This window comes from Piliocolobus tephrosceles, chromosome 11, assembly GCF_002776525.5.
Source record: "Piliocolobus tephrosceles isolate RC106 chromosome 11, ASM277652v3, whole genome shotgun sequence".
Classification (NCBI taxonomy): Eukaryota; Metazoa; Chordata; class Mammalia; order Primates; family Cercopithecidae; genus Piliocolobus; species Piliocolobus tephrosceles.
Genome location: NC_045444.1, coordinates 103,098,530 through 103,168,991, shown reverse-complemented (window position 1 = coordinate 103,168,991; position 70,462 = coordinate 103,098,530). Strand labels below are relative to the sequence as shown.

Below are 70,462 nucleotides of genomic sequence, written 5' to 3'. Positions count from 1 at the left end.
TCTACTTCTAACAACATCTTTGGCTAGGCGCAGTGGCTCACAGCTGTAATCCCAGCACTTTGGGAGGCCAAGGTGGGTGAATCACAAAGTTAGGATTTCAAGACCAGCCTGGCCAACATGGTGAAACCCTGTCTCTACTAAAACTAGAAAAATTAGCCAGGCACAGCGGTGCACACCTGTAGTCCCAACTACTAGGGAGGTTGAGGCAGGAGAATCACTTGAACCTGGGAGGCGGAGGTAGCAGTGAACCAAGATCGTGCCACTGCACTCCAGCCTGGGAGACAGAGCAAGACTCCATCTCAAAAACAACAACAACAACAAAAAAAAATCTTCAACAACAATGGCAAAAAGTGAACACGTGTTAAATAAGCATAGAGAGTAGAGGGCACATGCTCTATTATCTTCTGTTCTTTGAATGTTTGAAATATGCCATAATTACCTTTTTTTCAACAGGGGGAATTTTTATGAATTGTGGCTGAAGATCACTTCTGATTATTCCTCAGAGAAGGTTTAGGACATACACCCTTTGATGAACCCAAAGTCATCAAGTTCCTACCCTGGCCATACCTTTTCTCCAAAGAAAAGTAATCACGAACATAGCATCCGGTGGGACACAGAGGGTTTTGCACCTGAGGCTGGCCTGGTGCTGTCGGGGCAACAGTGCAGTGCCGATGCTGGGGTGGCCCGTAAGTGGACCCACAGGGTGTCCGTACATGTCCCTCCATCCATGCTTTTTCTTTCCCCGCTCCCCCATCCCCATTGTTAAACACTTCTACCAGTATCTGCTTCTTTCCCTTCATGAAAGGAGGCGTGTTTCTAATGATGTATCTATCCTGCCACCTAGCCTTCAGCAATATCACTACAACGAAGCTGCCTCATGCTGCTCTTTTATACAGACCTGTCTTGCTGAACCTTCCAGATCTAGGCAAGGACCCGAACAACGGGTTACTTTCTTTATTGAACATCACTGTGCCTTAGTTTGAGACCAGCACAACATGGCCACAGCATTAGTATTCTTGATGTATCTTCAGCCTCTTGGAGTATCTTCAGCCTCTTGGAGAGACTGAAGTCAATGTCATGAGGTCTTTAAAAATTGAATAAATTATACAAATAAGCCTGAGAGTGGTGGGAGTGACGCAGAAAAGAGAATGAAGACAAGATCCTTAGCTAACGTTTTTCCATTCTGACCAGCAGAATCCATAATACTTTGTGTCCTACTAAAAAGTCTAGCTTTCCCAAATTGTGTTATCAGGCATCATCCTTGAAAATCACTTAGAAACTCACAGAAAATGACCACAGGTAAGGAATCCGAAGCTTTATAAAATAAAAACGCTATCCATACTTTGAAAAGTTATCCAGATAAAAGAGCATGAATCTTTCACTCGGTCGCATTTCTTGAAAGTTGGTTTTGATAAGCAGTTAATCTTTTAAAGGAAAGAGGAGGGGTGATCTCCGGGGAAACGGGACACAAGTGGTTGATATTTAAATACTACTTCCCCGAAAAAGATACAATTAACAGGTATAGAAGCTAGTCTATGCCAGAGTTGGGAAGCCCATGACAGCAAAAGCAAGCTGGCAGCAAAGGGGGTCTTTAGGAAGGGAACATTTGTATATGGCAGGAATTAATGATCCCCTCCCAATTAACCTGGTTGATGCAAACTATTTTTTTTTTTTTTAGAAACAATTTTCTAAAGGTGATTGTGAACAGATCTAGACCTCCAGAATGGAGGGGAGGGGAAAATGGAATCAAGTAAGGCTCATAGGCATCCTCCATAATCCCGTATCCCGCAGTAACAACACCAACACCTTCCCATTCCACTGTAATATGTTAATTATGGACTCAGAAGCAAAACCCATCTGGCCAGTCCTCCATCTTTGGATGAAATTACTACAGACAATCCCAGGCTACTGAGAATTCTTCTCTCATGCCCTCTGGGGAAGCCTATCCCAGGGTCTCTTGGACGACAGCTCCAGTCTCTGAATCCCTCATAACATAAGCCCATTTCTAAGTGGAGATAAAGAATGGCTGCTTAGCACACCAACATGGCACATGTACACATGTATAACAAACCTGCATGTTGTGCACATGTACCCTGGAACTTAAAGTATAATAATAAATAAAAAAGGCTGCTTAACATTTATAGTCTCACAGAGTAACCTCTCTCCATGGCCCCTGTACTGCTCTGCCCCAGGGTCCAGCTTCCACCACATTCTCCTCCTCCCTTCTCTCTACCCTTTTTATCTTTTCTGTGAATGATCCCCACTCCTTTTACCTGTCTTCACATACTGTATTATCCAGCTATTGGAAGTCAGCTACACAAAAAGAGGTGTCACTAGAGGTCATCTCTCTCAGAATACAGGGTGGCTGGAATGAGGCAACTCGTGTTTCTTTGGAAGGGGTACCACAGTTTCCCCCAATCATCTTAAAAGCTACCAGTGTGCCTGGGGCAGGCTGAGCTGCTAAGGGTGTGCAGAAAGAAATAGGAGCAGGCAAGAGAACGGACTGCACCCATTCTGCTGCCACTCTTGTAGTCTGAACTTGACACAAATGAGAAAATAACACATGATCTCCCTCACTTGTAAAATATTTCCATCAAAGTTTTGAATATTGATTTATTCCTACACCTTACCAAGCCCTCAGACAGAGAAAAGAAGAAATTAAGATGAGCCTTGCTGCTATTTTTTGTTTTAATTATTACACACAATTCTCCCTCTCCCAGCCACCATCTAAATCCTCTTTGGCAATACAGGCAAAGACATAACTTTAAACGTTAGCCTTGTTTTAAAATGTGCCTTTCGGCAAATAGATAAGTGAGAAGAGAGATCAGGATCTGGGGGTGTTAACGGCATCAAGTGAGATGCTCCTGAACTGAACAAGCAAGAAAAAATATTTTCTTAAAAGCAGTCCTCCAGAAAGAATTCTTATCATAGATAAGGGTGCAGTCTAGTGGCAAACTTCATGAAATGCAGCCCCTTCTCCAAAGGAGAGTGAAAATCCTTCTCAAGGGAGGAAGCACAGTGTGAAAGGTGTAACAGCCCACCCCAAGTCCACCCAGCAGGCGCAGTGACAATGGTCATTTCTCTCTGACCTGCCTATGAGGTTCATGGCCCACTCGTGTCAATTTCAAAAAAAAAAAGCGAAAACCACCACGTTCGTTTTTTCAAGGCCTTAGTTTTCTTTCATTTTATTAAAGAAAGAGGTCTAGTGGCACGATTCGGTTCCTAGTCAGGACCTCTTCCCAGCAGGTCCTGTGGCCTTGTCAGCTCATATTCCTGGGATGTGCCTACAAGCACCAACTAACCTATCACAAGGTCTCCTCCCGCTACTCTGCCACCCCCTCCAGGGATGTGGCCCTGCCCAATAGAAATACTTCTGCAAAATGACAGAGAGGGAAGTGTCACTCCAATCCACCTTTCTTCCCTCTAAGAACCCCACACACAAGGACACTTTAGGCCACCATGTAAGGTTTTCAGACTTAGCATTTCCTCCAAAGTGTCCATCTCTGCAACTCAGTGCTCTTAAAATGTATGAACGTCCATTCTTGCAGGTACACAACACACATACACAGAGAGAGAGAGAGAAAAAGAGAGAGAGAACCTCCCTGGCCAACGTAGCTGAAGGAAAGTGGTCACCTCTTCATCATGAGTACAGAAACCCCCTGATTAAATCCTCTTCTCCAGGCCTTTAGTGAAGAAATTCAGTTTTTCTTCTTTTTTAAAAAAAAATTTTAGCTCACCAGCCATCACTGGCCATCCTACAGTACCTGTCCCCCAAGCACACACATGGACACACACACCCCACATGGAAACAGACACCAGAATACAGTCAATTGCAGAAGCTTAGGAAGATTTCTTGGGCATGGTATATCCGGTTGGCTAATAAGAAAATACCATCTCCCTTCAGCCTGTGCCTTGACTAGTTAAGGGATAGTAGGGAGGGGGAGACCAAGTTACTCTCCTCATTGTGTTCACCCTGCTCCGAAGAACTCTGTCTTCCACTGGCCCCTCCACCTCCTCCCCACACTCGGTAGCCCCAGCCTGTCCCCCTTGCCCCTTTCTTACATTCCGGGGGGAGGAGGGCGCTGTTCAGGGGAGAGGAGAGCGCTGTTCAGGGAGCGAAGGGGAGCCCCCTTGTGTCTAGAAGGCCTCTCCCCACCCCCACCCCGTGTGAGTTTGTACTGCAAAGCTCCTTGGCATCCTTGCCTGAGTTGGGTGTTGGGAAGCTCAAATTGCAGCTACAAACTGGCTGGCAGCCAGGGGCCGGCTATTTAAAAGCGCCTGCTCGCCCGGAGCCTGTAGTCTCTTTGGAAACTTCTGCAGGGGAAAAGAGCTAGGAAAGAGCTGCAAAGCAGTGCGGGCTTTTTCCTTTTTTTGCTCCTTTTCATTACCCCATTACCCCTCCTCCGTTTTCACCCTTCTCCGGACTTCGCGTAGAACCTGCGAATTTCGAAGAGGAGGTGGCAAAGTGGGAGAAAAGAGGTGTTAGGGTTTGGGGTTTTTTTGTTTGGGGATTTTTTTTTTTTTTTTCCTTGATTTCAACGTTTTCTCCCACCCTCTCGGCTGCAGCCAAAGCCTCTTACCTGTTCCGCGCCGCCGCGCACCGCCGGCAGCTGAGGGTTAGAAAGGAGCGGGGTGTGTTTTAGATTTTAAGCAAAAATTTTAAAGATAAATCCATTTTTCTCCCCCAACCCCAACGCCATCTCCACTGCCTCCGAGGTCATTATTTCGGTGGTTGCTTGGGGGTGAACAATTTTGTGGCTATTTTCCCCCTATAATTCTAACCCGCTCAGGCTTGAGGGTTTCTCCAGCCTCCGCTCACTGAGTGCACCTGGCGCTGCCCTGCTTCCCCCAACCTGTTGCAAGACTTTAATTCTTGCAGCTGGGACCTGCTCGCGGGCACCCCAGTCCTCCATCTCTCTCTACATTTTTGCAAGTGTTTGGGGGAGGGCACCTGCTCTACCTGCTAGAAATTTTAAAACAAAAACAAAAAAATATCCGGGCGCCCTCTTGGCCCCTTTATCCCTGCACTCTCGCTCTCCTGCCCCACCCCGAGGTAAAGGGGACGACTAAGAGAAGATGATGTTGCTCACCGCGGTCCTCCTGCTGCTGGCCGCCTATGCAGGGCCGGCCCAGAGCCTGGGCTCCTTCGTGCACTGCGAGCCCTGCGACGAGAAAGCCCTCTCCATGTGCCCCCCCAGCCCCCTGGGCTGCGAGCTGGTCAAGGAGCCGGGCTGCGGCTGCTGCATGACCTGCGCCCTGGCCGAAGGGCAGTCGTGCGGCGTCTACACCGAGCGCTGCGCCCAGGGGCTGCGCTGCCTCCCCCGGCAGGACGAGGAGAAGCCGCTGCACGCCCTGCTGCACGGCCGCGGGGTTTGCCTCAACGAAAAGAGCTACCGCGAGCAAGTCAAGATCGGTGAGCGCGCTCAATGTGCCAGTCAGTTACGCGGCGCACGGGCGGGGGACACGGGACCGGCTGGGCCCGCGCGCTTTGCGCAGCAAGTGGCTTCGAGGTGGGGTGCAGCTCGGGAGTAGTCGGGGAGGGTCCTTGCACCTCGGAATTGGAGCCCTGGAGGATCCTGCTACCCTAGGGAACTGTCTAGCCAAGTCTATCCCAGCTTTCGCTCTTTCTCCTTCCTCCTTCCTCCTACCCACACCTTGCCCGCCCCCTCCCCCACCCCTTCCCCCTACTCTGTCCGGATACTGATTCTGAGTTCCCATTCGGTCACAAGGTCCAAATCCCCTGGTACCGTATCTCCAGTCTGAAAGAGTGTATGTTACATTATCAACTCCCTCCTCCACCCACCTCGCGCCCCGCATACGTTTTTTTCTGGGCTTGGAAAAAAATCTCTTTTGTTAAAATATTATTTTAACTGCGGCCTGGAGAGAGAGGAGTTACCCATCTTCTGAGCTAATTCCACCTTTGTCCCTTTTGGCCCCTCCACCCCCGTGCCTCCAGGCGTTTCTATCCCTCCACCCCTACACACACACCACAAGCACCCCACATTCTTGGTAACTAATGCCTTTCGGGTGGAAGCCGTGAAGCCCCTCCCATGTGCATAACCATTGCTTTTGATTGAAGATGATTGCCTGTGGTAGATGGTAAAACATACTTAACTGCAAAATGACTTTTATTTTATCCCAGGAAAGGAAAAAATGCTTTAGGAGCGCGGGGGTGCGGGGTGGGGATGGGGAAGAGTAGGAAGGAAGGGTTTGGTATTCTGTGCCTGGTGTTCGTTTCTGAATCTAATTCCTTTTTCCCCCTCTCCAATTCAGATTTTACCTAGGATGAAAGGTGGACATAGGGCTGGGAGGCAAAAGGGGATGTGAGATTCAGACCTTTCAACTTCCTCGCCTATGCAGATTCCCGGCACCACCACCATCTCCACCCCCGCCCCGCAATTCCTCCCTCCGCAATCCCCCCCCCCCACCCTGCCCTCCCCAATCTCCTAAACCAGATCAGAAGTGGGTGTGCAGTAAGTGCATGAGGGGCCCTAGAAACGCAGAATGCAAAATTCAGGGGGCGGAGACAGAAAAGCCACGCACTGGGAGCCTCGCCTCCGCTTGCCCCGCCCCCGGGTTGCCCCGCCTCCTGATTGCCCCGCCCCCAAATTCTCGGCGCCAGAAGTCTAGGGTTGAAATGATTGACACAGCTACTTGTTCAATCAGAACAGTTCTACCCCCTTAGACTGAGTTTCTTTTTGGAAAGAGTTACCTGATCTTTAGTAAAAAAAAAAAAAAAAAAAAAGTTAAATAAACTACATAAAAGTCTCGGTTCTAAGACGTCAAACTGGCTATTGATTCTCTCCAAAAGGGGTTAAAACTTGGCTAAACAATGTTTAATTGGAGTAGTTTAGTTAGGGGGACAGTTTAGTTACGGGGGCAATCCCCTTCTCCCTCCCTGTCCATTTCCATTACTCACGAGCACCCTAACATGAGTTTTCTGAAGTGCAAACTTCAGTCACTATAGTGCAGGAGAGGAGTGCATCCGCTCTTGCCAGGAGGCCGGAGAGCTTCCTGTGTTCAGCCTCTGTCCCCGCAAACCCTGCAGGGTTTGAGTGACGCAGGCGCCAGCCCCTCCAGCTTTGCAAGAGGTAGTCGATCTCCAGGTTGCAGCCTGCAAAAGGAGGAAAAGGGGAGGACGCGCAGGCCCTGGGAACCCCAGAGACCGGCTTGTGAGGTTATTTTTATTAAGATCCACTTTTCAAAGGCGGTCCTGCCCGCCTTCATCTTGGGGTATGTGGATTTGGAAAAGCCTAGCGGAGGGGAAACACATTAATTGATTTCCTGGCTTGGAAGCGACCGCCCTGGGTAACAATCCAGTCACATCGAAAGTACGTAAGGTGTCACTCAGCAGCATCCTGGCTCCACTTATTATTTGCCAAGCGTGTAGTGTGATGTGGCTAGTGTGAAGGGTGTGCACGCAGAGCGCACGCGCGCGCAATTGCTAGGCGAGCACGGAGGGCGCATCACACACACACACACACACACACACACACACACACACACGACACTTCAGTCCCAAGCAAGATCCCCTGTAGAATTCCCTGCCGCCCCTTGCCCAACCCCCACCTTCTGAGTGCCTTTGGGCCAACCCGAAGCAGCCTCTTCTACCCGCCCCCTCCCCAGCACTCCTCTCCGACTCCACCCCGCCGAAGGCAGGTGCCCGGCAGGCTGCTGTTGCGGGTTGGCGGCGCTCCACCGCGGCTGGTGCCGACATCTTTGTCCCGAACAGATGGGTTGGGAGTGGGCGCTCCTGGAAAGGGCGTTTTAGCCGGACAACCATTGGGCGGGTCCCCAAAAAGTTGGAGATGGTGTACAGACCGCTCTTAAGAAGAGAGAAATGGACAGAGGGAGAGTGCCCTTTTGGTCCTTTAGCCAAAATTCCTGCTTCCCAATCCACCTCCCTCGTCTCCTCCCCGCCCGCCCCGCCAAAATCTGAGCTTGCAGATATGGATTCACCCCCTCCCTCCCGCAGTTGCAGCATACACAGACACACACACACACGACATATTATATCTATATAATGTGTATTCTATATTGTATATATGGTATATACTATATTATATATACTTATATGTAACCAAACATATGTAGAACCCCAAAAAGGTGCATTTCTGGAATCAGAAATGGGGAGCAGAGGAGAGTGAGGTGGCAGGCAGCCAAAGCCTCTGGGAGGGAGAGGAGAGGGTGTTTTGCTAGGCGGTTGCTGAGCAACTGTAGAGGGAGTGGGCCCGAGAGCCGGGTGCTGAGAGCGAGCCTGGCTCTGCATTTCATTCCGACCAGTTCAGGAGCAGAGATAGATATGGAAAAAAGAATGTGTGTGAGGCTGGAGGGAGATGAAAGACGGGAGTTATTTGTTGGGCAAAGCTCAGTAAATAGTGGTGAGTGGAGGGAGTCAAGGAAATGCTGGGTTTACTTTCCGGCATTTTTGGTGGGGAATGAGGTTTGATGAGCTGGTCCCCAGCATAGATACTGGGGTTCAGGTAGATCTCCTCTGTGCTGGTGAGACATTCAGTTTGAGGTGTAGGGAACCGTGGGTTCTGGGTTTCTGTTCTGTCATTAAGAAATGAGACACCGTGAGACAAAAAATAGACTTCTGGAAAAGAAAGCAAAAGCATTACCTAAATAAAAATGAATTCAGCCTTTGCTACTTTGAGGGGTTTGGCCTCCATCACCCTGGCTTCAACTCCAAGCTTGGTCTAAAATGCCATGTTGAAGTCAAGTTCCAGAGTTAGGTTTATTGGCCAAATTTATGTCTGGGTTGAGCAAGATTATGGAAAACTGAAGGAGCCAAATTCCTTTCCCACCCGCACCCCCTCCCTCTGAAACAAGTCTTTGAGAGGATGGCCGTACCCTGAGCCAACCAAAACGGGAGTCGGGAAGATGAGATGGGGCTTTAACTGGACTTTTCTTGCCACCTCCGCCCACCACCACCCCTTTCTGCTGTGTCAGCTCAGACTGGAAGAACAAGCAGAGTTAGCCCTAGTGAGAGCTCGTTTTCTTTCCATTTCTCTTTTTCCCCCTTCTCGCCCCTCCCTCCTACTCTTCCCTCCGCCCTTCTCTATCCACCCCCCAACCCCCACCCCAACTCTAAGGCATCCCCTGAGGGCTTGAGTTTTAAGTCAGAGCAGCTGTGAGTTAGTCTGGGGCTTGGTCTGGATTTGAGCAGGCAGGTGGGCCTGCAGCTGCAGAGGGAGGACCAGGCTGACCCTAGGAGCCAGAGGTCATCGTGAGGGTTACAGCAAAGGGCATGGGAGCAGGAATTCCCTGCAGAAGCCCTGGCCCCCTTAATGGAGCGAAGAAGAAGCCAGCGGGAAGGGGAGGTAATACTTGTGTAAAGTTTCTACTTTGTACCTAAGCAATGCCTATGAAACTTTTAAGATATTTAGTGTGTGGAAAACAAAAACTCTGGAGAAGAGATCACCACACTCCAGACCCACTACATCCAGAAACTGGAAGAAGATCTTAAAGAGCAGGTACCAACCAGGAGCCGGAGCAGAAGGAAAGAGGGCGGGAGAATGGCTGCGCTGAGTCAAGCAGGGGATTTGGAGGGGTTTGTTTAGTTTTACATTTGCTTTTTCTCTACAGTTGGTCCAAAAGCTGCAATTCCCAGACACCATCCTTAAATTGCAATCTGGACATGTTATTCAAAACAGTAAGACTGATTACACATTGATTACATATTTGCAAAAATAAATAATCAAATAAACAAGGAAGGCAGCGTAGGCTTCTACCCCCCGCCCCCCGCAATACCAGCAAAACCTCCCCTTTTATTTCCAGTTTCATTTATTTCTATAAATTCTGTTATGATGTCATTTCTCTCTTTTTTTAAAAAAATATAAATCCAGAGGAGTGACTGAACATCTCTGTGAGGGGGAGAGGTTATATTTCCACCTTGGCCACTATGCTGTTGGTTTAGAGCACCTAACCAGGTTGGTTAGTGCCTGGCCACTCAGCTTAGCTCAGTCCTAGTGTCTCTCCAGGAATTGTCTGGGTATTGGCCGAAGAATGTTAAAGCTGGAAGGAACCCACAGCCATCATCACAGTCAAGGTCCTCGTTTTAGGATGAGGATACTGAGGCCCTGAGTGGGGAGTCACTTGCCCAAGATGTGGCAGCAGGGTTAGAGGCAGAAAGGGGGCTGGGACTCAGCTCTTCCCCACAGGGGCTCCGGCGCTGCATTCAGCCATTCCTGGCTTTCTCACTAGTCACTGGGGCTCGTGCCTGGGCCTGGGCTAACCTGCGGTGAGGCCTTTGGCAAACACTGCCAGATGCTATCACCCCATGACATCATAACCCACAATCTGAAGGCGCTGTTTTAGGGGCAGTAGGAAAAGGAGTGAAGCAGCCCCAAAGCCCTCCCCAAAGGAGAGAGAGCCACACTCTCTTATTTTCACTCACTTCTGTCCCTTTTTCTACACAGTCTTGCATACAAGCCTGGCTTAGGCTAGTGGTTTGTCAGGGAAAGAGGACCTGGAGGGTGTGAAGGATGGGTGTTCAGTCCAGCTTTCAGGTCCATGCACCAAACCTCATTTTCTACATTACAGGAAGCTCTCCTGATGTGGAGAGGCAGGCAGGCCCTGGCTGCCTCTGGGCTGTGCAGCAGCCTGTAGTCTTGAAGAACACGGTGCAGAAGTGGCCCGCTTCCAACAGCACAGTCCTCACGTGGTGCCAACAGAAAGCAGAGATTGAGGGAGGGTGTGGTTGGATGGGGTGAGTGCAGTAACTAGGGAATTTCTGCATCCGAAGGAGAGAAGGAAAACCATGCACTACCAAAGCTGACAAGGAAGAGAGCATGAGGGCCCCCCTGGCTTTCATGGGCAGGTGCCTCTGAGATCTTTCAGCAGGAGAGGAGAGATGTGCTTCCAGAGGGCAGCTGGGGACTTCCGGTTGCTGTAGGAAGTGCTGAGAGCCTTTCTAATACATCCTGGAGGCCGTGGCAGCTCCTCCTCTGGGATGCTTAGGAAGGAGGCAAATAAGATAGGCTGTGGGCCCCCTTTTCTCTATGTATCTTTAGGGAAGGAGACTGAGTCCCCTTAATGCTGCATGAAAGAATGGGGTTAGGCAGAGGAAGGACTCCCAGGGGAGCTCTCTAAGTGGTCCACAGAGCACCTTTGCCAAGTCCTTCTCACCTGGTGTTGGCCAACAGACCCCCAGAGACAAGGGCCAAGCCAACACTTTCTGGCAGACCTTCCTGCAGTCCAAGGAGCCTTAGATCTTGTGGTCTACAAGTAGGTGTCTGTCAACCAGGTGCCATAGCAACCAAATTTTTAGTTGATGATTGGAACTAGGGAGGTGAGAGGAAATGGAGCACTACAAAGGCAGAGACCTGTGCTGAGAGTGAATTAGCACACATCACCCTGAATAATCCTCAGAATATAATGGAGAAGCGGCCATTGCTATCCTCCCCACAACTCAGGTGAGAAAACTGAATTGGAGAGAGGAAGAAGAAAGTAAGGTCTTTGGGAGGCCGAGGCAGGTGGATCACGAGGTCAAGGAGATCAGGACCATCCTGGGTGTGGTGCTGCATGCCTTTAGTCCCAGCTACTTGGGAGGCTGAGGCAGGAGAATCGTTTTAACCTGGGAGGAGAGGGTTGCAGTGAGCCGAGATCGTGCCACTGCACTCCAGCATGGCGACAGAGTGAGACTCCATCTCAAAAAAAAAAAAAAAAAAAAGGTCAAAGTAAATCTATACCAAGGTTTGTTTAGAAACAACGTCTCACTGTCACCCAGGCTGGAGTGCAGTGGCACAATCATGGCTCACTGCAGCCTCCAACTCCTGGGTTCAAGCCATCCTCCCTTCTCAGACTCCCCATTGCTAGGACTATAGGTGCACACTGCCACACCCGGCTAATATTTTATTTTATGTAGAGATGAGGTCTTGCTGTGTTGCCAAAGCTGCACCAAGGTTTACTGAGCTATTGTCAACAGCTTCATCTTCCTCCCAGAAAGGGCAACTGAAGGTTTAGGGTGGCACAGTTTGCTGTAGCTATTTAATAGAGGAGCTGCGATTTGAACCGAGGTAGTCTGGTTCCTGATTCTGAACGGTTATCCACTATACTACATGGTGTCTGTATTCTCTGGTAAGGATAGAGAGATTATATTCCCAGCTTGGCCAGCTTTGCTGTTGGTTTAGAGTACCTAACCATGCTAGTTCTCCTGGCCTAAAATGGGGTAAGGGGGCTCAGTTGGGTACACCTATAGCCCTCATCATCCAGTCAGTAGGACTCTAAGTCTGCTCACCTCTCCTCTAGGGTCTTCTTCCTGGCTTTCCTCCATTCTTACAACTGCTTTTTAGGATGATAGCTTTAGGGGTTTGTTTTTTTCTTGGAAGGTTAGTGCTCATTTCCTCCTCAGCCCATAATTCAAGTTAAAAAGAACCCAGAACATGCACGTCTGTTTCTGATGATAGAGTAAAAACAAAAACAAAAAACAAGCAAACAAACAAACAAAAAAGTGTCTTCTGAGAGAGACTGGCACCAGGCAGATGCTGGTCAGAGATAGGATGGGTAGGAAAAGCAATGATGTTGCTGCTTACCTGGAAGCCTCCACAGCGCCTTCCCCACCGTCCCCGCCATCACCCCTGGGGCCTTTCTCCTTCTGCAAATGCACACACACAAATGCAGAAGAGCCATTTGACATCCAAAGCTGGGAAACAGACTTCAAGAGACTGAGACAAGTCTTACATTTTTTAAAACAGTGAGCAGCCAATCCCTCATGCTTCCACCAGGCTTGTATTGTAGGGAGGAGCTGGTGGCTGCAAATTGGCTAGGGACCTAGGGTTGGCAAGGGAGGAGGGGGACTAGAGAACATTCTAGACTGGGCCTCAGTATTTTCATCCATACCCAGGCACAGGCCAGTGCCATCAGGCCAGCACTGACCAGTAGGACTTTCTGCAATGATGGAAGCGTTGTAGGTCTGCAGTGTCCATATGTGGCCACGAAGTCCTTGAAATATGGCCAGAGTGACTGAGGAGCTGAATTTTTCATTTTATTTAATATTTATTAATTTAAATAGCCACACTGGCTACTGTCTACTATAATATATATATATATATATAGTTTGTTTTGTTTTATTTTGTTTTGTTTTGAGACAGAGTCTCACTCTATTGCCCAGGCTGTAGTGTAGTGGCACGATCTTGGCTTACTGCAACCTCTGCCTCCCAGGTTCAAGTGATTCTCCTGCCTCAGCCTCCCGAGTAGTGGGATTACAGGCACACACCACCACGCCCAGCTAATTTTTGTATTTTTAGTAGAGACATGGTTTCACCATGTTGGCCAGGCTGGTCTCGAACTCCTGACCTCGTGATCCACTCGCCTCAGCCTCCCAAAGTACTGTGATTACAGTCGTGAGCCACCACGCCCAGCCTAAGTAGTACATTAATATATAGCAGCCTTAGGCCAAAGAGAAGCCCAGTGAATCCAGGAGCACCCCTGCTCTTTCCCACACTCTTGAAGCTCATCTGTCTGCCTCCCGGTCCCCTGCGGCAGGGTTATCCTGCTTCAGGGCAGGGGCATGGATGAGATAACCTCCCAAGGCATGCACTGGGCTCTAAGCCCCAGCTTATATTACAGAAATACTTCCAGACCTACTTCTCTTTGCCTCTTGGGCAGATTTACACATCTCTCCATTTAAAGGTTATTTATTGAATACTATATGCTGGTGAGACAAAGAGAAATGACAAAGCTCTGCCCTTAAGAAGTTGGCTATTTAAATTCCACAGAGGGGACTAGAATGAAACCCAGAAGAAATTCAGATCCCTTTTTCATTCTTTGTAGAGAGATTCTAGGCATCCTCATCTTATCTTCTGTCTAGAAAAGGAGATGGGAGAATCTCCCCAGGTCTGGGTGGCCTGGCAAAGCCAGACACTCTTCCTGGACTGTGAATTTCAAGGATGCCTCTGTTTCTTCGATTTTTGTAAGCTAAGGCACAATATCTGGGTCACCTAGTTTTCTCTTACAATTGATTATTAGGTCAAGCAAGATAGAGTGATAAACTAACACCAGCCCAAGAGCAGGCTGTTAATGGCACCGGGGGTGTGACTAAGAGGTCCGGGGGTGGGGGGTTTAGATTTTAGGCAGGCAGGTCTCCACCTGGATCCATCCAGTGCTATGACTAGCAAGCAAGGTGGAGTCAGAACCCTTCAGAAGACCATGTGCCTGCCTCTGCTGAAAGAGAACAGCCGTGGCAAAAGGGCAGGTTTGGAGAAAGTGGTTGAGCTTGGGCACGGTACATGCATTGTGCAATTGTGCAGACTGTAGTATTTCTCACCCTAAGACGCCTCTGGGTCTGTAGCAGCTGGACTTGCACCATGACACTCTCTGTGTTTGCCAGGACATAGAGAACGGTGCAGTCCTTAAGCACGTGTTCATGTTACCGTGGGGAAAGGCCGATGTACCGTGTGTGCCTCTGTGGATGCTGCTGCACTGGGGTGAATGGGGAATGCCTTACGAATGAAAGAGGAACTGAGTTGGCCACCCAAAAGTGGCAGGGGCTAGAGGCATTGGAGAGCCAGTGGGAAGGACTGGAGGTATTATATAGAAGCCAGAGATTTAGATCCCACCCCAAAGGTAAATACTGTATCCAGATAATATTATCATCTTCCCCTCCCTTAGTCATTGAATAGGATTATGAAGGTAAAGGTCCAGCCTCCATAGCTCCCAGCAGGAGAAATGGATGCTGAGCATTCCACATTTCCCATGCTCTGCAAAACCCTCTCAGAACAGCATCTCAAGGGTGGGGAAGCCTGGAATATGTCTCTGTTCCTTCCTGGATCATTTTCCAGTTGCAGGTTACAGAAACAGCAGAATGCCATGCAGAAAGAAACCCTGTTTCCCCTCTCCCTCACCTGCCTTCACTCTCCCACACACGGTTCTCTCCAGGCCTCGCTTGTTTGTCTCCCTGACTCTTTAAATATATGCTTCAGACACACAAATGAAGGAAGGGATTCGAGTGATTATTACAGAAGTAGGAGAGGGAGGCACCCAAATTCCAGATTTTTTTTTTTTTCTTCGAGACAGGGTCTCACGGTGTCACCCAGGCTAGAGTGCAGTGGAGCTATCAAAGTGGAGCAATCATGCCTCACCTCAGCCTCAACCTCCAACCTCCCAGGCTCAAGCAATCCTCTGGTCTCAGCCTCCTGAGTTTCTCAGACTACAGGCACACGCCTCTGTGCCCAGCTAATTTGTGTGTGTGTTTTTCTTTTTTTTTTTTTTTTTTTTTTTTTTTTTTGTAGAGACGGGGTTTTACCATGTTGCCCGGACTGGTCTCGAACTCCTGGGCTCAGGCAATCCACTCACTTTGGCCTTCCAAAGTGCTGGGATTAGAGATGAGCCACCGCGCTTAATTCCAAATTCCAGATTTTAAAAACGCTTCCAGTCCCTAGAAGTGAGCCCATGTTGTGTGGGTGTCAGTCTCCCACGCCCTCTGCTGGCCACATGGAGATATTGACCTGTTTGTCAAACAGGTTCCAGTGCTGACTGTTGAGTTTTTTTTGCTGTTCACGTGCAGAACAATCTTCACCAGGAAGTCCTCCTGGGTATCCTGCCTAGATCCCTTCTGCAACCTCAGTTCATTTTCTGTTGATGAAATAGCTCAAGAGTAGCCAGTCTACTTGTTCCTTCTTGTTTTATCTAAAACTTAAACCCTTCCAAAATTGAAAGCCTATTTATGACTCAGCCACAGAGCAGCTGAGTCGGGCTAGCTGCTTCTGGCACGCAGCTCCGGTCTTACTTTCCAGCCCTTTAATCTCCGTGGCTCTGCCCTGGCTCCCCTCCAAGTTTCCGCTGTCTCTCTGGAGCCTACAGGTGACCACAAGACCCTGATTAGTATCTTCAACCCTGGACTCTGCTGCTGCCTAAGGAATAGGTCCCGTGGGGTTAAGTGGCACCAGAAACCGGGAGGCACATCAAAATGTTAAGCCTGCTCTTCAGAAGCAGCCAAAAAGCTTGCAAGCTGGGGAAGGTGTGCCCTCAGGAGACTCGCCTTGGGGAGGCTGGGAAAAGGAGAGAGTTTGTAAAAGCGTTTTTAGTTCCTTAAATGAAGAGAGATACCAGAATCTACATGTTGTATGCCAGTATCATGGTTGCTTGGCCCCGGGGCAGTACTTGAACACTTTCAAAGAAAAGAGCGAGAGAGGTCAAAATAAATTTACCCCAACGTTTGTCAAACCATTGTCAACAACCCCATCCCCCTCCCAGAAAGGGTGACTCAAGGGTAAGGACAGCCCACAGCAGTTAGAAAAAGTCCCAAAATGTGAAGGGTCTTGAGAAGAGCTGTTGAGGGAAGCCTGTGGGCCACCATGCTTCTGTGTCCACCAAGGCCAAAGAGAGAGAGTAAGCTGCAATGACAGCTGGAGAAGGGCACCCTCTGACCAAATGGACAGAGCCTCCCCCAACAAGTAGCCAGAGGAGGATGGAATGGCACCCCCATTTCAGATGTCCTTAAGAACTAGAGAGATAGATGCTTATTTCTGCTTGGACACGGGGGGATTGGCTAAATGGCCTACGGAAAGGATTCCAGGAGCTGCTACACCAGCCACAGGAGAGGAGCCAGGTTCCCAGGCTCTCTCCCGTTGAAGAGGTGACAATGTGCTGGCTCTCTGGGCCAGGCTGGGGCAGCCCACTGAAGGAGATGCAGAGCCTCGTGCGTGCGCTGGTCAGCAGCCAGCCCACTCCCCTACCTGCCCTCACTTTATCCAGTTACAATCTTGTTTGGGGAAGGGGTCCGGGCTTTTCCAATCTGAACACCCGTGCCCCTAGGCTTTCAGTAGCCACCATTTCCTGCCTGCTCCTCCCCCCACAGTAGTCAACTATTTTTTGAGGATTAGAATGCTTGGTGATGCTGAGGTTGAGTGGTGCGGGCTCCAGTCGCTCAATAAGACTGGCCCAAAAGCCCTTCTGTGCGATGGTTAGCACTCCCTCTCCTTACTCCCTCTTCTCTAAGATCTGAGCCTCCAGGCGAGATCTGTGTTACTAGATAACGGAACCCCAGCCTTTCAATTTGTACAGAGTCCCCAAACCAGCCTTGCTTCTCCCTTCCTCCTGCCAATCTCACTTGCTCTACAACCAAGAAAAGTCAGTTTACCCCAGAACATGACCCTTTTAATGAATCCCTAAACTCCTGCCTTCCACCTACCAGGGATGTCACCCTATTGATGAGTCATCACAGCAGGGTTTGATAGAGGAGAATCAGGGTACTGGGACATCAAGACACGACTGGGAAGAGGGGGTGAGAGGCCAGAAGGGGTGCCAGGAATCTCAGGTTGAATTTTGTTCAGGGAGAGCCCGCCCGCCACCTTGTTATTTGTTTTCTCCGAGTGATGATCTTCCTCTCCAGTAATTACCCCCCTTCCTTTCCTGTGAATAAATACCCAAAGCAACTCACCACCAGGAATGCTGCGAACCCTTGGAGGCTTCTTTAGGGCAGGGACCTTCTCTGCCAAGGCCTTAAAGATCAAATACCTATTTCAAGAGACTTGACAAATCCTGAGCCAAGAGAGAAACAGATGCTTGGCTGCTTCCTGCCACCTGCCATCCTGACCAGGTTAGGCCAGGTGTTCAAATGCCTTTCCTAACTCACACCTGGAACTTGCCCAGGGCTGCAAGCTCAGAAGTCAGGTTCTATACCTGTCCAGAGGCATAAAACAGTGTCTTCTCAAAAAGCTTCTCTTTTCCCCACCCCCACGTCCTTGAATTCTGCCCACTTCTTCTGCTCCCCATCCCAGATGACTGGCGGTCACTCTTCCTGGGTATCCCAGCGATCATGGAGTGGGTGGAGAACAGAATTTTCTTTCATCTCATTTTGGTTATTTAGTATCACTCAAAGCTCTATTTTCTCTTTCCAGTATTTGAAAAAAGAGGGAAGCAATGAAGACAGGGCCCCCCACCTCCACTCACCCCTGCACCTGGTCCCACTGTGGGGCATTGTGGCCACACCCCGCCTGCCTGGAAACAGCAATCTAAAGTTCCCCCACTCTGGTTCCTCTGAGGCTGGGTGAGGTCAAGGAGCTGAGAGGAGAAGGGGACCCAGGGATGGATGCCTATGAGATAAGAATTTAGGGGAAATCTGCGCACCAAGAAAAGGCCAGACGGGTGGAATTAAGGATCAACAAATACATGAACAAAGTCTTACTTCTCTAAAGGTCAAAAGTCAGCTAAGTATAGACTGTCACCAAGCCACTCCTATATATAACTGTCCTGGTCTCAGCCAGCTGTCAGCCTCTCTCAGTCCGGAGCTGAGTAACGTCCCAGCCTCCCAGGCCCCCGAGCACGGCACCAGTTCTGAGCCAGAGCGGGAGCGAGGCCTCTGACTTCTACTTGGCCCTGTGCCAGTCCCCTCCAGGCCCACATTTCTGGCTCTCCCCTCCCCTCCCCTCCTCCTGCTGTGTATGAAGGTCCTCACCACCCTGCTGCTCCAGACCCCAGGACCCCCTCCTCCCAGGTTCCCCAGGTCCAAAGAGACCTCGACATCCAGCAGCTCTGAAAGTACAAAGATCTCACTAACGGGACAGATTTGGCCCTTCTCGTCCACGCCCTGGCTGTGTCATCTTCCTCCGTGGACCCAGATTCCCGGGTTCCTACTTCTCAGCCCCACCTCCAGCCATGTTCCATCTACTTGGCCATCCCCCGGCAAGCAAACCGCTCACTACCACCTTCATCCTTGCAGGGGCCACTTTCCTTGCCCTTCCTCCTTCCTGCCCCCAGAAGGTCCACTCTGTCCTCACCCATCCGTCCATCAGTCTCTCAGTTCTCCTCTGTGAAGTCTCTCTGCCTGCACTCTCTGCGTGACTCCAAGCACGCCAGAAACTTCCCGCCACTTAAATGAGCATTCACTCTGCTTCCTGGTTCGTATCCCCCTGCTTTCAAGGTGTGCCCCAGGAGGGCAGAGACACATCTGCTTCAGCCTTTATTACTCCCCTCACCCCAAACTGCCCAGCCCTGGGCTCTGGCCATGTGCACCTTGGCCCACAGGGGCTGACCCTGCGGTTCCTTCTCCTGCAGAGAGAGACTCCCGTGAGCACGAGGAGCCCACCACCTCTGAGATGGCTGAGGAGACCTACTCCCCCAAGATCTTCCGGCCCAAACACACCCGCATCTCCGAGCTGAAGGCTGAAGCAGTGAAGAAGGACCGCAGAAAGAAGCTGACCCAGTCCAAGTTTGTAGGGGGAGCCGAGAACACTGCCCACCCCCGGGTCATCTCTGCACCTGAGATGAGACAGGAGTCTGAGCAGGTACATCTCGGGGATTCCCTCATTCCCTCCCGGCTTTTGACCTTTCCCTGCATCTAAATGGACATTCATGGCAGCAGGAGGTGCTTAGGCTAGACCCGGCAGAGGACCTGCAGCAAACCATGGTGGCTCAGCTTAGGACGTGGGAGGAGAGTTTCCAGAGCATACACTTGTCAGGGCCAAGGCCTTGTGCTAGTAAGTGGGAGTAGAGGCAGTGCTCATTTGAGGAGAGTGCGTGCCAGCCCAGCGGCCACGCGCCAGGTACCTGGGCCCTGCAGCTGTGTCCAGTCCGAGGCAGACACTGAATATTCTCCTAGAGCATCTAGACACGGGCACTTCTGGACATGGTTACTCAGCAGAAGAGAAAAGCTGCAGGGGAGGGGGTGACCTGGAACACAAAAGAGAAAGTATGGCTCTGTACCTGGCCAAAGGCAGGCTTTGTGATCCCAGCGCACGTGACAGGTGACAGGGAGGAGAGAGCTTTGGCAGTAGATGATTAGCACCAAAGGTGGTGACTTTCCTCCCGAGACCCTTCGGCCCCCACCCCCTGGGCCACTTGTCAGCGCAGCTGGGTGGTTTTCCCTTGGTCTCGCCATGCCTCTCACCCTCCTGTCCGCACAGGGCCCCTGCCGCAGACACATGGAGGCTTCCCTGCAGGAGCTCAAAGCCAGCCCACGCATGGTGCCCCGTGCCGTGTACCTGCCCAATTGTGACCGCAAAGGATTCTACAAGAGAAAGCAGGTACGTCCCCTGCCCTGAGCTCCCAGGCTCAGGTGGCTCCGAAAATGGCACCTGCCAGGAAACTCCACCTTGGGCAAGTGCCTAAGATTTCCACCATTAACCGCTTACTGTTTCCCGCGCCTCAGACACCCATTCGTATACCACGATCATGACTTTCCACATTCCCTACTAGGCTGCAATCCATTCCCTCATTCCCTCTTATGCCGTAATCCACTATGCTTTCCACAGGTCACCTTAGCTAGGCGAATTCATTGCAAGAGGAAATTCTGTAACACTATCGCACAGCACAGATCATTGGTGTACCGCACACTCAGGAGTTTAAGCCGTATTTTCTCTGTGTACCACCTGAAATCAGCTCGCGTCCCTTCACAGCCAGGCTCCCCTTTGGGCAATGGTTCTCAGATTTCCAAGGGCATCCGATCCCTGGAGGGCATGGCTGAAGGCTGGGCCCCACCCCTGCAGTTTCTGATTGGTAGACCTGGGGTGGACTCTGGGGTGGACAGGTGACCGTGATGTTGCTTTAAGGGCACCAGTAATCTAAATGTAAGAGCCAGGCCACACTGGGGCAAATGGTGGCTCTGCCACTTACTAGCTGTGTCCCCTTACTCATCATTTAATATCTCTGTGCCTCCAGACCCTTGTGTAAAATGGAGAATGAGGAGTAAGTGATTGATCTTTGTAAAGCACTTAGAATAGTACCTACTGCATACCAAATGTTGAGTGGCGGGTGCAGGATAACACCACAGATGATGCCTCCTCCTGTTATTATTATCACCATTGTCATTATTATTGGATCATAACTCTCTTGAGAATCTGCAGAGTTTCAGGCTGGGGGAGACTCGAATGGGTAATATTTTAAAAGGGACTGTAAGCCAGGCACAGCGGCTCACGCCTGTAATCCCAGCTACTCCAGAGGCTGAGGCAGGAAGATCACCTGGGCTCAGGAGTTCTAGACCAGCCTGGGCAACATAGCAAGATCCCATCTCTGAAAAAGAAGGAAAGAAAGAGATTGAAGGAGCTAGCCAAGGATAGGCTGCCTAAATTCACATTTTTCCCTGGGTCTTTCCATGAAACGGGGACACTAGAAACCCAAGGTCGGGTCTAGCGCCCTCAACTCTCTGGAGATGAGAGTCTTGTCTTGGGGTAGAGAAGAGGCAGGACAGGGAGGAGCAGAGCCCCGGGGTGCGGCGTCCTCACAGCCTGTTGCTCTACTCACCCCAGTGCAAACCTTCCCGTGGCCGCAAGCGTGGCATCTGCTGGTGCGTGGACAAGTATGGAATGAAACTGCCAGGCATGGAGTACGTCGACGGGGACTTTCAGTGCCACACCTTCGACAGCAGCAACGTTGAGTGATGCGTCCCCCCGAACCCTTCCCTCACCCCCTCCCACCCCCAGCCCCAACTCCAGCCAGCGCCTCCCTCCACCCCAGGACGCCACTCATTTCATCTCATTTAAGGGAAAAATATATATCTATCTATTTGAGGAAACTGAGGACCTCGGAATCTCTAGCAAGGGCTCAACTTCGAAAATGGCAACAACAGAGATGCAAAAAGCTAAAAAGACCCCCCCCCCCTTTAAAATGGTTTTCTTTTTGAGGCAAGTTGGATGAACAGAGAAGGGAAGAGAGGAAGAATGAGAGGAAGAGAAGGGAAGGAAGTGTTTGTGTAGAGGAGAGAGAAAGACAAATAGAGTTAGGAAAAGAAGGACAAGCAGGTGGGCAGGAAGGAAAGGCACCGAGACCAGGGAGGGGCCCAACTTTCATGTCCAGCCCTGGCCTAGGGTTGGGAGAGGTGGGCGCTAGAAGATGCAGCCCAGGATGTGGCATTCAATGACACTCTTGGGGTTTCCCAGTATGGATTGGTCAGGGGGAGAAAGGAAAAGGCAAACCACGCCAGGACCTCTCCCCGATCTGTCTCCTCCTCTAGCCAGCAGTATGGACACCTGGACCCCTGAACTTCCTCTCCTCTTACCTGGGCAGAGTGTTGTCTCTCCCCAGATTTATAAAAACAAAAATGCATTCCATTCCTCTGAAAGCAAAACAGGTTCACAATTGAGTGATATTAGATAGAGAGGTTTTCGGAAGCAGATCTATGAATATGAAATTCATGTGCATATTTCATTCCCCAGGCAGATTTTTTTAGAAATCAATACATGCCCCAAAATTGGAAAGACTTGTTCTTCCAGGGTGACTACAGTACATGCTGATGCGTGCGGTTTCAGCCCTCATTTAATTCAATTTACAAGTAGCACAGCAGCCTCTGTGGGGGAGGATAGGCTGAAAAAAAAAGTGGGCTTGTATTAATCTACAAGACTCCATATAGTCATATATAGGCATATAAATCTATTTTTTCTTTTTTTTTTTTCTTTCTTCTTTTCTTTCAAAAGTTTGCATTAACTTTTCAAAGTAGTTCCTATAGGGGCATTGAGGACTCCTCATGCTGGGAAAACTGAGAAAACCCATACTCTCCTAATACAACCCATAATAGCATTTTTGCCTGCCTCGAGGCAGAGTTGCCCGTGAGCAATAAACTCAGCTTTTTTGTGGGGCACAGTGCTGGACTTGACAGTGATTCCCCACGTATATTCTTCTGCACCCACCGAGCCAGGCAGAGGCCAGTCCTCCGTGGTGCAAACAGCATGCACCTCAGTCCATCCCATTTTAGTCTTTAAACCCTCAGGAAATCACAGTCTCCGGACATCACACCACATGAGCCCAACAGGTCCATGACGGATCCACCAGTCCCGCCCCAGCCTTTTCCTTTCATCTGAACAGAACGTGCATTTTTGGAAGCCTCCCTCACTCTCCACACTGGCAGAGCAGGAGGGAGACTGAAGTAAGAGATGGCAGAGGGAGATGGTGGCAAAAAGGTTTAGATGCAGGAGGACAGTAAGACTGACGGTTCTGGCCAGAGTAGATGTGGGGAGGAACAGAGGGCTGAAGGGACTGTTCCATTGCTGCTGCTTTGTGCTAGCTTTGGCACAAAGCAGCAGAACGGGGAAAAAGCCGATAGAAACTTCTTTAGCTTCCCCACCCTGCATGTTTTCTGGGATTCGAGAGGAAAGAGAGGAAAATGGGGGAATGGGTTGCAAAATAGAAATGAACTTAATCCAGGCCACAGAGCCAGGGAAGGTGGGTAACTTTAGGAGGATGCTAGACTTTAGAAGCCAGATAGGAAGAATCAGTCGAAACTGGCCATGCTTTGGAAGGGACAAGACTATGCGCTCCACTGCCCACCTTCAGCCTGCAAGGAGGAATGGAGGCCCACGAAAAGAGTCTTTCCGGCTCTTCCTCCATTCTGGCCAGTCCCTGCGTCCTCCCTGGGGTGGAGGATGGAAGGAGGGCCAGAACAAGCAGGGAACGTATGATTCAGGGATGCTGTCACTCGGCAGCCATATTCTGAACCAAGAAAACTCCCATTCTCCAATGACTTCCTCAACCCGTGGGTGGCCTTGTGACTGTTCTTTAGGGCTGAAGATATCCAGGAAAGGGGGCTTGGACACTGGCCAAGGAGACCCCTTCGTGCTGCGGACACAGCTCTCTTCACTCTTTGCTCATGGCATGACACAGTGGAGACTGCCTCCAACAATGAATTTGGGGCTACGAAGAGGAATAGTGAAAAAGCAAATCTGTTTCAACTGATGGAAACCCTATAGCTATAGAACTTGGGGGCTATGTCCTATGCCCCTGGACAGGACAGCTGACTGGGGACAGGAGAAGTGCTCAATCTTCATGAGACAAAGGGGCCCGATCGGGCCAGCAGCCACAAGGACTTGAGAGATGGGGCGTGCCGAGTTAGCACGCCCCATCTCTCTGCACAGCTGTCCCCTAAACCCAACTCACGTTTCTGTGTGTCTTAGGCCAGTATCCCAAACCTCTTCCACGTCACTGTTCTTTCCACCCATTCTTCCTTTGCATCTTGAGCAGTTATCCAACTAGGATCTGCCAAGTGGATACTGGGGTGCCACTCCCCTAAGAAAAGACTGAGCCAGGAACTACAATCTCCCCCTACATTCCTCCCAGCCTGGACCTGAGAGGGGCTCCCTCTCCGCCCACTGTGTCTGGACTTTGGGCGGGCTTCTGCCCCTCGCATTGGCTTTCTGCTGCCAGCCATCAGGTGGGGGATTAGAGCCTGGTGTGAGTGTGCCAGACTCTCCCGGTTTCCAAAGTTCGTGCCTGGTAACCCAAACTTGTGAGTCTCTTCTGCATGCAGGGGATTCTCATGGGCAACTGGTCACTCCCTAGAGAAGCTGGGCCTTCATGGACACATGGAACTAAGCCTCCCAAATGGGAGGTCTGGCTGGGCCCAGGGTGGGGAGACCCTGGGAAGGGAGGCACTGGAGGAAGACGGCACCTCTTCCCCCGTGGCAGGGTGCAAGGTAGGCAGGTTTGGAATGGTGTGGGCATGGCAATGTAAGCAGGGCTCTCTCTGACTCCAGGCTGGCCTTTGGCCGACTGCCTGCTCACCCAGAGACCTTGGACTCCGGGCTATCCATGGCTCTGGGTCTAAGTGCTGCCCACTCCCACACTCACACCCACAGAAGAGACCCACAGAAGGTCTCTCCCATCCCCTTTAGACTCGTGCCTCACTCCAGCAGTGGTGAAGATCCTCTGTCTTTCCCATGACTGCCAGGAGATAGGGAAGTCCAGCCAGGACTGACCCTCCTTCCTCCAGCCTGCCCCGACCCACCTGGCAAAGCAGGGCACATGGGGAGGAAGCGACTGGAACCTTTCTCTGACAGCCAGGCCTAGACAGACAGGCCTGGGGACACTGGCCCCATACGGGGAGGAAAGCAGGCGCACGAGGTCCAGGGAGGCCCTTTTCTGATCATGGCTCTTCTCTCTCACCCCGTCTCCCCACCACCACCTCTGTGGCCTCCATGGTACCCCCACAGGGCTGGCCTCCCCTAGAGGGTGGGCCTCAACCACCCTGCTCCCACCACCCAGCGGTTAGCGAGACAGGGCTGCCACGGCAACCGCCAAGCCCCCCTGAAGGTGGGACAGTACCCCGGACCCATCCACTCACCCCTGAGAGGGCTCCGGCCCAGGATGGGAACCTCAGAGAAGAGCTCTAAGGAGAAGAAACCCCATAGCGTCAGAGAGGACACGTCTGGCTTCCAAGAGAAAGGAGGCTCCATTTTGCAAAGCGGAGGAGGGATGAGGGACGGGGGTTTCACCAACCAGCAACCTGGGCCTTGTACTGTCTGTGTTTTTAAAACCACTAAAGTGCAAGAATTATGTTGCACTGTTTCTCCACTTTTTATTTTCTCTTAGGCTTTTGTTTCTATTTTAAAACATACTTTCTTGGTTTTCTAATGGAGTATATAGTTTAGTCATTTCACAGACTCTGGCCTCCTCTCCTGAAATCCTTTTGGATGGGGAAAGGGAAGGTGGGGGCGGTCCAAGGGGAAGGGGACCCCAGCCTCCATGTGCCCGCTCACCCCACTCCACCGGTCCCCAGTCACCAGCCGGAGTCTCCTCTCCACTGCCACTGTCACACAGTAGCCCACATGGATAGCACAGTTGTCAGACAAGATTCCTTCAGATTCCGAGTTGCCTACCGGTTGTTTGTTGTTGTTGTTTTGTTTTGTTTTGTTTTGTTTTTTGAAGACAGCAATAACCACAGTACATATTACTGTAGTTCTCTGTAGTTTTACATACATTCATACCATAACTCTGTTCTCTCCTCTTTTTTGGTTTCAACTTTAAAAACAAAAATAAATGATGATAATCTTTACTGGTGAAAAGGATGGAAAAATAAATCAACAAATACAACCAGTTTGTGAGAAAGAAAAAAAAAAGCAGAAAAAGAAACACGAAAAATCCATCTGAATGCGGAAGAGCTTGAGCTCGGCTCCTGCTTAGCATTTTGTACTTAAGGAAATAAAAAACCAACAAAGGCTCTCACAATTTCTTACAAAGTGAAGATTGCTGTATACTATTTATTCAACTTATAATTTATGTTACTCCTTGATCTTTGTCTTTTGTCATGACAAAGCATTTATTTAATAAAGTTATGCATTCAGTTAGCCTACGTCAGCTTCCTCCGAGGGCTCAGGGAAGGCAGGCGATGGGGGATGCGAGCCCCCGATTCTCCTCGGGCCACGGCCGGGAGGGGATGGAGAAAGGCCCCCAGCGGGATCCAGGCTGAGCGACTGCTCCGTCCAGCGAGAACCCCCCATCCCCCAAGACAAGCCCTCCCACTGGAGCTCCAGCGGCCCCTTCCCCATCCTTTGGAAAGCCACCACAGTCGTGGAACCCAGGGCAGCCTACATCACCTCCTCAGGCCTCCATTTCCTTGTGGGTAAAACCTCATAGAGCTGCTGTGAGGATTCGGCCAGTTAATGTCCCCAAAGCCCTGAGAACTGGGAACATTCAGCACGTGTTCCCCTACTGTTCTATTAACGATTATTATTGCCATCTTTCCATCTCAGCCCTTGCTATGAAGTCAAGTGGCCTTCATCCACCCTTAGACAAACGAGAAGTTTCTGCTCCTTGGAGAAGATTTTAAGGAAGGCATTTCCAGAATGTTCCTCAATCCCTCCTCCCACTGCCTTGTAAACTTATAACTCCTGGGAACCTCTGGCCAAGATAAACTCTCCCTCTGGTTCCTACCCAACCTCCACCGCTGTCTGTGCCCAGTGAAGAGGAAAACCCAAGATGGCACCCCTGATGTCAACCCTTGGGCACTGAAGAGCACAGTTCTTACACCCTCCGACCTTCTGCTGCCTCACCCTGTTGCTTTCCTCCCTCCTAGGCCCCTTCGTCCCGAGGCTCTTCCCCTATGGCTCCTCCCAGTTCACAGAGCTGCACAGCACACTGCCCGTTAGGCACCCCACTGACCGCACCCCCAGAGCCTCAGGCCCGGGAGCACAGAGGGGAGACGGAGGCGGTGGCATCCTCACTCTGCCCAGCTCAATGGCGGAGGCCGCCCAGAAACCATGTGTCCCGTCCTGTCCTAGTCACAGGACAAGTGGAGTCACCGGGAAGTCCCTGCCTTACCAGTGGCCTGATTTGCCACCAGGCACACCTCCTTCTGGGGTGGCTGAGCCACTTGCCTGACACCTGTCAGCACCAGGTCCCTCAAGTTCACAGAGTAGTCTATCCAGCCAAAGATAAGATGTTTGGATGCCTGTCACTCAGCCCGCCCTGCAGTCACCTGGGAAGCCAGGGAGGTTCCCACGCCGCTCTCTCAGGCTACCAGGGCCCAGCAGTGGAGGTAGAGGAGGAGGTGGTGGAGGATGCATTAGGAGGTGCACAGAGGGAACAGGCACCTTCTCTGCTTTCCTTTCCAGGGGTGCCTCGAGTAGGGGGACAGCAAGAGGAACTACAGGAAGGCCTCCCATGTGGCACCTCCTGCCCCCAGACTGTCTCCTGGCTTCCCCGGGGGAAGCTGCTCACCCTACCATTGCACGCACACTGCCTGGAGCAGGTGCCAGCCGGGATCCTTCTCCCCATTGCTCCTCCCCAGAGGCTGTCACGCCCCGCCCCCCGCACAACCCTATCCCTCTCCACTGTGGTCCTCTCTTCCCCTTTCATCTCCTCCTACACATATAACCCACATCTGTGAATTCCTGCTCACAGCCCGTGGCCATCAAGGATTATGGCTCTGGACAGACTACTCCACCCCTGTCCCCTCACCACCCTGCACCACCCGTGCTCAGCGGGACAACCCACAGAGCCCCTTAGCGACAGCACCATTCCCCTGGGGTCCCCGCGGTTCAGCAGCCCAGCAACTCTGTCTCCCTCCCTCTCCCCAGTGGTATGCTGCTGGTCCCAGCGCTGCCACACACCGTCTGCCTTTCCCTCCATCCACTTCAGCCACACTCTAAGCTCTGGGACCCCCAAGGTTCCACATTTAAAATCTGAAAACCCCACTCTCTCATTCTAATCGTAGTCTACCACGAGACTGAGAAGAATGAGGGGAGAGAGCAGAGACGGTTTTACCTAAGAGAGACAGACAGCCTTTGCTCGCCCCTGCTTGAGTTTTCAATCCATCAGCCCTCTCTGGCTCTGCTGCTTTGCCTAAGGAGACCGAAGTCCACAGCTCCACGCTTGGTGTCAGCTTGTCTTGGGCTCCCTGCCCTGCAGCACCTCAGCCCTGTCCGGTCAGCACTGTCCCTCCTGCATGGCACTGCTGAGCCCCGCAGGGAGAAGTGCCACTATTGGGTGAGCTGACATCACCCCAGAATCCCCAGGCTCAGAGGGCCCCACATCCTGCCTGGGAAACCTATTAGGGGCCCCAATCAGATTATTTCCCCCGCTTTGCCCTCATTTCTCCAATGCATTGTACCACCTTCCCTCATTCCTAGCAAACACGCTTACCTTCTCCCTATCGGAGAAAACCAAAGCCAGCAGGTGAGAACCTTCCCATCTCCCCATCCCAACCCCTACAAAGCTACCCACAAAACCACCCACCACACTCTCGTCTCCTCCCCTGCCAGTCCTCCTCTATTCCCACAGACAGCCGCTTCCTGTGCGCTCCCCACCTGCTGGTCGGCCCCCCACCCATCAACCGTCCCATCTCCCTGTGTTGGTGACAGAGGAAAGGGGGAGGAGGGAAGAGAGATGAACCATGGCCTGCAGACAGAACTGATGGACCTTGCTCAAGAATTGACATCGGATGAGAACGAGGGAAAGTCGGGGGTGTCTTCTCCACCCAGTGTCCCTCAAGCAACTCAAATACAATTTGTTCCATGTTGAACTCATCCTGTAAGCTCAGGCACTTGGCCTCTCTTATCATTTTATCGTATGCCTTACAAAGTAGAGGTTCAATAACAACACAATTTGAACTCATCATCTGCCCCACTAAGCCATCCCTCTTCCTTCTCTTAATTCTTCTTTAGCCCCCTCCTCTTCTTCCCCGTTCTTCCTCCTCCTCATATTTGCTGTCTCAGAGAACAACACTGCATCCACCCAGCTGTCCAAGCCCAACCCCCGGCCTCAGTCCTGCCTCCTCATTTACCCCTTCCATCCAATAAGCCACCAGGTGCCAGGAATCAGTGACCTCACGGACCACCCTCACCCTCGGCCCTTCTCTCCATCTCCCTGGCCCTGATTCATTCAAATCACGCTCACTTCTCCCCTGGATCCTTGCAATTTCTCCTGCAGGAATGTTCCACCCACTTCCACTCCATGTCTTGTCCTCCACGGTGGACATCACAGTTGCAGTTCACTTTCCTTTTTTTTTTTTTTTTTTTGAGATGGAGTTTCATGCTGGGGTGCCATGGTGTAATCTCAGCTCACAGCAACCTCCGCCTCCCGGGTTCAAGCGATTCTCCTGCCTCAGCCTCCCAAGTAGCTGGGATTACAGGCAAGTGCCACCATGCCCAGCTCATTTTGTATTTTTAGTAGAGGTGGGGTTTTATCATGTTGCTCGGGCTGGTCTTGAACTCCTGACCACAAGTGATCCACCCGTCTCGGCCTCCCAAAGTGCTGGGATTATAGGCCTGAGCCACCGTGCCCGGCCCAGTTCACTTTCTAAACACCAATCCAATCATGCCCATCCTCTGCCTGACTTCCTTCCTTGGTACTTAACTTTTGGTCCAGAGCCCACATCCCTCAGCAACACACCCCAAGTCGCTCCTGATGTGCCCTGGCTTCCTCTTCCTCTTGCTCCTCTTCCACCTGTCGCCTCCCTTCACCACACGTACCCCCAGCCATGCGCTGGTGTCCAGGGTCATCGTCCAGCTCATGACTTGAGGGTTTTGCAGGCCAGGCATGGTGGTGCACTCCTGTAATCCCAGCATTTTAGGAGGCCAAAGTGGGAGGATCACTTGAACCCAGGAGTTCGAGACCAGCCTGGGCAACATAGTGAGACCCCCCCTATCTCTACAAGATAAAAATTAGCCAGGCATGGTGGTGCATACCTGTAGTCCTAGCTACTTGGGAGGATGAGGTACATAGGAGGATCGCTTAAGCCCAGGAGCTCAAAGCTGCAGTGGGCTATGATCATGCCACTGCACTCTAGCCTGGGCAACAGAGTAAGACCCTGTCTCTAAAAATAAATAAATACGGACATGAAAATAAGATAAAGTCTCTGCACACGCCGCTCCCTCTGTCTGAACCCCAGCCCCCAACACCCACACCTGCACACACATGCATGTGTGATGCACACACGTCCTCCCGCTCCTCTCCCCAATCTCACCTTCTTCCTTCCAAATCTGCCTTCACCCTCTCTGAGACACCTTCCCTGACACCAGACTTAACTATTCCTCCTAACTGCCCCACATCCCCTGCTGGAGGGGTACTGCCATCCATGGAGGGCCATCTCTGCGTTTCAGGGCTGTTTCCTTCCACAAGAATCTCAGTCCTTCAGGACAAAGGCCGTAATCTTCTTCATCTCCATCATCTTCATAGCCTGACATCCTAACACTGAGCCCGGTATACAGTGAGAGCTACTGTGTGTGTGTGTGTGTGTGTGTGTGTGTGTGTGTGTGTGTGATGAAGTCTCACTCTGTTGCCCAGGCTGGAGTGCAGTGGTGCAATCTCAGCTCATTGCAACCTCCACCTCCCAGGTTCAAGTGATTCTCCTGCCTCAGCCTCCCAAGTAGCTGGGACTACAGGTGCCCGCCACCACACCCGGCTAATTTGTGGGTGTGTGTGTGTGTATTTTTAGTAGAGATGGGGCTTCATCACGTTGGCCAGGATGGTCTTGAACTCCTGACCTCAGGTGATGCACCCGCCTTGGCCTCCCAAAGTGCTGGGATTACAGGTGTAAGCCACCACGCCAGGCCGAGAGCTATATTTAGGGAGCACTTACCATGTGACAGAAATGATTTTATATTCTCAAAGCAAATCTTTGAGATAGAAACTATCCCAATATTTAAAGAGGAAGTAAATGAGATTCACAGAGATTAGAAATATGTCCAAAAGCACATAACTCAAGAGAGTCCAATTCTGTTCAAAGACCGCCTCACCTCCACGGTCACGCTTTTACCACCACATCTTATTATGTAGCTAGTATTCAGAACACATCGAACAGATTCAGAGACGACAGGGGTGACTGTCCAAATATAGAGGGCATAAGAATAGGGGTAGCCCCATGGGCATGACCTGTGCAGTCACACAGGGCTGGCACTTGGTTTAATGTTCTGCTATTTCTGTCTTCACATTCTTAATAATTTCTGAATACGGGACTCCATATTTTTACTTTGCCCTGGATCCTATAAATGAAGTCAACCAGTCCTCCATAAGAACCACACAGGAAGCAAGTTTCAATGCAGACCCCCAGGCCCCTCCCCGAGCTTCTAACTCAGGGGGTCTGGGATAGGGCCAGTGGTAACAAGGTCTCCAGCTGACTCCTTCTGGACCACTCCTCTTCAATGCCACAGGCTCTCAGAGGCCCGATGTATGCTCAGCTGCAGTTCCGCATCTTGCCACACAGTGGCAGTATAGCCCCGCTGTTTGCTTAACCTTTAAAGAGGCAGATGTGCCTGACATCTGCAAGATGCCTGCCCAGCCAGCCATCTTCCCACGTGGATGCAGTGATGCTTCCTCTCGGCAGAGGTTTCTGGCTCACACTGCACATCAGTTAGTGTGGTTCCTGCAGCTAGAGCCACAGCAGAGGTGCTGCTCACCCACTCACCCATAAAAGCTACCTCTTCAGAGAGTTGGGTACAAGAGCAGTTAGGTAATGGCGGGGAAATGGGCAAGGAGGCTGAGGCATCCTCAGAAGCCCTCTGCGAAAGTTCAAAGAATGGACAAGGTGGCAACCGTGGGGCGTGAAATCTGGCAAACAGCTGACCCAACAATGGTCCCATAGTAATCCCTCCCATTTTATACAGTCCTATAGTTTTCAAAGCACCTTCACATCTAGTCTCACACTGATACCACCGTTATTTGAGGCTGATAACATCCCCAACAGACAGATGCGAGAATGTGGATGGCATAGCCCCAGGCGATGGAAAACGAAGTGGTGGGAAAGGATCCAAGCCCAGGTGTCCTGACTACGGCATTCTTCCTGCCTTATCCCTGGTCCACAATCACCATGGAGCCTAAGAAAGGAAAAAGAACCTGCCTTGGCTCCGTGGCAGACCAGTCACATCAGAATGGCTGAAGCTGAGGTACTGGCATGAGTTTTTGTTTTTGTTTAAGTGCCCCCGTCGAGTCAAATGTTCACCAAGATTGAGAAACACTAGGCTTCCCAGGAGAGCAGGCACGGATTGCTCCACCCAGGGATAGCAGCTCCACCCAGGGACAGCAGCCGCGGTGCTGACTGCTCTTTGCAGCAACTGAGAGGACCGGGGGAGGGGCCAGCAGCAGCACGCATGCGCTGAATGAAAGCCAGTCAGACCCCACGCAGGGACTGCTGAGCTTCAGGCCCCAGGTCCATTCAGTGCCCAGAGCCCTCTAGGCCCTCTTCAAGCATCCCGCCTGCTTCCACCCACAGGGCTAGTATAATTCAGGGGTGGGTGGGTGCCACGCGCTGGAGTTAGGGGTCCCCAGACCCAGGGCAGGAGAGTTTGGGCACTTCTGGGGACCCTTTCCTCATCTGTAAAGTGTTACTAACAATAGTGCCTGTTTCATGGATGCACAAGGATCCGCTGAATGAATACTTTTGGGGCAGTGGCCAAGTGCTGGCCTTGGCCTGGTGCAGCCTAGAACACACCCTCCTGGCAGGACTCCATCTATTCTTGGGGATCTGGTTTTCCTGCACTCCAAGAAAGCTCATCTTGTGCCATTTCCGAAAGCTGTCTTGCATTCCAGCTACACTTATGTCACACCTGGTAAAGGGCCCGCCATCCCTCCGCCTCCCCACACTCACCAGATGGAAGGTCTGGAAGGTAGTGGATTGGGCCAGGCCCCTGGGGAGCCCCCTCCTCTGTGGGAAGGGATCAGACTAAAGCCACAAGAGAGGGGAGTGACAGGAGAGGCCAGGCCCTGGGCCACGTACTGAGGAAGGTTAGGGGGCAGGGACTGTGGGCCTCAAATGCTGAGCTTTCTCCCGCCGTGGCCCATTGCAAAGGCAGGGGTGGGGGTGCATAAGCCCCCTGGAATTCACTGGAGTTGAGAGGCCAGAAGAACAGAGTGGCAGAGGTAGGTGAGCTCTGATGTGGAACTCTGCTAAGGAAACAGGCCACATTCTGTGTCTCCTTCCACAGTCCCTCAGCCTGCACACCTTGACAAATCACAGCACTTTGTTTCAATTGACATTTGCTGGTCTGGAGACCAAATCATTTGGTCACCTGATTTCTCAGTGGTGTCATCTTTAGGAATAAGCCAGTTAACCACAGCCCAACTCCCTTTCTTTGGGGGCTGAACAGAAATATCTCACCCTGGGCAGGAGGGAGCTTCCTTTATTTCGGGGGCCAGACAACCCCCATTCCAACATTTCCTGTTCCTTATCTCCCACTGCAGTGTTATCTGAATGTGGGCGGGAGGAAGCTGGACCCACGCTCCACGTCTCCCCTGACCCCCACCCCATGACTCATGCTGCCCCTGTAAAGTGCCAGGCAGGCGGCGCATGGGGGCAGAAGCCTCACCAGAGAGTCCTAGGGCTGCACTGGAGGGTTTGATCTGGATTCAGGAGGTTCCCATTATTTCTTATTGCCATTTCATGAACGGGAAACGGAGACGGGGCCTTTCCCATTTTCCTAGGAGCCAGGGGCAAAGCTGGACGCTGGTGGGTAGGCCAACCTAGGCCAGGCTCCACATCTCTCCATGGAAGACCCCAAAGACTCAAGCAAAAGACACACACTTTACTTTTCCTTCCTTTAATCTTATGCAAAAGGGACACAGGGGTTCAAAAATAAAAATTTCTCTTCCCCCTCCCCAAACCTGTACCCCAGCTCCCCCACCACAACCCCCTTCCTCCCCCGGGGAAAGCAGGAAGGAGCAGGTGTGGCATCTGCAGCTGGGAAGAGAGAGGCCGGGGAGGTGCCGAGCTCGGTGCTGGTCTCTTTCCAAATATAAATACGTGTGTCAGAACTGGAAAATCCTCCAGCACCCACCACCCAAGCACTCTCCGTTTTCTGCCGGTGTTTGGAGAGGGGTGGGGGCGGGGGCGCCAGGCACCGACTGGCTGGATCTACTGCATCCGCTGGGTGTGCACCCCGCGGGCCTCCTGCTGCTCATTGTAGAAGAGATGACACTCAGGGTCCCCCCGGATGGTGGGGGCTCCCTGGATCAGCTTCCCGGTGTTGGGGTTCACACACCAGCACTCCCCACGCTGCCCGTTCAGAGACATCTTGCACTGGGGAGAGAGGAGAAGAGCGTGGAGGAGCCCGCAGCCAGCAATATTCCTTCCCTCCCTCAACCCGGCATCCACTGAGCAGCCACCCCTTGCAGCTACCCACACGCTGCGCTGCCGGGTGGAGCTTCGCAACCTCAAATATGCGCCAGGGAACCTTGATGAAATGCAGATTCCCATTCAGGAGGTCCCTGGAGGGCTGGAAATTCTGCATGGCTAGCGAGCTCCAACGTGACGCTGACGCTGCCCGCCCAGGGACCCCTCTGATTAGCAAGGCCATTCAGGACGCCCAAAGACAAAAAGACTCAGTCCTCAGTCTCAAGGGAGGTCCTATCCAGTGGAGGGAACCCAGCCTGCTGAAGCTTAGTCACACTGTAAGGTGAAAACCCTCATGTTGCGATCAAAATCAGTGTGCGCCAGGCACTGCGTGAGCAAAGACACACCGCTCGTTCAGTTTCTAACAAACACAGTCATTTAATCCTCACAACCACTTTGTGAATTAGATGCCATTATTATCCCCGGTTTACAGATGATAAAACTGAAGCACAGATGGGCTAAGCAACTTGCCCAGGGTCACACAGCTGGTAAGAAGCATAGCTGAGATGGAAGCCAGGTATTCCCCAGGCATTCCCACTCCAAGGTCTCTGTTTTATGCATAAGCTAACTACTCCTGCAAATCACATTAGTTACCCAAAGACGCAGCAGACAGCCTGTTTTCCATGAGAAGTGATCGAGATTTTTTTCTTCTGAGCTCCAAATGGAGTTAGCCGGCTTACATTTAGAGGGCATGTACACAAATAGCTTTTAATACTAACTAATATTTAGAGGGTCAAGGTGCCGGGATGGTGAAGAGGGTGGAGAGGTGAGACCCCTGGGCCATCAGCAGAGCCCTGTTCCCACCTTCTGGCTCCACACATCCACACTTTAGGTCAGCCCAGACTGCCATTAGAACCACCAGGGCAGCTTTATTAAGTCCCAATGCCCAGCCAGGTGTGGCGACTCATGACTGTAATCCTAGCACTTTGGGAGGTCGAGGTGGGCAGATCACCTGAGGTTAGGAGTTCAAGACCAGCCTGATCAACATGGTAAACCCCATTTCTACTAAAACTACAAAAATTAGCCAGGCCTGGTGGTGGGCACCTGTAATCCCAGCTACTCAGGAGGCTGAGGCAGGAGAATTGCTTGAACATGGCAGGCGGAGGTTGCAGTGAGCTGAGATCGCACCACTGCACTCCAGCCTGGGAGACAAGAGCAAGACTCCATACTCCATCTCAAAAAAAAGAAAAAGAAAAGTATGTTACAGGGAAAGTATTGCATAGGCACACTTGACTATCAAAATGTGTATGAACAGAAGGTGGAAAGAGGAGGGAGAAGGGCTCCTGAGCGGTTTACTTAAACTTCATTTTCTCCAATGTATTTACAATGTTGTTCTAGATGGCTTTTCAAAATCTTTCCAATAGCATTTCTCCATCCCTGACTCCTCATTCCCTGAGATACTTCCAAACCATGAAGGCAACTCGGCCAATGGTTGAAATCAATGATGGTGAGTGTGGCTCGCAGATTATCAGCCTCACCTGAGGCTTGTTAGAGCTGCAAACCTGACCTACCACACGGCAATTTGGGGGCGGGCCCAGAAAGAGCTCCAGGTGATGCCAATGTCCGATCAAAGCTAAGATGCTTGGTTTAAGCCACTTCCCTTCTCCAAGAGCCTCCTCCTAACCCAGACTCCAAGTGAGGCCAGTGGGTGGTCGGGCGAGTGGAGCCAGCAACTGACCCATCGCAGGCAGGGAGAAAAGCCGCACCCTCCCTGGCCTGGCAGCTGGCACTCCAATTCCCATGGTGACAGGAGTCCGAGTCTCTCACTCAGCTCAGACCTCAGAGGATTATAGGCGGGTGGGGCAGAAACAAGGCACATCTGGGGCCCAGGGCTGAGGAGGAGACGCCCTGGCACGGACTGGCCCCACACTTACCTGTTTGAGGTTGTACAGGCCATGCTTGTCACAGTTGGGGATGTGCAGGGAGTAGAGGTGCTCCAGAGGGCCCCGCTCATCCGGAAGGCGCATGGTGGAGATCCGCTCCAGGACCTGGTCCAGTTCCTGTTGGCAGGGAGTCTGCGCGCACAGACAGCAGGGGACGCACGGAGTGAGGACAGCAGGCCCACGAAGCACGCGCCAGGCGCAAGCTCAGGGAGAAGCTGCTGCACAGGGAGGGGACTTTCCCATGGTCGCACAGCCAGCAGGCGGCACAGGGACTTCTGACAGCCTGCCCGGGAATCTCCCTGCCATGCTGGGTGCCCAACCCCAGCCCCTAAAGAAAGTTGTATGGATGGGAATGTTCACTCTTCTCCTTGTTCTGTGACCGTGGCTTTCATGTGTCAGAATGGGCTCTACCTCCAAATATCGATCCAAGTGGCTGTCTCCGGAGTCTCTATGCCCCCACCCCATGCCCAAGCTCCATTTCTTTCCATAAAACCAACCAGGGCCAGGACCCAAGATGGCAGAACGGGGAAGGAAAGAGGAGAGGAGGTAGCTCAGTGAGAGAAGCATATGGCAACAAGAGTGACTGAGTTTCAGGCCAGGTGCAGTGGCAGGCACCTGTAATCCCAGCGCTTTGGGAGGCTGAGGTGGGAGGATTGCTTGAGTCCAGGAGTTTGAGACCAGCCTGGACAACATAGTGAGACTCCCATTCCCACAAAAAAAATACAAAATTGGCCAGGTGTGGTGGTACATGCCTATAGTCCCAGCTGCTCAGGAGGCTGAGGAAGGAGGATCACTTGAGCCCAGGAGTTGGAGGCAGCAGTGAGGCGTGATGGCACCACTATACTCCAGCCTGGGCAAGAGAGTGAGACCCCATTTCAGGGGGGGAAAAAAGAGTAAGCAAGTTTCAGGGACTCTGTCTTCATCTCTGGGATTCATTTTCTTTGTCTATGTTCCAAAACCATACAGAAATGTGGAGGTTTTAGAAGGAAAGAACATCAAGAAACCACATGTCCAGTCTATTTCACAGCCAGAGATACTGACTGCCCCAAAGGTCACTATGTTCCACAGCTATGTTTGTGGAAAGAAAAGTGCTTTGCCTACAGGTCACACCAGACGAGGGTCCTATTGGGATGCCCTCCTCCAGCTGAGACCCCACTTTCCTTGTCCTCCCACCCCTCCCACCAGGCCTGACCCTCACTGACCCTCGCAGGGGGCGGTCGCAGCTTCTTGGGCTCCTCCAGGCCGAGGTGATGTTTGCTGCCCTTGCCCATCTGCCGGTGCTGCTCAGTGACCTTCTCCCGGAACACAGCCAGCTCCTTCATACCCGACTTGAGGGGCTTCCGGCCTGCACTGCCTCCCCCGCCCAACATGTTCATGGTGCTGTCCACGTGGTTCTCCACCAGGCCTCCTTCCGAGTGGTCATCGCCATTGTCTGCGGAGACAGGAAGGGAAGAAGAGCTCCAGGTCCGGTTTCCCAGAGAGATGTGCCCTCCCGGAGCCACCTGGACTGTAACGATGATGAGGGTGGAGATAACGCACGGCTAATGAGTGCTAATAGCCTGTCAGGGCCCATGCTGAGCAATTTACACGGATGATCAATTTCAGCTTCACCCTAACTCTTAGGTGGGTACTACCAGCAGCCTCCCCAACTTTCAGAGACGGAGAATTTGAGGCTCACAGAGGTCAGTTACTTGACCAAGATCACAAATCTGAAAAGTGATGGATTCAGGATTTGAACTCAGGCTGTCTGGCTCTAGAAGAATGACAGGGACCCTCTTATAAGGCTGGGGCAGAACAGAGGCGCACAGAGGGACGAATGTATTCGAAAGGCCCTGACCATGGAATGGGTTTAAGTCCTTTTCCAGACCCCCCCAGATTCTACCACAATCCCCAGTTTAAAGTTCTTCATTTTTGGTCTGGAAGAGCACCAATTAGTTGAGTTTTTTTAAAACTCGTGCCACAGACATCACTGGGCTGCAGCATGTATGGCAAAGAAGTGAGAAGGTGGAAGGCCACGTCGCCACCCAGAACCTGGTCCCAGCACCCTCCCTGCTGTCACTTTGCATTTGCCCACCTGGCCCCGCCTGAGGTCCCATAGTGCTGCTCCGAAGCGGCTACAGCTCTGACCCACTGACGTTCTCTCGTTCCCAAGTCTGTCTATGCAGCCCACCCCAATCCCATTATACTGAGAGCACCAAGAACAGAGATTATGACTCCTTCCACTTCATAGCTTCAGCTTACTGCAGGGCATGAAGCTTCGTGATGTCTGTCCAAGAAGCATCCATTAAGTCCCCTTAGACTTTCTTCAACCTTTTGTGTGCACAGCCCAGGTGAAGGAGGCCTTGAAAGCAGCTCCAGCCTGCCACGGTCTCACTCTGGCTGAGGCACGTCCAGCCAAGGGAGGCAGAGGGGATCTGAATCGCACAGCAGAGCTATAACCGGGTGACAAGCCCCGGCAAGCTCCAGAAGGGCAGGGCCTCACACCGCCCAGCCCCAGCCCCAGCCCCTTGGAACACAGCAAACAGCCCCAGACCATGCCACCACAGCTGCTCTCCTGCAGGTCCCAACACGATCTGGGTGGGTGCAGAGGGGTGTTTTTCAACCAATCTTGCACATTTTCTCTTCCCCATTAATGCATCTTCAAAAACTTACAGCCCTGAGAACACAAATGAATAACTCCTATTCTATACGAGGGTATTAACTCACTCACCAACTAAAGAAGGGGGCGCCTCTTCCATGCCAGGGACGGCACCGGGTGCTGGCACTCCAGCAGCACCTGCTGTCAAGGTGTGTCCAGCACAGGCCCTGGCATATGGAACATTTGATGGAGGTTTGCCCCGTCCCTTCCCCTCCCTCCGAGCCTGATAACTAATCAGTCTTCACTTGCAATGCAGCAGCATCCTTTAGAAGCCAGCACTCCGTCCCCAGGGTAGCAGCACTGGTTAAAGGGGTGTAGTCAGGTTAAATCCCAGCTCTGCCATTTTCTATATCAGCTGCACATGTTCTCCCCTGCACAGACCCTCTCTGTGCCTCTACTTTCTTAACTGTAGGATGCTGGATAATAACAATTCTTTTTTCACAGAGCTGTTCAGAGTTATGACGAAAGAAAAGCAGTTAAACGACGACTTAGATCGGGTGTGGTGGTTCACACCTGTAATCTCAGCACTTCGGGAGGCTGAGGCAGGTGGATCACTTGAGGTCAGGAGTTCAAGACCAGCCTGGCCAACATGGTGAAACCCCACCTCTGCTAAAAATACAAAAAAATTAGCTGGGCATGGTGGCACACATCTATAATCCCAGCTACTTGGAAGGGTGAGGCAGGATAATCACTTGAACCCAGGAGGTGGAGGTTGCAGTGAGCTGAGATCGCACCATTGTACTCCAGCCTGGGCAATAGAGCAAGACACTGCTCAAAAATAAATAAATAAATGACGACTTGGAGCACACAAATTTTATATGCATGCTGCTGGTGGCTATTACGCTGATGGTGGTGAAGAATGCCCCAGTTATCTACTCCTTCAGCAGCATGGGACCCAACCGAGAACAGGGAAACCAAGGAAAGTAAGCTCTGAACATCCTCATAGCCGTGTCCATGGCTGAGCATGTTTAAATGTTGGCATTCTCCACTCAAGACGAGGGGAGAATCATCCCGTGAAGAGCCTTGACAGTTCGCAACAGTGCTGCTCCAGGAAACCTGACTTCTGGATGTCTGTTTTCCAAGGCTGCCGCGGAAGAAAGTCAACAAAATTGAAGGGACAAAGAAGGAATGCATGTGGACGGTGGCAAGAAGGACCAAATGGCAGAGAGGAAAGAGAACACTAAGAAAACAAAACACACAAACTCCGGGTACATTTTGTGCGTGGCAAACAATGAATGCCACACCCCTCAAGGACCCCTGGGGATTTCCATGTCTTATAGCCCAAAACAAGAATTATGTTGATGACGATGATCTTGGGACATCAAAAGGGGGAGGGAATTAAAAGTCTACCTATTCATCATTTTAAAAGACTTTTATCCAAAATTGTTGAACGTCAGAAAAAAAAAAAAATCGAAACGTTTAAACGTATAAAAAACCTCTGAAACCTGGAAAATTCTTTTATTTAGAATGGCTATTCCCACCCGGGCTCTGGGGAGCCTGGGTTGTACCATAAATGAAGCCAGCACAGATTAAATTGTTCCAGCAGCCTGGCAGCCCAGCACCACCAGCAGGAAAAGGTCGATTTAGCGTGCACCTCCAGGCTAGGTTGGAGTCCTGCCCCACCATGTCTAATCAGACCCAGGCACCAGCCCACAGCTTTCCTCATCCATCCTGCCCTGCCCTCTGTGCTCCTCCACATGGACAGCAGCAGACACCCAGGGGCCCAGAGAAGCAGGCTGAGTGAGTCCCCCTGCTCAGCTGCCTGCCAGGTTCCCAAGAATAGGGACACTGAGTCACCCCATCGTGCAGCACAGATTTCTTCAGTGCCAGCAGGTCCACACCCTCCTAGACAGGTGGTGTTGGGGGGAGCAACCATGGAGAAGAGCCCCCCTTCCCTCTTCAGATGGACCCCAGAGGTCAGGAACCAAAGGGTGAAAGAGAAAGGCCGGGAAAAGTCTGAGATCAGACAAACCTGGACAACAAACAGAAGAGGTCAGGTTCAGTCAACTTTCCATCTCAACACTAACCTCTAACGCAGCACAGACGCCCGTGCAGCGCACGCACTCGTCCCCAGCCTCCCTGCCTCTGTTCCGCTGCCCTTCCCATGCAGGGTTCTGTCCCCAGACCTGAGTGGGACCATCTCAGGCTCCCTGCCCCTCCCCTCTTTAGGCACCAAAAACACAGGAGGAGAGTAAAGTAGCTAGGAAGTCTCCCCATTCTCAACACCTGCATCCGAACATAGAGAAGAGCCCTTTGCCTCCATCCCAGCTACTCAGGATCAAAATGAGAAAGACAAAATGAAGTGGGAACTTCCAGTTCGCTGTCACCCGAGCCCTTGGTAGCTGAGATCACCCTTGGCATCACCCTGCTTACTGCACCCTACCCAGCTTTGTGCCCACAGCGGCAGGAAGGATTTCTGGAGACCCGGATACCGCATTCTGCGCAGAGGGTGTTAGAGAAGACAGGGGCTCTGGGAGTCTGTCGGTACTGCACCCTGCCACCATTTCTGGAACTCTCCACTCTGTGGACATGAAGTCTGTGACGCTCAGAGGCTCACCTGGCTCTACCCTTTTGGGAAGTGGCTTGGGTGAAAGCAGCCAGTCTCTATTATGGCTATAATGAATGACACGTTGTTTGGTTGGAGAAGGGAAAGGTAGCTCATGTGTAGCTCTATCCAGGAGCTTCTGAGAAGGCTCTGCTCACCCAAACTCGATGCCTGGAACATCCTCTGGGATCGGGGTCTCCACCTCAGCACTACTAATAGTGGGCCAGATAATTCTTTGCTGCAGGGGGCTAACCTGTTTACTCCAGATGTTGGGCAGCATTCCTGGCCTCTACCCACCAGAAACCAGCAGCACCCTCCCCAGGTTGGAACAAAAAAAAATATGTATTCATTCATTGCCAAATGGCCCCAGAGAGGCAAAATCGCCCAGGGTGAGAATCACTGTTCTGGAGTCAGGCTTTTAGCCCAACATCTGGAAGTTGATAGCCAATTGCTGAAATGGCTCCAGGCCCCATAAAAAGCAAGACTAGCTCCACTATATTCCGCATCCACAGCTAAGACCCCTCCGCTGCCCTTCCATCTGCAGCCACACTAGCCCACAGTTCCTTGGGGACAGGGCACAGGGCCTTCCCTGGGCCTCCCAGAGGACTTTCAGCCTGCAGCTCCCCCTCTTCACTAAGCCCTCTTGTACCACAGACAGTGGCCAAAGAAGCATCCCTTGGCTGCATCCCAGAGGTCAGCCCAACGTTAATCCTCAGAAGAAGGCCCTCTGCAATCTCTGGAAACACATTTGAAAAAGGAGAGGGGCACACACAGATAAATGTGCATTTGGGCCTGAAGGCGCCAGGCAGGGCCAATTTGTCCATTAGGCTCTGGAGGCACAGTGTCTAAGACATATTTTTATTTCTACTAACATCAGAAAAAAAATTACTTTTAGATTAAAAAGTCTTAATATAGAATATGAATATATTTGCACTTATTAAACAAGTTATAAAATGTGGTTTTTTGTTGGTTTTTTGTTTTTTGAGACAGTCTTGCTCTGTCGCCCAGGCTGGAGTGCAGTGGCATGATCTCGGCTCACTGCAACCTCTGCCTCCCGGGTTTGAGCAATTCTCCTGCCTCAGCTTCTCAAGTAGCTGGAACTACAGGCATACATCACCATGCCTGGCTAATTTCTGTATTTTTACTAGAGACGGGATTTCACCATGTTGGCCAGGCTGGTCTCGAACTCCTTGCCACAGGAGGCCCACCTCGGTCTCCCAAAGTGCTGAGATTACAGGGATGAGCCACCACGCCTGACTGTATTAGTCCATTTTCACACTGCTATAAGGAACTGCCCGAGTCTGGGTAATTTATAAAGGAAAGATGTTTAATTGACTCACAGTTCAGCATGGCTGGGGAGGCCTCAGGAAACTTACAATCATGGTAGAAGGCGAAGGAGAAGCAAGGCACCTTCTTCACAAGGTGGCAGGAAGAAGTGCCAAGCGAAGGGGGGAAGAGCCCCTTATAAAACCATCAGATCTCATGAGAACTCACTCACTATCACGAGAACAACATGGGGGACCCGCCCCCCATGACTCAGTTACCTCCACCTGATCTCTCCTTTGACACGTGGGGATTACGGGGATTACAATTCAAGATGACATTTGGGTGGGGACACAAAGCCTAACTATATCACCTTGTCTCTGCTAAAAATAAAAAATAGCCAGGCATGGTGGTGCCACCTGTGGTCCCAGCTACCTGAGAGGCTGAGGTGCGAAATCACTTAAGCCCAGGAGTTAGAGGCTACAGTGAGCCATGATCATGCCACTGCACTCCAGCCTGGGTGACAGAGTGAGACCCTGTATCAAAAACGAAAAATAACCCACAGATGTCATATGCAAACCTGGCTCCAGGTCCCAGGAGGCCGGGGGTCAACTTGGCAGTGTTCCCCCAGGAGGACAAAGTTGATGTCCTGTCCTGAGATGTCCCAACCTCTCTGACATGAAGGTCAAGTTTGTCCACCCTCCCAGAGGCCACCTAGATTCAAGGGTATGTTTCATTCCATTTCTTTATTGATCTCAGCAGTGCCAATGAACATGCCAATAAGATGAAGAAATCCACAGGCCTGGTTTGCTTATGCAAGGTCTTTTAAAGATGGTTTAACAAGACCATGCGTCAGCATCTGTTTCTTTCTCCGGAACAGGCTTCTGGACTCAAATTCAGTGGCCAGATCTGAACTCTACATCTTGAAGTAGAAGTCCAGGGAAGGGAAATGAAAGACTTGACTGGGCAGAGATCAGAAAGCACTGTAGGCTGAGAAAAGCCTTCATTCCTTGTTACTGTTCCTAGCCAAAGAGATTCAAACTCCAAAATCTAACTGCCTGAGTTGGAATTCCAGTTTTTACTGCTGAGCTGTGCAGCACCAGACAAGTTCCTTAAGCTCTCTGTGCTTCCATTGTTCATCTGTAAAAAGAGGACAAACAGGATGCACTAATGGTGCCATTTGGGCCATTGGGAGGATCCAAAGAGATGCTGCCTGCATCTACAGTGAGGGCCTGGCACACAGTTAGGCGTGCATGGGGTTAGCTCTTAGCCACTTCCATTTCCTGCCTACCAGGGAAGTACCCACATAGCGCCCCACCCCCCTAGTCAGACAAGGGCATCATCACATGTTACCAAGTTCTTCCCATATATCCTCTTATAGGCTGCAGGAACAATCCACAGGAAAACATTCCAGATGTTGAACTCCAGCTAGAGATGGAATTTGCCCTCAGAACAAAAATACCAAGTTGTATTTTTTTTTCTGCCTAAGAGAGTTAAGTTCAGAATAATATTTATTAAGCAACCACTTATGTATGCGACTCCATAGGCTATGGTGCAAAAATCACTCTAAGAAATGGTTCTTAGCAACCCAAATGACATCAATGGAAAAGGTTCACGGGCTTAGAAGGCCCCTGAAGAGACTTTCCCTGTAGATTAGTAAGCATTAGCTCTTCTCCCCTACACAGCATCTGGGGAAACGGGTCAACACAGAAGCAAGGGATTCCACATACAGTAGGTTAAGCTTTTCCAAAGACAAGTCAGGGAGATGACAGACAACCCCAGAGCCATTAGTTGGGGGCTTGAAGGGCAGGGGAGAACTCCCACCCCTGCCTTGGGTAGATTGCCACACCTTTCTACCTAAGACCCCTAGAGGAGAGCTGGAGATGAGGAAGGCAGATGGGATGAAAAGAAATGGACCGTTGTCCCATTTTACAGATGGCAAACCTGAGCCCAGATGGACTACCATCTGAATTCACAGGAGCAAACACAACCTCTCTGCCGTATCAGCAGTGCTTCACAATTATCATGGGGTCCCTACATTGTCTTTTGGCCCACCCTTACTAATTTAGCCAAGGAGAGCAGCTGGAAGCTGACAGCCCAAGAGAAAGAGCCGTTATTGTTCACTTCCATGCATTCATACCCAGGTTTTCAGACTTAATTTTGGCATAGCCCATTTTTCCAATGTAATCCTGTTTGTTGCATCAATGATCTTACTCATCAAACTCGTGTTCGATAGAAACTGACTGCCATAAAATCTCATTTTCTCCTAGCACAACGTTCTGACCTCAGTGCTGTATTTGGAAAATTGGTGATTCCTGATCTAAGAGAGACCTGAAAAAGCTTGCTTAGGAAACTAAGCCCCAAGAATCTAAAAGTATCTCCCTGGTCCTTCCTGCTCAGAGTGTGTGGCCTCAGTCCTTATCCAGACCTGGTGAGGAAATGAGAGCTTTTCCCTACCTAGAACAATCACATCTTCCTAACAGTTCAATGTGTCTCCCTTCTTTCTTCTTTTCTTTATTCTGAAGACTGACTTTCTCCTCCCATCTCATGATTATCTTGAAATCTAAGAGCAGGGTTGGGGAAGAGGAGTACCACAGAGATGATCTAAGCCAACCCTGAACCTATCATTCCTCCAGTGGTGTTCACCTCTTGCAACAGGTAATAGCATTCCAAGCCTTTCAAGAGTTAATTCTGAGTAATGGTCCAGGAGAATGAAGGCTGGCTGCAGCTTCCTGGTTCCACCCTAGCTGGGCAGAAAACTCATATGGCTCCGTCTTCGTTAATTTCTCCCAAAAGGCACTTAGCCGTGACATATGTTGGGCAATAGAGTAAATACTAACCACCATCCTCCTCCCCCTGCTCTCTAGATGGCTCCACTAAGATCCATAGCAGTGGACGATTCATTAACAAACTGGAATGAGCAGTGAACGCCAGCAGTCAAGAACCCTGATGCCAGCGCTGCCCCTTGAGATTCACTCACGAGTCAGAACCTTTAACCTCTCTGAGCTCTAATTTCTCAAGTCTGAAAAATGATATTAACAATTCTGCTAAAATGATGGCTGCTATTAAATAGGACATGATATTTTTACCCCTCAAACTCTCATTTTGGACAAAACCAAGCTTTAGAAAAAAAATCTGTGGTGGCCGGGCATGGTGGCTCATGCCTATAATCCCAGCACTTTGGGAGGCTGAGGTGGGCAGGTCATTTGAGGCCAGGAGTTCAAGACCAGCCTGGCCAACACAGCAAAAACCTGTCTCTGCCAAAAATACAAAAATTAACTGGGTGTGGTGGCGCATGCCTGAGGTCCCAGCTACTTGAGAGGCTGAGGCAGAAGAATCACTTGAACCCAGGAGGCGGAATTTACTTCTTGCAGTGAGCCAAGATTGCACTACTGCACTCCAGCCTGAGCGACAAAGCAAGACCCTGTCTCAAAAAAAAGAAAAAAAAAAAAAGAAATGTGTGGACAATCAATTTCTTGAATGGGTAAATAAAAGGTATATCGGCCATGTGAGCAGAAGGCTAGAAGGCTAGGTGATGTCTGATCCGCAGAATGGCCAAATGCATGGAAAAAATGAGTTACAAGAGAGTTCTGCAATATGATCTATTTGCATAATTCTTCTAAAGCTTGGTTTTGATTGCATAAATTCTATATATTGCTAAATATCAAAGCTCTCTGCCATTTGATGGAAGTCCTTAAGCAAGAATGAATTTGCCTAAATTACTTTAATTTTGTTTACAGAATTTAGGGGAAGGGATAAAGGGAAGGAGGCCAGGCAGTGGCTCATTATCACCAAGCACGCTCAGTTGAGACAGGGCTCATAAACACACCAGCACATACAGGAAACTGCTTTTGTTGGAGAGAATTCAAAGCCAGTCCTCTTTGGATGGCTAATGGTGGTCACCAGACTCCATCTATCATGTGGCCACTATGTTCAATAGCACAGCCCACCAACCGGCTGGGATTAGTAATTCAGGCCATGCTAGAGGTAGAGAGGGAGGCAGAAGTTAGGAAAAAGGAAGAGTAAAATGGGGGTTCTATGTTACTTTTTTAGCTAAAGTTTAACCTGAGGTCCTGAGACTTTGTGGGTGAGTAACACTGTTCATGTGTCTTCCCCTGACTTTTTTTTTAAAGGTCAGAGGGAGCAGTGGCCTCTCACACTGGAATTCTGAATAGTGTGCACAGATGTCTGTCATGGTACAAGCTGGCACCCAGGACACATTCCAGCTTGGTTAATGACATCCTCCCGATTGATCCTTCTATCTCCTGAGGATACCCACTTTCATTCACTGTAAACTCCCTTCCTGTTCCTTCTTACCCCCCGAGCCCTTCCTTCCTGCAAGGGAACCAGCCATGCAACACCTGACATCCTTCCATCCTTCAGCAACAGACCAGTCACTCCTGAGCATGGTTTTCCAACAACAGGTGGTCCCTCCTCTCCCAGTTTCCTTTGTGGTAGTAAATGACTGCAAACAGCCTTTTCAGATGTTTCAGATCCACAAGTCCCCTAGGTTAGAAGACTAAATGAGTACAAGAACTGGCCTTTCTCTTCTGAGAATCATCTCCCTCCACTTGGAGCTACCACAGGCCAATCAATCACCCAGCTGAGTGCTGAAGAGCTCAGTGACCTCTGTGTTGAGTGGCAAGCCTAAGAGGCACTGGCCACTGCCCTTCCACGGTGACAGAACACCTACAGAAGATGATGCAGCACCAAGGGAGGGCAGAGAGGCCCCACCGGGCTGATGAATCCCCTCCACATCAAACCACTCTGCAAACTCTTTTTGGATTTCCTTTGGAGCACCAGCTTTTGGGTCTGAAGTCTTGGCCAAGCAGTCCTAGTGTGGGAGGAAGGACTGAGGTTCCATCCTGACTTGGCCACCACCCCTAGGATTCTGAGTGATGCTTAGCAGGGTGTTGAACTTGGGCAGGTGTCAGCGTACTCGTGTGTAAATTCAGGGAATTAGACCAGGTCAGAGGTTCCCAAACACAGCTCTTCATCAGAAATCATCTGACGACCTTGCTAAAAATAAGAGCCCAGGACCCCAGCCCCAGAAAGATGCAAGGACTAAGGAATCTGTATGTTGAGTGATACCTCTCCTCTCAAGCTCTGGCATCGCCAGGCCCCCATGCCTTTGTGATTCTCTCTGTTCTGTCTGGGTTTCCTGACGAACTTCTTGGTGAGGAGAGAACAATGCCTCTTCTTTTCAAGAGAGGTGGTCTCAGGTACACGCTTTGCAGAGACACAGCCTTGTGAGCTCATCCACTCATGGGTTTGTAAACATATACATATGCTTGCTTGGATACATGCAGAGGGGCCTCTCCTGGCCAGGCGTCATGGAGGTTTCTAGAGCATGCTCTCATGCTGCCATCTCATCTCGGGCTCCCCCTGAGTGAGCAGAAACAGCACAGCCTCTCCAGAGCCTCCCTGCGTGTGCACTCTCCAAAGGGCTCCTTTATAAACATCAGGGTCATTCCTGGAATTGCAAAGACCTGGGGAGGGTCAGGGCTGAGGCAGACAGTTAGAGAAAACAAAAACATGCTCAAATTCAGCCAAGGTCCTCTGGGGCCCTGTGAGCCACGCTGTCCTTGAAGAGCCAGAGAAATTGATATCAAGATGGCAAACAGCACTATCAGCTTTCATGCCTTTCCACGGGTCCCAGACATCTCTCCTCGGGTTCAACTAAAGCCATCCAGGAACCTGGCAAGGTGACCTAGTTGCTGAGGCCCAAGTGAGTAGACTGTGCTTTGATTCAAACTTGAACCAGGGACTGTGGGAATGGGAAGAATGTGCCTGACCCAGCAATTCTACTTCTCTCTACATGTGCACAGGGACACATGTACAAAAATGGTCATTACAGCATTATTAGTAGTTGTAAAAACACTATTAGCAACCAGATCCAAAAGTCTTTCAACAGCTGAATGGATAAATAAAATCAGTAGGGTAATACAAAGGAACAATATATGGCAGTTAAAAAGAATATCTCTGACCTATGGATGTCAACATTAGATCTCAGACATCTAATACTAAGAGGGAAAAGAAAACCTCCATGTACATTTTCAATTTTTTTCACAATATTGGACAATATTGGTCTTCTATCACATATATGCATATAGATGCAATATATGGAAACATAGGCATATTAGTCATCCATCATACATCTGCAAATGTGCTTAGCTAAGAAAGATAAACACTAAGTACTGCAGGCTAGTGGGCTAAATATCAACCACTCCCAGTTCTGGGTGGTAGACTTGTGTTATTACATTGTTCTTTGTACTTTTCTGCATTTTTAAAATCTTCTTTTAAAAAAGTCACCTCTTAGGGCCGGGCACAGTGGCTCATGCCTGTAATCCCAGCACTTTGGGAGGCCAAGGCAGGTGGATCACGAGGTCAGGAGTTCACGACCAGCCTGGCCAATATGGTGAAACCCTGTCTCTACTAAAAATACAAAAATTAGACGGGCGTGGTGGCGCACGCCTGTAATCCCAGCGACTCGGGAGGCTGAGGCAGGAGAATCGCTTGAACCCAGGAGGCAAAGGTTGCAGTGAGCCGAGATCGCACCACTGACTCCAGCTTGGGTGACAGAGTGAGACTCTGTCTCAAAAAAATGAAGTCACCTCTCACACCAACCACCCCTCACCTTCCTCATCAAGCAGAGCTATCAGTAACCTCAAGTGTCCCTGAAGCCCTACTGGAAGAGGACCAAACAATAGTGACATGGTGGACATCACCACCACTCTCATTGGCCAGGGCAATGGTGTTACCAGGGTCACTTGTCCACCAGTCAGAACCTAGCCCTGGGCTCCTGGCCAGTTCTCTATGCCATGAAGAACTTGGAAATGAGTCAGAAAGAAGACCCAAAGATAGCAGAAGAGGGTCACAGAATTAAGAAGGGGAAGATGAAATAATCAAGATGACTCAGGCCTGACAACTGAAAGCCAAGGGACAAGTCCATCCCGGTGCGGCCAGAGGGTGCTGAGTAGTGGAGGTGTCCAAGGACCAGGAAAACCCAAGGGAAGGGAAAGAGCTGTTCTGTCTCCCCAAGGATGAGAGAGAAAACAGCCTTAAACTAAAACAGGAGAGATCCAAGTTAGAAGCCATCCAAGAATTTCATAAGAAAGAACAAAACAAGGGATAAATTGCAGATGGGAAGAAATTGCACAGACTCCCTCTGGTATAACTTAGGAGAAACCTTTTGAGGAGGAAGAAGGATGAACAATATGGCCTCCAAGTGGCCAAAAGCCACTAGATTGCATTGATGAAAAGCACTGCTGTAGGTGGGAGGATGGGCTTGAGCCTGGGAGGTGGAGGTTGCAGTGAGCTGAGATCGTGCAACTGCATTCCAGCCTGGGTGACAGAGCCAGACCTTGTCTCAAAAAAACAAATAAATAAGGGCCTGGCACGGTGGCTCACGCCTGTAATCCCAGCACTTTGGGAGGCCAAAGCTAACGAGTCTCACCCTGGCTAACACGGTGAAACCCTGTCTCTACTAAAAAATACAAAAAATTAGCTGGGCATGGTGGCAGGCGCCTATAGTCCCAGCTAATTGGGAGACTGAGGCAGGAGAATGATGAGAACCCGGGAGGCAGAGCTTGCAATAAGCCGAGATCGCACCACTGCACTCCAGCCTGGGCATTAGAGGGAGACTCCATCTCAAAAAAAATAAATAAATAAAATAAAATAAATAAAATTTTTAAAAACTTTTTAAAAAGAAAAGCACTGCTGGATAAAGTCTTCTGGTAATTTGACCCAACTTTCTTCATGGCATTCTAGCCTGAATTCAATGCCAAAAAGCTGTAGGTCTGTGCATTCTCTTAGTCCCTCTAAGGATGGAAGGACTTCTAAGATGGAAGCTTCCTGAAGACATAAACTTGATCTTAGCCTCCATACAGCCTTCCATACTTAGTGAATGGAGGACAGGAGAGAAGACATTCCATGTCCTCAATTTACATTTTTGGAAGGAAGACACCGTGCTTTTTTCTTCCAAGACTGAAGAAGGAGAAGCCTATCCAACTTGATTCTCCTACTTTCGTAACTTTATTCACCATGAAGGGACTTCATTGTTTAACATCAAGCTCTTCCCAAAAGCCTTGGTCAAAAGACTAAAAGAGCTACCTGTTTATTTGCATAGGATGTATATACATCTCTACTGACTTGGTTTCTTCTTTATTCACCTTTCTAAAATGCTTTTCTTGTCCCCTTCCAGCATGAAGATGCATGTGTTACACGTGGTATGACAACTGCTTTATCATATGGTCTCCCAGCTAACACATAGCATATACTTAATGTTTACACATTAGAAAAGGTGACCATCTGATATGGTTTGGCTGTGTCCCCACCCAAATCTCATCATGAATTGTAGCTCCCACAATTCCTACATGTTGTAGGAGGGACCCAGTGGGAGGTAACTGAATCATGGGGGTAGGTCTTTCCCATGCTGTTCTCGTGATAGTGAACAAGTCTCACGAGATCTGATGGTTTTATAAAGGGGAGTTTCCCTGCACAAGCTCTCTTGTCTGCCGCCATGTGAGACGTGCCTTTCACCTTCCACCATGATTGTGAAGCCTCCCCAGCCACATGGAACTGTGAGTCTATTAAACCTCTTTCTTTCGTAAATTTCCCAGTCTTGGGTATGTCTTTATCAGCAGTGTGAAAACAGGCTAATACACTATCAAAGAGCATCTAGCACTTGCCCAAGAGTACCCTGTTACATTAAGTTTTTTTCTCATTCTTCTGGTGTTTGCCTCACCATCTAGGGCCCATATCAGCAAGAGTGGTTAAGAGTCAAGAAAGGCAGTGACCAAGTAGAACCATGAGATGGGATGGGAAGGACACATGCCTCTCCCAAGACCCACATTCAAACAACTCAGTTTCGATGATGCAGTCCCACAGCCCCACTCCCATAGTGTAACAAAGGCTGAATCCTACCAATGTTTCCCATCACCCTCCTCTTCCACTGTCCTCTTCCCCATCCCTATAACTCTGCTCTCAGATATTCCAGGCCTGACACATTGAACCCACAGGATGCAAGAAGAAATTTAAAACCTGCAAAGATGTCCAGGATTGCTGGCCACTCTCAAACCAGCACAAGAAGTGTCTTGAATATAAATAAGTGTCTTTAAATAGGTCACCATGCTTTTCTCTGTCTTCAACTAAAGTTCACTAATTTTGTCTGATAGTATATCACATCCATCACCTTCCTTGGCTATGCTCTCATGGTTTAAGAGGCAGTGAACCAACCCAGAGACAACCAGCAGAGCCTCAAGTGGGAGTTCTAACTTCTGGGGTATAAATGGGACATGGTTGGTCATTAACCTGTTGGTAGAACCACAGGCACAATGGTCATGACTGCCCCTTGGAAAACTCAAATACTGACTCCTCTCTGGACTCACTGAAGGCTTTCCAAAGCAAAGTGGCCGCTGTCCGGGTAAGTCACACTCAAGGGAATAAGTCACACCTGCTAACAGGAGTCTTGAAATGACCAATCAGAAAACATCCAAAAACAGGTTTCTGCCATTCTCCTATTCTGTGTTTCAAGAATCAGAACCTGCACTACCTCATTTGATTATCCGAGTTTCTGTGCTACATGGCTTGCTTGTTTACCGTTATTATCAAGCAGGCACATGAGGTTGATAATTTCTTATCCCCCTCACACTTGATAAGTGAGCTAGAGAACTGGAGGCCAACTGCACAAAGTCATGTAGCCAGTGGCCAAAACCAAGCCCAGGTTGTTAACCAACCAGATGGCACCTGGTCACTTGGCATCACCTAAGGAAAGACTCTCAGGCAAGACCTTTTAGCCCCAGGGCCTCATTTCTTCCCCTCCCCATCTCCATGGGACCCCAATCTTTCCCCAGAAGTAGGCTATCAGTCACGTCAGCAGCCCTGCCCAACCGCAAAAGCCTCTTTGATCCAGTAAACCCGTCATACCCCACCCCCTTTATCCTGCCTGACACACCTCCTGTCACTGTTGCTATAGCAACTGCTCAGCATTATCAGGAAGTCACAGGGGCAGGGCACAGGGCACAAGGGAATTGCCATTTCCATTTTTTTCTTGGCCTTGGGCATTTTAGAAAACAAGTTCACCACCCAGAGGCAACTTGGCACCTCCATCCAGAAGTAAAGACAATAGACCTAAAAGAAACTTCCTAGAGAGTGGCATAAAGGAACATTTTTGAGAAGATATGCCTTAATTACTACCTCCCAGGGAAAAGGAGCTTTTCCAGAAAGCAGTATATAATTCACTGCTTTTCTGCATGTGTGAGTCTGGTGAAATGGAGAGCTGGAAGAAGAATCTAGAGACCCAGACTACAATCTGGTCTGTGCTTGCCTTGGCAGTTGAACCTGAATGTAGCCTTGATTTCTTCATTTGTTGAGTGGAGAGAATCGAGGCTAAAACAGAGCTGGGGCAGGAAGTGGGAGGGGGGAGCAATATAAAACAAACAAACAAAAAAACCAAAATGAGCTTTCTGGTAGAAACACAATGTTTAGAAAAAAGTCATTTTGTTTATCATTGTTATATCACTTATTCTTTGAGGTGGCACCCTTTGTTTAGTGCCAATGACTGACTCTCTCCACCTCCAGAGACCAACCTGAATCCCTCCAGCTGAAACACCCCCCTCTTCTCAACTTCTAATAGAATGGAACACACTGAGTAGGCACAACTTCCTCCCTACCTCCAACCTATCAAGGACTTCCGGGGCTCAGTCCCCCTCTTCCCTTTGACTTCCTGGCTCAGACAGCTCAGTTCCTTGAATGAACACAGGCTGCCACACCTTCACAGTCCTCCACTAATTAGAAACCTCCCCAGGCTTCACCAGAGGCCAACTCCACCAGGGCCTATGGGCGAATTCCACTGCCCAGCAGCTGGCGGTTTGCCAGCCCCTGCCCCTTCTCCCCAGTCTTCCCTCCTGCCCTGCCTCCCAACAGCCAGGAAGAGATGTGGGGCCGGCAGCCAGAAGGGCCCCAAGGACTGCCAAGTGTCCCTCCCCCCGCCCACAGAAAAAAGGAAAGAGAAAAATTCCTGACTACAGTCGCTCTGTATTTCTTTCCGGGAGAGCTGGCTTTTTGAGCAAAGTCTCCCTCGGAGTCTTGACTGACACCCAGGGGCTGAGCCAGCCCATATCTTCCCCGGCTTTGTTAAGGAACAGGAGTGGCCAGAGAAGGAGGAGGGAAGAGTCAGGGGTTAGTAGCCAAGGAGCAGGAGAAGCATAAGGAGATGGTCCATTCTCCAGGAGAAGAAAAAAAATCGACATCCCATCCAGCCTGCTCTTTTGTGAGTGTGGAGGGTGGGAGCAGATGAAAACCAACACATTTCTCTAGACCTACGATCCCATCTGTAAAAGGGGCTTTTCCTTTCCTGCCTCCACCATGAAAGCCCTCCAAGAGTCTAAGACAAGTTTGTCCAACATGCAGCCCAGGAGAGCTTTGAACGTGGCCCAACACAATTTCATAAACTTTCTTAAAACATTATGAGATTTTTTTTGCAATTTTTTTTAGCTCATCAGCTATGGTTAGTGTTAGTGTATTTTATGTGTGGCCCAAGATAATTCTTTTTCCAAGTGGCCCAGGAAAGCCAAAAGGTTGGACACCCCTGGTCTAACATGATCATCCACCCCAGATTCCCAGTGGCAGTACTGTGCCTTGACCCCAGCCCTGATTTCACCATAAGTGTATACTGACCCTCAGAGACTGAAGCATCTGCCTTCTCTGCTTTCCTGGGGCCTTGCCTCATTAGATGCTGGAAAAGAAAGTCTTTGGCATCATTGTGCACAGACAGGCTGCCATTCAGAGGGCTTTTTGGTACCACAGATGGAATCAGACATTACGTAGAACCCCACTACTCAGAAGACACTCCCCTAACCCAGCGTTTCTATGGAGAATCCATCAGCCGCTTGCAAAATGAGATGCTGCTCCCCAACTCAGGAGTAAACTCTGGAGATAATGTAGCAAGAAAACATCATTTTTTTGGAAAGAGCTTCCAGTTTCTTTGCCAGGATCAAGTTCAGTGCATTCTGGCATCCCAGGTTCGGAGATGTGAAAGGTCCATTTTCCTGGTGCAGGAAATGGGTGGCATCGGGGGTCCTCACTGGCTTTGATGACTGCACAGTTGCACACCCTTGAGCATGCCATATGTGCTAAATGTGCTAGGACCACTTGGATTCGCTAATACTTAACCTATTATTCTGAAGTCTGGATCCTTGCAGACTTCCCCTGGAGGGCCATCTATACAGAGGGGACCTTCCCCCACCAGGAGATTTAGTCTCAGGGATTCTCCAGAGCTCTCTGGACACTAATAGCCAGAAGCCTAGGTCTTCCAGGTTGGCTGGCCAGGGGAGGAACTCAGCCCTGGGTTGCCTGCTTATGAACAGCAAGGCCAGCATGAGAACCCAGGTGTCCAAGCTCTGGGGCCACCTCTGTTCCCCATAGTCCCTCCAACCCCCATTCTAGACACTGCAGAGAGAAGCTCCCGTACCAGAAACAGTCAGTCCAAAGAGCACTGCCCAACTAATCCATTAAAAATGCATGCCTGGCCAGGTGCGGTGGCTCACGCCTGTAACCCCAGCACTTTGGGAGGCCGAGGCGGGCGGATCACGAGGTCGGGAGATCGAGGACCATCCTGGCTAACACGGTGAAACCCCGTCTCTACTAAAAATACAAAAAACAAGTAGCCAGGCGTGGCGGCGGGCACCTGTAGTCCCAGCTGCTGGGGAGGCTGAGGCAGGAGAATGGCATGAACCCGGGAGGCAGAGCTTGCAGTGAGCCAAGATTGTGCCACTGTACTCCAGCCTGGGTGACAGAGCAGGACTCCATCTCAAAAAAAAAAAAAAAGCAAGCCTAATGGCCTCCAACCATTTATGCACTGCATTTCTATTGTATTTATCAACTGCATTTCTATTGTATTTATCAACTGCATTTCTACTGTATTTATCAACTGCATTTCTATTGTATTTATCAGCTGCATTTCTATTGTATTTATCAACTGCATTTCTATTGGATTTATCAACTGCATTTCTATTGGATTTATCAACTGCATTTCTATTGAGTTTATCAACTGCATTTCTATTGTATTTATCAACTGCATTTACATTGTATTTATCAACTGCATTTACATTGCATTTAAAGCACAGTTTCATTGCCCTTTCCATAAGCAGCCTCGCTACAGCCCCGTGAAAGTAGGTTGGAGAGGTATGGATATTTCCATTCATAGGTGAAGAGATGGAAATCAAGTGACCCATCACCAAAATGCAAGAGCTTAGGTTTTATATGTAGTTTATAGCTTTACACACATCTGCGTAGTTGACCCAATGAAGTACCATCAATTTCTGATTTACAAATAAGAAAACTGAGGCTTAGCAAGAAGAAATCTCTTACCTTGGGTGATAAGTACATGGTAGACCACCTGGGATTTGAACCTCCAGAAAGGAGTGGCCTGCCTGACCTTTCCAGTTTGGCTTTCATTTTAAAGGCTAGCTAACTGTCAAGGAGGAGACATCGCTTGCCAAGACTGTTAAGGCAGCTAACATGTACAAGAACCTACTATGTGCCAGGTACTTGCCATTATCACAGCCTCCCTAACACGCACCCTGGGAAAGAGGTAAAATCATTGCTATTTTACCAACAGGGAACTGGCATTGGAGGAAGAGCCTTACTAACTACTGAAGTATTAAGAGACGGGTCTGCAATGGAACCCAGGTCAATATGACAGCAAAGGCCAGGCTGCCTGTGCCATCATCTGCTACCCAGCAGCTTTTCTCTCAAGAGGCCCACCCTGTGACTTTTTTGTCCCTCTGGACTGACCTCTGTATGCTGGCTACTTACAACTGTGAGGTCCCCAAGCTCCAGGACTTGTGACTCTCCATGGAGTCAAGGGAATCTACATAATTGAAATCTGACAGAAATTTACTGTACCCCATACATCACCTGCACATGGCAGCTGTCCAGGAACAAAACTGCTGGCCAATACAGTCAAAAGCTTTTCTCCGCCAACAGCACAACTCCTTGTCCAGCCATGGAGACAGAGGGGTGCAATGGGAAGGTACCCAGGTTAGCCTCTCAGCACTTTGGTATCGCTGAGTCACCCAGTGTCCACACCTGTGAAAAGGAGGTAGAACGGCCTCCCTCGCGGGGAGGTGGAAGACAGGAGACAAAGTAGGCACAGAAGCCAGTTCATAATAGGGTGAGGACAAATGCGAGCACCACCAATCTCCTGGCACCTGCCTGCCATCTCAGTGAAATGCTGGCCAGGGACAGGAGAAGCAGAGGGGTCTAGAATATCTGCCAATCAGGTCACCAACTCCCCTCATGAATTCAAGGCATCACCTCGCTCTTCTATGCCTTGGTTTCAGCGGAAGCCACGCTAGTGCTAACCCTTATAGGAGAGAATCCCCATTCCCTGGCCTATAGAAGTCCTTTCCCTCAAAGGCCAGTCAACCACCCTCCTCATTTAAGGATTCCAGTTTTTTCAAGCATTATAGTCTGCAGTCACCTACATAATATCCCTCTGATTGGATGGATCTCTGAGGTTGAGACCACTATATTTTCCACACCATTTTTGAGTCCCACCCACCTACCTAGCAAGCAGGTGTTGTAGCTGAGCTGGAGTGGGAGAGGCATGCAAGGGAGAAGTGTGGGACAGGAAAGAATGGTCTGCAGGGACCAAGAGGACAGCATGAAGAAGGCAGGAGAGGGAAGAGGCAGTCGGGAACATAGAAAGGCTGAGACAAAATGTACTCCCCGGATACAGAGTTCCTTAAAAAATTAAAATAGGCCGGGTGCAGTGGCTCACACCTATACTCACAGCACTTTGGGAGGCCAAGGTGAGAGGAAAACCTGAGGTCTGGAGTTCGAGACCAGCTTGGTCAACATGGTGAAACCCCATCTCTACTAAAAATACAAAAATTAGCCAGGCATGGTGGCAGGTGTCTATAATCCCAGCTACTTGGGAGGCTGAGGCAGGAGAATCGCTTGAACTCTCTGGAGGCAGAGGTTGCAGTACGCCGAGATGGTGCCATTGCACTCCAGCCTGGGTGACAAAGCAAAACTCCATCTCAAAAGAAAAAAAGAAAAAGAAAAATACAAATGAAAATAACAATTCCCAGATACACAGACTCTTTGCAACAACAACAACAAAACAAAAAAAAACTAAGCTTTTTTCTTTTGGGTACAGTGTTTTAGTACATGGGAAGGACCAACAACAAAAACAGATGTGGACGTGGCCTCACAGCCCCTTTCTGTTCTGCTCCTCCTTCATTCCTTTCAGCAGCCCCCGTCCTGTCCTGCTAGGCATCGCAGGTATTTACCTGTTCTCCATTCCCTTTGGTGCAGAACTTCCTCATATCAAAATCGAACAGTTGTGGCCAGGTGCGGTGGCTCATGCCTGTAATCCCAGCACTTTGGGAGGCCAAGGCAGGCAGATCACTTGAGGTTCAGGAGTTTGAGACCAACCTGGCCAACATGGTGAAACCCTGCCTCTACTAAAAATACAAAAATGTTAGCCGTGTGTGGTGGTGCACACGTGAATTCCCAGCTACTCGGGAGGCTGAGGCAGGAGAATCGCTTGAACCTAGGAGGTGGAGGCTGCAGTGAGAAGAAATTGAGCAGTTGTACCTCCCATTTTCTATGGGAATGAACAGCCCAGCTGAGAACCAACTGGAAGCCACCTGATGACTGTAGAACAGTTCTCTCCAAGTCAGCACTCAAAGGTCAGATAATGAGTGAATGGATATGCTCCTGCTTTCGGGTAACCCATGGCTTTTTTTTTTTTTTTCTTTTTGAGACGGGAGTTTCATTCTTGTTGCCCAGGCTGGAGTGGAGTGGTGCCATCTCAGCTCACCACAACCGCCATCTCCCGTGTTCAAGCGATTCTCCTACCTCAGAGTCCCGAGCAGCTGGGACTACAGGCACGTGCATTTTTAGTAGAGAGAGGGTTTCACCATATTGACCAGGCTGGTCTTAAACTCCTGACCTCAGGTGATCCGCCCACCTTAGCCTCCCTAAGTGCTGGAATTACAGGCGTGAGCCACTGCGCCTGGCCAACCTGTGGCTTTTTTTTTTTTTTTTTGAGATGGAGTTTTTTTGCTCTGTCACCCAGGCTGGAGAGCAGTGGTGCAATCCCAGCTCACTGCAACCTCCGCCTCCCGGGTTCAAGCAATTCTCCTGCCTCAGCCTCCCAAGAAGCTGGGACTACAGGCATGCTCCACCATGCCCAGGTAATTTTTCTATTTGTAGTAGAGAAGGGGTTTCACTATATTGGCCAGGCTGGTCTCCGAACTCCTGACCTAGTGATCCACCTGCCTCGGCCTCCCAAAGTGCTGGGATTACAGGCGTGAGCCACCACACCCGGCCCCATGGCATTTTTATAGAACTAATTTCCAGCGGCGAGCCTGAAGGAATGATTTGCCTGAAAGTCTTAAAGCTCAGTATTGAAGTAGGCCAATAGTGAGTACTATCTAAGCCTCCCTCTTCCCTCTGCCTGACAGGAAACTCAATAGTCCACTTGGCCAAGAGCCATTGTGTAGACAGACCCTCGGGAATACAACAGATGGGTTTTTCTCTGCTTCCAGGCTCTACTACCTATTCTAACCCAGAGATTCCTGTGCCCCATTTTTCCCAGATTCCTTAACATTGTTACATAGAATTTTTCTGTTCTCAAACCTTCCTCAAATATCTTATCTTTTTTTTTTTTTTTTTTTGAGACGGAGTCTCACTCTGTCGCCCAGGCTGGAGTGCAGTGGCCGGATCTCAGCTCACTGCAAGCTCCGACTCCCGGGTTCACGCCACTCTCCTGCCTCAGCCTCCCAAGTAGCTGGGACTACAGGCGCCGCCACCTCGCCTGGCTAGTTTTCTGTATCTTTTAGTAGAGACGGGGTTTCACTGGGTTAGCCAGGATGGTCTCGATCTCCTGACCTCGTGATCCGCCTGTCTCGGCCTCCCAAAGTGCTGGGATTACAGGCTTGAGCCACGGCGCCCAGCCCAAATATCTTGTCTAAAGAAGTGGGTCATTACGACCACACAAAGGGACCTATCACAGTAAATGTTTTGGGCGTCTGTGGAAGGCGAGTGGGGAAATTTCAAACAAAGAAGACCCAGATTCTGCAGCTTCCTCAAACTGCAGTCCACCATGGGCAACGGCAGCCCCAGGCGTCAGAAAGCACTCCAGAATCTGTCGGGCCACACCCTTCAGAGAGGCCCTGCCTCCAAGGCCAGGGTGCACACTGCCACACCCTGCTTGGTCTCCTAGACAGGCACTTCCCCATCTCCTTCTTTCATGAACAGTGGTGACTGGTGACTCGGGCAGCACTGCTTAGCAGAACTAGCGCTGGGAGTTTTGTCCAGATGGGGGGAGGGGAGGTGGAAGGTAGTGGTGTTAACAATCAGTGACAGTAGATCCCACTCATTTCCCTAGTCTATTTTACGACTTTGAACTCAGTATGCAAATTTATGCAAGACGAGATGCAAAGCAGTACTCTGAGCCAGAAGTCCCGTTGCTTTTTCCCCCTTTTTTTTGAAGCTGCACTGAACCACTGTAAATCAGTGCTCGCCTCTTCCCCCCTTTATTCTTCCCAGGCAACTGCAGATGCAGAGCCTCCCCAGGCCCGCCCGCCCGCCTGCCTGCCTGTCTGCCGGCCCTGGGACTTTGAATGACTACACATTTCTATAGCACCTTTATATGTGCAGCGGGCCAGACGGCCACTCTGGCGGCCCCGCCCCTCAGTATAATCCCCTGCATTGTACACGGTAGGGAAGGAGGCTGGGGAGATACTGAGGGAACTGGTCTAGCCCAGCCTTAATTCTGAAAGGGCCTGGCCTGGCCCAACCCTGCTCCCTCCTCGACCCTGACATTTCTAGGCACTTCTGTCCTCTCCACCACCAAACACATACACATGCTTTTAGAGTCCCAACTTCAAGCAGATCTCAGGGTCTCCTTTCGGTTTTTCTTCTAGGCCTACCCACCCCTTCCCCCAAGTCTGACTTCTCAGTTTCTTTGAACCAACAAGCCCCAGCCCACCATCCCCGTGGGATACAGGCTCACTACCACCCACTCCTTCCACCCACTGATGTGCCCACCCCCACCCCTGCATCCTTGCCATCCCCAGGAAGCCAGCAGCAACACAGCCCCTGAGTCCCGGGAACAAAGACAAAAGAGCTAACAGCAAAGCCGGAACTGCTGAGGTTCGCTGCCTCGAAATAAGAGGGTATGTTTAAAATTCTCAAAAGCAACCTGCTCAAAGAGGAATGCAGGCTGGAGGGGGGTGCTCATTCTTCGGAGGGGAGAGAAGAGGGGACGGGAGATGGAATGGGAGGCAGAGGATTCAGCGCTAAGATCTCCGTCCGGGCCAGGCCCCACCCAACTCGGACCCAGCACTCTCCATCCAGTGACCCCAGTCTCTGCCCCAGCCTAAGACCCTCTCCCGCACAAAAGCCTCCAACCTTGACCCCTTTTCCTCCTGCACCCTCCGGCTCCTTCCTGAAGTGCTCCCCTCCCCCAGCCCGACTTTCTCAGGCACCCCTGACATTGGTCACTTCTTTTGAGTGCACCCACTCAGCTTCCAGCCCCGCCCCCCACCTTCCACCCCTGCTTAACATCCCCTCTTCCCAGGCTGGTGCACAAAAATGCGGAAGGCGTCTGGGCACTGGGGAGGAGAAGGCAGCTGGGGCAAGCTGGCGGAAGGGAGTCCCATAACCAGGCAGAAAATCCAGAGTGACATTCTTCCCATGAACTCACCCCATTGTCCCTGGCCTCCCCTGACAACTCCCCCCACCCCCTTCAGGCTCCAGGGAAAAGTGAATGGGAGAAAATCTGCCGCATCTGTTCCTGGCTAAAGACCCTAACCGGCTTCAGGGATTTGGGAAGTAGAATTGGTTTTCAGGCTTAGAGTGAAAGGAAGAGTAGAAGAAAAAAAAAGTAAAACGTTAAAGAAGGCAAGGCATCACACACTTTATTAAAACCGTCAGCAGCCGAACCATCCTATGAACTTCGAGGCCTTTCAAAAAGTTCACCCTGCTGAGGAAGATGTTTAGTTTGTCAGAGTTCAGCTCAGAAACTGCACAGCACCTCCCCGGTGGACCACGAGGGGTGATGAGGAGGAACGCAGGACTGGGGGTCAGGCACCCCGCAGTGAAAGGATTTCGTGGGGGCTTTTTCCTTTCATTGTTACTTTCTAAGAGAAGCAGGAGGAAAGGGTTAACTTGCAGGCAAGCTAGGGAAGGAAGCGAGCCGAGGAAGAAGAAAGGGACTGAGAGGCTCCACTCAGAGGAAGCCCTAACTTGCTCTGTACTCCAGAGCAAAATGTGCTAAAGAAACAGAAGAAAGATTTCACCTCTGACCCCTAATTCCATTCTCAAGGAGAACAGGGGAAAAAACAATAGCAGACCAGGAGAAGGGAGGCGGGCTGGTGCGTGGGATGGGGGGCTTACGAAGACCTCAGAAGCTAAAAAGCAAGATTCTTGTTTTCACTTTTTCTTTTTAAGTTTGATAAACTTAGACTCACTTGCTTTTTCAGCAACAGCAGCAGGCAGCGGACACATTTCACCACTGTCTCCAAGAGGAAAGAAAATAATTACAGCTTCCTCCCGACCACTGGGGCAGGAGACTTTCGTAATTAAAAAAAAAAAAAAGTGACCTCCTTAGAGACTGGTTGTGTCCCTCAAATAACTTTTTGGGAGGGATGAGGGCCCCCGAACAAAGAATATCGGGTCCCCATTCTATCCTACAGGAAGGGGTCCCTCAATTTAGGATACGGGCGGGGGTGGGGGGTGGCAACGCATCTCTCTTGCCTTTCGATCTGGGGCCCAGATGCGAAACTGCACAACCTGGCTGCCCCTGTCCCGGGAATGCAGCCGGCGATCCGGCTTAAGTTACATTGATTCAGCTGCTAGGAGACCCCTCGCCTACCAAATGCCTCCCTTTTATTTTTCCATTCAACGTGGTAGGTAGCAAGAGCCCTGCTCGTTCCCTATGGAGAAACGGTAGTGTTCGTTTTCATTTTTCTCCTAAGCGACCCATCCTACAAAGTACCAAGTCCTTTCTTTCTAACTCACAACCTCAGTTTAAGGAAAGGTCCCTTGGGACGACGGTGCCTCCTCCTAGCTTACCTCCTCTTCCAAGGTTCCTGGTGTCACTGGCACCCCGCAGCCTCGGCCTCCCGGCAGCGATCCCACCAGGACCCTTGGGTCCTCAAGTAGTGCCCCAAATAAGATTCGAGTTCCTACTCCCATGGATCTGACCACCGTCCCCCTTCTCAGCAAATCCCTCCTCCAGGATATAAGTCTGGGTCCGTTCCACGCGGGTAAGACTATGGCAACAGGGATGCCTTTCCTCTCCCCATTCATCCCCACCAAATGAGTCGCCACGGCTCTTCCACTTGCTCTAACTCCAGTTCCCCTCCCTGGGCCTGACTTCCGGGTCCCGCTCGCAACAGTCCCCCTCGATCTGGTCCAAGGTCTCCGCTCTGCCGCCCTTAAAACAGTCCGTGAGGTCCAGCCGCCCGTCGGGCTTCCCCGCTGCCCTCCAAGTTTCTCCCAACTACTTGTTCCAGCCCGCGTTACCTGCAACCTGCTCCGGGCTGGCGCCATACTCGGCGTCCCGGCGCTTCTCACAAGTGCCCTCGCCCATAACCAGCGCCTGCAGGGGCAGCTCGGAGCCCGGGTGGGGATAGCAGCGCAGCCCCTGGCCGCAGCGCGGGGTGTAGACGCCGCACGCCTCGCCCTCCAGCCGGGCGCACACCGAGCAGCAGCCGCAGCCCGGCTCCCGGACGAGCTCGGCGCATGGCATGCGGGCTCCTCCGGCCACCGCGGCCACCGCGGCGGGCGGCGCGACCGGCGGGGGCCCGCAGGCGGCCAGGCGCTCGGGTGTGCAGGGAGGGCAGCGGAACAGCACCTCCGCGCGCGCCCCGCCGCCGCCGCCACTTGCGCCCAGCAGAAGCAGCAGCAGCGGCAGCAGCGGCGGCGGCGGCAGCGGCAGCGCAGGGCAACCCACTCTCGGCAGCATGCTGGCGGTCGGCAGTGCGGCGCGGCGAGCGAGCGGGCGGGCAGGTGGCACGGCCCTGCGAGCGCGGGAGCCGCCTCCTCCTTTTCTTCCTCCTCCCTCGCCGCCGCAGCCGGGTCCTAAAGGGCCGGCTTCTCCCCGCCCCCTGCCTTCTCCCCTCCCCCTTTTGGAGACCACTCCCTTCCCCCCGACACTCCCTCGCGCCGGCAAGTGCGTGCGCGCACGCCCGTTCGCCCACCCCCGCGTTGGCTGCGGTCTCTGGGGGTCGCCTACTCTTCCCGGGCAACGTCCCTCCACACTCTTCTGGCCCTGACTCTGACTCCTGTTGGAGAATACGGATAACTCGCGGGTTTGGGTAGGACCGGCGTGGCGGTGGAGAAGAGCGCGTGCTTTTGTCTGCTCTCAGTTCAGTTCGCTAGGACTTCGTTTGCGCACTTCCCATGTAGCCAGCACTGGGCTAACCGCTGGGGAACACAAAGGACATACGGCACCGTTTTGACCTTCCAGTAGATTTCAGTCGGCTCACACCAACTCCTTCCATCCCATGGTGTCACCCGCCACTGACACGTGGCTTGGAACAATGACTTCTTGTTGGGTGGTTCCTGCGGAGTTTCAGACCCGTCTAGACCAGGCTATACCCAAACAGCCCCGAATGGTCTTAGTGACTGTTGCAGTTTTCCAAACCTGGGAGCTCGTGACTACAACCTATGAGAACCCAAAGTGCAATGCCCCGCAAAACCTGCCCCCTTCCTCTGCCCCAGACCCCCTCCCTTCTCCGCCTGCTAAAATAATCCCTTAGCACCCTGGGCCCCCACCTACAAATCTCGAGGCACTTGTTGCAGGACAGATCCCAGAAAACCCAGTTGCAGGGGTCTTGGAGAGGTCAATCAGCTCTCCAGGTGTGAGAGACCTGCTCTGGGGTAAGGCCATTTATGGCTGTCTTCAATAATGCAGATGGACAAGGATGACCTCCTTTCATTGTTCTGTTTGATTTACTGAGTCATCTACCCAAGCCACCCCCAACCCCCATCATTCCAGGCTGGACTCAGCCATAATCATCAACCATCTCCTGGGTTGTGACCCTAACCAAGACCCCCGTCAGAGAGAGTCCCTGAGTGAGAGATGGACCATTAAGCTGCCTCCAGCGCAGGTTTAATCTCCCTATACCTCAGCGCCCCTCCTCCCCAAACAGACCCCTCCACTCTGGCTCTTTCTAACTAAGGCTCAGAGCCTGTTTGATTCAATTCAACAGCTAGTTAACCCAGTGGCCACCTGGCTCTGAAGGTGACCTAGATGCCTCCAGGAAGGCAAGTTCCTGGTCTTAAGACACTAAGCTGGGAAGAGTTATGGGGAAAGACTTTGGTAAGATAAAATAAATAAATAAATAAATGTTTATCAGAGGCTTTGAATAAAAGAAATATTTTGGTAGATAGGTGATGTGGTGGTTGAGGAAAGGGGAGTTTCTTGGGTGAGTGGGAACTGAAATTGAAGCTTGTAATTCCACCAGAGGAAATGGACCATTAGCAAGGGCACAGGCAGAGGGAACACCTGAAGCAAAAACACAGAAATGGGGCCGGGCGCGGTGGCTCACACCTGTAATTCCAGCACTTTGGGAGGCCGAGGTGGGTGGATCACCTGAGATCAGGAGTTCAAGACCAGCTAGCCAACCGTGGCCAACATGGTGAAACCCCATCTCAACTAAAAATACAAAAATTAGCTGGGCATGGTGATGCACGCCTGTAGTCCCAGCAACTTGGGAGGCTGAGGCAGGAGAATCACTTGAACCTGAGAGCTGGAAGTTGCAGTGAGCCAATATCGCACCACTGCACTCCAGCCTGGGGGACAGAGTGAGAATCAGTTTCAAAACACACGTACACACACACGCATACATGTGCGCGCGCACACACACACAGAGAAATGGGAAAATGAGGCTGGGGATCAGAAAGTCAGTCCACTTCAGCCATGCATGATGCTTGCAGAGAGCAGCGGGGTGGCAGGAAAATCCAGTTGACTGCATGGAGGTTTGGCTTAATATGCTGGGCAGTAAGGATACAGCATCCATGTTTGAGCAGAGGAAGACATGGATGGAGCTGGACTTCTGGAAATCATTAGCACTATGTAGAGTGCCGATCTGAAAAAAAAAAAAAATAAGTAAAAAGCACTATGTACAGTACCAATCTGAAAAAAAATGAAAATGAAAAAGACACAGGAACGATCGTGATCATTTCAGCTTCATTCTCCCTGGTGTCTCCTGCCTGCTTTATAAGATGTTTCTGTTGGCCCCACTCACTGAGCTCCTGCAGAGTAGGGACAGGGTCTAGAACAGCACTGTCCAATAGAAATCTACTGCAAACCGCAAACTTGAGCACATGTGCAATTGTAAATTTCTAGTAGCCATATTAAAATATAGTAAAAAGAAATAGGTGATATTTATTTTAATAATATTCTTAATTTGGCAGTATGTCCAAAATACTATCATTTCAGTGTGTAATCAACACTAAAATTAATGAGAGTTAACATTCCTTTTCTTATACTAAATCCTCAAGTTCTGATGTGTATGCTATACAGCACATTTCAGTTGGAAGTAGCCAAAGTTCAAATGGTTGATAACCGTGTGTGGCCAGGTAGCTAGCAAATTGGACAGCCCACAGTTCTAAATACTGCCTGGCACTAGGTAGGCACTCAATAAATATTTGTTGAGTAAATGAAAAGTACAATCTCTCAAAATATTCCTGGCAGGGCCCCTCATTCTCTTTCTGTCTTAATTGCAATGCTCAGGAGCTGGGGATGAAAGGCTGTGATGAGTCTATTAAGAGGCTAAGAGTGGCTGGCATTCATTCATTCATTCATTCTTTCATTCACATGCAGCTGCTCACTTACCTTTTGAGATTCATTCTCTTTCCACCTCCTTTTAAAGTTCTTGATCTTTTAGCCAAGAGCAGTGGAGATGAGCAGGCAAAGTGATGCTGACTTGACAAATGCAAAGTACTCAATAAGATTTCACTTTCTAATGAGCCTGAAGGCCACACCCAATTCTTTTTTCCTAGTTCCCAGATTAATGGCCAGTTTTACCCTTCCCCACCCTAAATACACACAAACACACAACAAAATAATCCCATCTTTTTAAAGCTTTTCCTAACCTCTCCTGAGCCAGGCCAGCTGCTACGGAGGCTTGAATCACAGAGCATCCTCAATCCATTGAAGCCTAAAGAAGTAGCGGGACTCAGCCCAGGACCCAGAGCTGGTTACTGGCTGGCCTACAACTTAACCATTTTGCTTATTACTGTAGGCCCAGGGCTAGAACAATGCCTGCACAGAGATGCTCAAAGAATATTTGTTAAGTGAATCCAGGTTCTCTGCTCCATGTCTCTTGCTTTGCCCATCCCATTGTTCCTGGAGCATTCTTCACTTTAGATTTCTCATGAGTCCTCTGCAAAGGTATGTCCTCAGGCTTCAGAGCCTGTCTGTGCCCAGCGGTGAGGACTGGCTGAGAGATGGGGACAGGCTAAGACTGGTTTTCTCCCTTCCCCTTAATCCCTGCCTTTTTCCATCTCAACCATGTTTTATGAACCCCACCCTTACATGGTTTCCTGTAACTAGGTACCATCTGTACTATTATTTACATAATTTTTTTAAAGTAAGGCAATTCACTTTTCTTTTTTTTTTTTTTTTTTTGCTTACGATCTTTTTTAAAAGAAACTTTGTATCACTACCATAAATGGAAATGCAGTATTGATGGTCATCTATATAGATGGTAACCATAAAAATAAACACAATGAAAACAAAACAATGTTATTTGATTTGAGCTGGATACTGTTGCCTGCTGAAACTTCTGAAGCTGGTAAACTCTCCCCAAGAAAGATGAGACAATCTAAAAGAAGCATTCAAGTTAAGTCAACCCAAGCTGAGATTTTCTCCAAGTCATCAGGAGAGGAATGTTTTTAAAAAATATTTTGTTGAAATACACATGCAAAAAAAAAGTAGATAAACTAGATAAATATCCACAAATTGACGGCACCATATAACCAGCTCCCAGATCAAAAAGAACATTGGCCAGGCACAGTGGCTCACGCCTGTAATCTCAACATTTTGGGTGGCTGATGCAGGCAGATCACTTGAGCCCAGGAGTTCAAGACCAGCCTAGGCAACATGGTGAAACCCTGTCTCTACAAAAGAATAAAAATAAAAATAAAAATAAATAAGCCAGGGTTGGTGGTGCATGCCTGTAGTCGCAGCTACTTAGGAGGCTGTGGTGGGAAAGTCATTTGAGCCCAGGAGGTCAAAGCTTCAGTGAGCTGTAATTATGCCACTGCACTCCAGCCTGGATGACAGAGTGAGATGCTGTCTAAATAAATTAATAATAAAGAAAAGAACATTAACAGCATGTGGAAACCCTTTCATGCCCCTGCTGGTTATTATCCCTATGTCCTGCAAGAATAAACATTGTTCTGACTTCTACTGGTGTGGATGAGTTTTCACATAAATGAAAACTTACAATAAGCAGGGTTTTTTGTTTTGTTTTGTTTTTTGAGATAGAGTCTCGCTCTGTTGCCCAGGCTGGAGTGCAATGGTGCGATCTCGGCTCACTGTAACCTCCACCTCCCAGGCTCAAGCACTTCTCCTGCCTCAGCCTCCAGAGTAGCTAGGATTACAAGTGTCCACCACCGTGGCCGGCTAATTGTTGTATTTTTCGTGTGAACCAAAAAAGAGTGCAAACAGACAAAGCAATCCTAAAGCAAAAAGAACAGAGTCAGAGGCATCACATTACCTGACTTCAAACTATACTATAAGGCTACAGAAGCCAAAACAGCATGACACTAATACAAAAACAGACTCATAGACCAATGGAACAGAGTAGAAAACCCAGACATGGCCAGGCGCGGTGGCTCAAGCCTGTAATCCCAGCACTTTGGGAGGCCGAGACGGGTGGATCACGAGGTCAGGAGTTCGAGACCATCCTGGCTAACACGGTGAAACCCCATCTCTACTAAAAATACAAAAAACTAGCCGGGCGAGGTGGCGGGTGCCTGTAGTCCCAGCTACTCAGGAGGCTGAGGCAGGAGAATGGCGTAAACCCGGGAGGCGGAGCTTGCAGTGAGCTGAGATCCAGCCACTGCACTCCAGCCTGGGCGACGGAGCGAGACTCCGTCTCAAAAAAAAAAAAAGAAAAGAAAACCCAGACATAATGTTACAAAGTTGAGAAAAATAAGCAGTGGGGAAAGTACCTATTCAATAAATAGTGCTGGGATAGCTAGCTAGCCGTATGTAGAAGAATGAAACTGGACCCTTACCTCTCACCATATACAAAATTGAACTCAAGATGGATTAAATATTTAAGTGTAAGACCTCCAACTATAACAATTCTAGAAGAAAGCCTAGGAAACACCATTCTGGACGTCAGCCTTGGGAAAGAATTTATGACTCCTCAAGAGCAACAGCAACAAAAACAAAAATTGACAAGTGGGACCTAATTAAACTGAAAAGCTTGGGCAAAGCAAAATAAGCTATCAGCAGAGTAAACAGACAACCTACAGAATGGGAGAAAATATTTCCAAATTATGCACCTGATAAAGGTTTAATGTCCAGAAACAATTCAACAAGCAAAAAAGCAAATAACCCCATTAAAAAGTGGGCAAAGAACATGATCAGCCACTTCTCAAAAGAAGACATACAAGTGGCCAATAAACATATGAAAACATGCTTAACAACACTAATCATCAGAGAAATGCAAATCAAAACCACAATGAGATACCATTTCACACTAGTCAGAATAGCTATCATTAAAAAGTCAACAAAACAACAGATGTTGGCAAGACTGCAGAGGAAAGGGAACACTTAAACACTGTTGGTGGGAATGTAAATTAGGTCAGCTACTGTAGAAAGCACTTTGGAGATTTCTCAAGGTACTCAGAACTACCATTCGACCCAGCAATCACATTACTAAAAGAAATAAATTATCTTACCAAAAAGACACATGTACTCATATGTTCACTGCAGCACTATTCACCACAGCAAAGACATGGAGTCAACCTAGGTGCCCATCAGTGGTGGACTGAATAAAAAAAAAAATGTGGTATATATGCACCATGGAATACTACGCAGCCATTAAAAAAGAAGAAGAAGAAATCATGTCCTTTGCAGCAACATGGATGCAGCTGGAAGCCATTATCCCAAGTGAATTAACACAGGAACAGAAAATACCACATGTTCTCACTTATAAGTGGGAGTTAAACACTGGTTACTCATAGATGTAAAGATGGCAACAACAGACAATGGGGGCTACTAGATGGAAAGGGACAGAGGGGGAAAGGGTTGAAAAACTAACTGTTGGCTACTAGGCTCACTACCTGGGTGATGGAATCATTCATACCTCAAACCTCAGCATCACGCCACAACACGTGTAATAAACCTGTACATGCACCCCCTGAATCTAAAATAAAAGTTGGAATTATATTTTAAAAATTCCTCCTATTTTATCATACATATATAAACCCCACTGTGAATAGCCCACTGTGAATAAAGAAGGTGTTCAACCAGAACTGGTAAATTGAGAAAAGATGGAAAGTGCTCACGCCTGTAATCCCAGCATTTTGGGAGGCCGAGGCAGGTGGATCCCAAGGTCAGGAGATCGAGACCATCCTGGCTAACTCAGTGAAACCCTGTCTGTACTAAAAATACAAAAAATTAGCCGGGCGTGGTGGCGGGCGCCTGTAGTCCCAGCTACTCGGGAGGCTGAGGCAGGAGAATGGCGTGAACCCGGGAGGTGGAGCTTGCAGTGAGCTGAGATTGCGCCACTGCACTCCAGCCTGGGGGACAGAGTGAGACTCCATCTCAAAAAAAAAAAAAAAGGATGGAAAGTGCCAATTGTTGGCAAGGATAGGAAGGAAGTGAAACC

General features: G+C 50.1%; 2 protein-coding genes across 6 annotated transcripts; one reads left to right on the top strand and one right to left on the bottom strand.

Annotated features, from left to right (window-relative positions):
- The first annotated feature begins 4,295 nt into the window (after positions 1-4,295).
- IGFBP5 (insulin like growth factor binding protein 5) lies at positions 4,296-25,994 on the top strand. Its single transcript, XM_023220731.2, has 4 exons — positions 4,296-5,413; positions 19,000-19,229; positions 19,848-19,967; positions 21,189-25,994. The coding sequence occupies exons 1-4, from the start codon at positions 5,077-5,079 to the stop codon at positions 21,318-21,320; spliced, it is 819 nt and encodes a 272-aa protein (XP_023076499.1). The 5' UTR covers positions 4,296-5,076; the 3' UTR covers positions 21,321-25,994.
- A 7,670-nt stretch (positions 25,995-33,664) lies between these two features.
- Positions 33,665-64,254, bottom strand: IGFBP2 (insulin like growth factor binding protein 2). 5 transcript variants are annotated; one of them, XM_023220710.2, is made up of 4 exons: positions 63,806-64,254; positions 37,338-37,567; positions 36,127-36,267; positions 33,665-34,159 (listed from the first exon to the last, which is right to left on the bottom strand). In XM_023220710.2, exons 2-4 carry the CDS (start codon positions 37,509-37,511, stop codon positions 33,995-33,997), a joined length of 480 nt encoding a protein of 159 aa, XP_023076478.2. In that variant the 5' UTR covers positions 37,512-37,567; positions 63,806-64,254; the 3' UTR covers positions 33,665-33,994. The 5 variants fall into 5 exon arrangements, with proteins under 5 accessions (XP_023076478.2, XP_023076488.2, XP_023076458.2 ...); XM_023220720.2 differs by having other exon boundaries at positions 64,068-64,254; XM_023220690.2 differs by lacking the exon at positions 63,806-64,254 and adding an exon at positions 63,129-63,684.
- Between the last annotated feature and the right edge of the window lie 6,208 nt (positions 64,255-70,462).

Excerpts from the sequence above, each read along its gene's own strand:
- IGFBP5 (XM_023220731.2), top strand. The coding sequence starts at position 5,077 with ATGATGTTGCTCACCGCGGTCCTCCTGCTGCTGGCCGCCTATGCAGGG. Across the intron at positions 5,414-18,999 it reads CCGCGAGCAAGTCAAGATCG|AGAGAGACTCCCGTGAGCAC; the intron begins GTGAGCGCGCTC and ends CTTCTCCTGCAG. Across the intron at positions 19,230-19,847 it reads TGAGACAGGAGTCTGAGCAG|GGCCCCTGCCGCAGACACAT; the intron begins GTACATCTCGGG and ends CTGTCCGCACAG.
- IGFBP2 (XM_023220690.2), bottom strand. The coding sequence starts at position 63,570 with ATGCTGCCGAGAGTGGGTTGCCCTGCGCTGCCGCTGCCGCCGCCGCCG. Across the intron at positions 36,268-37,337 it reads TGCGACCGCCCCCTGCGAGG|ACTCCCTGCCAACAGGAACT; the intron begins GTCAGTGAGGGT and ends CTGTGCGCGCAG. Across the intron at positions 34,160-36,126 it reads GCCTGTACAACCTCAAACAG|TGCAAGATGTCTCTGAACGG; the intron begins GTAAGTGTGGGG and ends CTCTCTCCCCAG.